Below are 60,948 nucleotides of genomic sequence, written 5' to 3' on the forward strand. Positions count from 1 at the left end.
AAAAAGAAAAAAAAAGGATTTTATATAAAATATTAAAAATAATATATTGTTTAATGATTTTTATAAAAAATAAAAAAAATAAAAAGTACAATTTGAAGTTTGAGGTAGCCTTGTATATAATGTTGTTTTGTGTGTTAGGGTTGCCGCAAGACATAGGCGGCTAATATAATGTTGTGCCGTGTGTGCAATTAATAACAACGGATAATTACACTTTACCCACTTGTGGTTTGCTACTAATTTGACTTTGCCTGCTTGTGGTTTCAATTTTGACATTTTACCCACCTGTGATTCCCTCCGTTACTAATCCGTAACCCATCTCTGTTAAAATTAAGGATAAATAGGTATTTTTTTTTCTCAAGTTTTATGTCTCTCTCCTCTCAAAACAAAAAATAGCACAAAAATGCAAGAGAAAGCAGATCAAAAAGTGGTATTTGTCTCTCTCTCCATTCACACAAATCTTGAACATGAAGAACATATCCAAAAAAAAAAAAAAAAACCAGATCAACCTACACAAGATCACTGACTTAATGAAACATCTTCGAAAAGATTTAAAAGCCACACATAACTGGGATAGGCTGTTTGTCATGGACAGATTTACATTCGGGTTGCCTATTCAGAACTTGGTGAGTCGATTTTTCTTCCATCTTTAACCCAACCCCCAGAAAGTTAGCTCTTCAAGCTAATGAAATCCATCTTTAACCCACTCTACTTTATCCTTCCATTATTGTTTTTAAATAAAAGATTTTATTTGTTCTCTAAATACCTGTAATTCAACGTATAATGATCAAGAACTAGCACGCTGTTTGGTTGCTGAGAAAAAAAGAAGGTAAAAGAAAGATGATTTGAAATATTGAGTCATATGCTCTGTACTGCTATAATGCTAAAAAGGGCATTGAAAAATTGGATTAGCAAAATGGTTTAATGTAGACCTAGTCCCTAAAAATATGGAAATTTAGTTGTTCCGGACCTCTGGTCCTTTTATCGTGGTATTAGTTTTTGTTATTATTGAAATTTAATTTATATTTAGATTTCAAATTTTGGGTTTTGTAGAGTTAAGCTGTAAGATTAGAACCCAATTTTCATGGAGGGACAAGGAATTGATTCAGCTTCAATGACGCCTCTTGCCAACTGGAGAAATGATTTTTTGAAGATGTTTCATTAAGTTAGTGATCTTGTGTAGGTTGATTTGGGTTTTTTTTTTTTTTTGGGGGATATGTTCTTCATGTTCAAGATTTGTGTGAATGGAGAGAGAGACAAATACCACTTTTTGATCTTCTTTCTCTTGCATTTTGTACTATTTTTTGTTTTGGGGGGAGAGAGACATAAAACTTACCCTTAATTTTAACAAAGGTGGGTTACGGATTAATAATAGAATGAATCACAGGTGGGTAAAATGTTAAAATTGAAACCACGGATAGACAAGTTAAATTAGAGACAAACCACATGTGGGTAAAGTGTAATTATCCCTAATAACAAAATCCAAGTAAAGCTAAAACCAAGTATAAAAATTAGTATACTACTACTCCTACAAACAAGGACTTTGTGAATATATATATATATATATATATATATATATATAAAGCCTTCTTTCATTGATATTTACAAAACATAACCTTCTTCAATCTTTTCCCAGATATATATTCAACCCGTAACCTTGTTCACACTTTACACACACGCTTCTAATTGGATTTTCAAGTCAAAAATCAAAAGCAATTGTTATGTCAACCTCTATGAAGCAGCTGAAGAAGCCCTTGCTTCTTAGCAAGTAGAAGGCCACCAACGATGAGTCATCTGCATATTCTTGGTCTTATTGGAGAAATTTAGCTTACAAAGTTTGGATAGCTATTTGGGATATCGGCACCACTGAGCTGGTGAATAATACCGGATATGTTATTAAGTTCTGGTACAATTTGGTTGATTATGGTCCACTAGAGTATTTAGGGCACACACTCGAGGTTGGTGCTAACGAGCTGATTGACAAGGAAAAATTCCAAGATTCTTTTTCTTCTATGCCCAGATTTGTGATCATCAAAGTAAATGGAAAACCGCAAACAGGGTTCATCCAGTAGATTTCGTTGAATACGAGAAGTTTGTCTTCAACCTGAACCCTGAAGGAAAATTGATCATTCATTTAACGGCAAGGAGTTATGGTAAATAGTTTCTTTGTTTCCTTTGTTTTTGTTTTTTTGTTTTATTGATTTTGTTTTTCCTAATTACTAACCTTTTGGGTTCGACTTTGTAGTTCATTGTTTACTTTGATTAAAGGCAATTATTTACCCTTCTAATGCAATCACAATATGTATAATGCAGATAAGGATGTGGTTAAAGCAGAAGAAATTGTGACTTGCGATGAAGTCTTGGCCTGATGGGATTCTCGGCTTAGGGGGATAAGTGATGGAGATTTAGTTAAATTACTTAGTTAGCGATGGAGTTTATCAAATAGAGACTTGCTTGCCTTTAGGAAGACCTAGCTTTATTATTTTCTTTCATCTTTCATTATCATGGGTTGGATTAGTTATTATTATTATTACCTATTATCATTATCAGTTTCCTTTGACGAGGACTTGGAATTCAGGTTTTTGTTTATATATATATATATATATATATATATATATATATTTTAAGAATCCAGTTGTAATTCATTTTATGAGCATTTAATGAAGAATCTAACATATCATCGCACACCCTTGGTGCGATAGTCACTCTACAAATATAAGTGCTTGTGGGATGTGAGGGCAAGGGCCAGAATTCAAGTCTGCAAGAGGGAGTTTCACGTACATATACACTTAGATTAGGTTAGAATAGAATTTCTATCTTGTATAAAAATAAATTAAAAAAAAAATGAGGAATCTAACATCATATACATACTGTATGATATCATTAAAAAATTAGTTTGATTGGTAAGAAAATATATAAGAAATTGAGCGATTATGTCTCAAATTAACTAAAACTAAAAGAGAAATGCAATGTCCACAATATTTTCACAACATTTTTATAACAAATCCTAAATGGTAAGTTGTTAGTGGTTGTTAATGTTGTGGCAAAAAAATAATTTCAGTAGTAGGTTCAAATTTGAACCAATAACACAACTAACCACCTATAATTTGTTGTGAAATAAATGGTGCAAATTCAATGAGATTGTAAGAAATATTGTCAATAATTTTTTTTTTTTGGTCATTTTCAAGGATATTCTTTACTTTATAGTTGTAAAATCAAAACCTCAAGTTTGAAAATCAAATAATCTACAATTATCTGTATTTAGATTATAATACAATAAAATGATCCCCTAATTCAATTTTATTGGAAAAGTATTCAATTCAAGTATTGTGTCAATGTAGTCTTGACTCAAAGACAAGGTCTTTGGAATGGAATTGTTATGAACCTTTGGTTATGTGCTTAATATAGATTTCTCATTGTTCGTGTATTCTTCGAATGTTCTTGATCTAAGATTCAACATTGTTCTCCATCACCTGAGACATTGTACACACACCATGTCCTCAATTCCTTAATTTTTCATTTTTTATCTTACAAAACCCAAAAAGCAAAAATTTAAAATACATAGCAAAATGAAACTGAGATGACGTTGGACACCCCAAAACATTAAATTGAGATGGCTTATTTGTACATGAAATTGAGAAGACAAAGCTTTTAGATAGAAACCCAAAATCCTAAATCAAAACCAATATAACCAAAATACCCAAAACTAAGTCCATTGATCAGATTGTTTTTTAGGTTAATTGTCACAGATTAAATATGTCACCAATAAAGCAATAAATAATAAATCCAACAGAAATAATAGAATATAATAATATGATGACTTAGAAAAATCAATAAAAAAAAAAGCCCATTTCATAGTAAAAAAATTCTTGGAAGATTTAATCTAACAATCCTCAATATAACAAATCCACTAGAATAGAATTAAAGTTTATACAATAGACTTAATCTTAAATCTACTGTTACCTCATATAGTACTTACTAGTGATGATCACACGTAGTTCCAAGATCCATAGACTAGTCTATTCTAATTTGCTACACACAGACTCCTTGTTTGTGATTCCAAGAAACCACTTGAAGACTTAGACCAACAACTTTGATGTAGACTGGATTGCTCTATGGATTCATACAAGATCTGCACTATGGCAGCAGTAACACCAAGTTGATTTTTCTTTATGTGCTCTTGAACCATCATAGCTTGAATAAGTGGAGCCTCAGATCTATTTTTTGAAAATTTTAGGGTTTCTACCTCTCTAACCTCTTAATAATTTGTTCGTAATGGACCTTTATAAAAGCTCTCCATTAGGGTTATAAAAACCCACATGTATAGCAAACTTAATAAATCATGTTAGACTTGAAAATTTGAATCTGTAATTCTCAATTGGTCGAACTAGGAATCGAACTCATCTCGATCAATTGAACTTTCACATTCTTGGTTTTCTTCAGCAAATTGTGGGCTTTCATCCTAGACTTGTTGATTTACATTAAAATTTCAACAAGACTCAATATTTTTTCGTTGATTGCAAACACGTGTGATGCACGGGAAAACTACTAAATATGCTACTAAATTTGATTTGATGTAATAAATTTGATTGTAATACAACATTATAAAGCGCATGCAATTGCTTCCTAATACATAGTTCTTGAGAAACTAACTTCAACAACCAAAATAATAATATATAATAAATAAATAAATAAATCTCACACTAATGAAGACTCGCGATTATTTTGATAAATTTTGAAGAAACCAAATTGATTCCAAGGCTTATATTCTCTTTTTTTGTGGAGAGAGAGAGAGAGAGAGAGAGAGAGAGAGAGAGAGAGTTGCATATTCTCTTATATTTATAAGAATAAAATAAAAAATGTAAGTGTAACTATCGCAAAACAAAATAAGATATTTGGACCCACAAAATAAAATTTGTGCTTCCTCAAAAAAAAATAAAAAAAAAGTGTGAAGTTTCTGTCGTTTTTCTCACCCAAAAAAAAGAAAAAAAGAAAAGAAAAACAAATGTTTGAACTTTAAAGTATCTTTCCGGAATTCTTGTTTGGAATCAATTTGATGAGAAGCATGATTTGAGGAGAAGCCCGAGCAATGTCGGCAGTTGAGAATGAGAGAATCAAAAGTGCGCTGGGTTAACCGTAAACCAACAAGCCCAGTTCAATAAGCTTGCAAAATACCGAGCCCACTGAAAGCAGGGCCGAACAGCCCTAATAATCCACAAATGCATAAATCCCTTTCGGCCTATTCCCAAGGATTCTTTTAAAAAAAAAAAAAAAGCCTTGTGAAGAATGAAGGTCAAATTGCAAAAAGACCTCTAGGGTTTTTGTTCAATGGCAAACAGATTCTTAATTTGTACTCTTAATTTGTGTTATTCACTTTTGAACTTTTAAAATGCCAAAATTGACCCAGCCATATAATTTTCGTCAATTGTAACTGATGGAAAGTGGTCTAATGCATTGCATGTGAGAGAAATGACTCCCACATCAATCAAGTAAGGCTCGAAACCCATGCCACAAGTATAGCTTGACCTCCCATCGCTTCATTGAAAAACTACGAACTAATGCCACCACCATACGACCAAGACCCATACCACATGGGGGCCTTTTTGTAACTTGATCTTATTAATATGTAGATTTGAAATGATTAAATATAAGAAGTAATTTCAATTCATAATATAAAACTATTTTTGCTTGAGCAAAAGCTCCAAACCTCAAATTATTATATGTTGTTAAATTTTATGTCAAATCATTTATCTTCAAATCACTTGATTTTAAAATGTCATATCTATTCACACAAAAAAAAAAAAAAAAAAATGTCATATCCAAATGCTACCTAAAAAAATAGTTGTTCAACTAAATACTAGCGTAATCTTTTGTTTTGGCAAGAAATTTTTTATTTTTTATTTGATAAAGAAAAAATGAGTTGGGAAATGGCAACCCGCTTGGCTACACTGTCTGAATATTACCATAATAACACCCAACTTGCCCCAGGACATAAATGGATAGGGCACCGCCAAAGTGCTGATGGGCGTGCTCGAATTTTTGGTAATTACCACAAATTATTTACAATATTTTTACAAATTAATTTTGTGACCAATTCTTATTGGTTCTCATTTGAGTCTACTAATAGCATAATTTTTTTACTTATTAATAGCCACTCACACACATTAACATTTGTAAAATAATTTGTAAATATAGTATTTTCCTTAGCTGGATTAGAATTGTGGCTTTGAAAAAGAAAAATTGTAGTAGCATTTTCAAATGGGAGAGGCGCTGCAATCTAATTGATACATACACAATTAACGTGCGGAAATCGCGGGAAGCAAATATTTGACTGAATTGAGCGGTGGCGACTGGTAAACACAAACAAAACAGACAATTTTGGGGGTTCCCAAGTTTGCCCTAACTTTCGAATAAAATCACTGTCCTTTTCATTTCATGCCTGTAAAACACCATCAAAGCTAAAGCTTCTACTCTGACTCTGACATATAAGCCCACCCCAAAAACATGTGCGGCATAGTGGTTATTGATTAATACCTTCGTCTTAGGAGAAAATTTATAAACAACCAATTTAAACACACTGCATTTATACAGCTTGGAAAGGATCGTATCAAAAGTTCATTCACAATTACAATGCTGAGTGTTTTCTTTTTCCCATTTACATTTTAAGTGAAAAATGAGGATTTGTTGTAAAGTCTAAATGAGAGATTGACACATTAGTTTTTTACTTAAAACTCAATACATTCTTACCACATATAATAACATCTCAATAAACTTACAGTTAAATTAGATTTTCAAATGAGTATTAGAATTGATTGAATGTGGTTGTGTCTATTCTTTAATATGTAATATGATGATTTGGTATGTTGAGATTGGAAGGGTAAAATTTGAGTTTTACATCACATCTTTATAAAATTTAATTTCTTTTATCATATATCTTTACTATGTGCAATTGCTCTCAATGTAAGAGATTGAAAGTTACAATAGCAACTTTCAATCTTAACCATTAAATAAACAAAGTTTAAGAAGCTAAAAAGTAAAAAGTTAAAGTAAAGAAGTTAATATTTTTTGTGAGATGAACGAGGGGTAATTGCTACCCATGCAACGCCCTAACTCCTAAGTATTGCATCCGATCCTAATCCCATATGATTTATAAGTCATTGATTGATAATACTAAAGTTTGTTTTTAAAAAAAAATAATAATAACTCCTAAGTTTGTATAACACAATAATAAGAATAAAATTCTTATTTATACGTGTGCGCGCGCGCAAGCATGTTAGCTAAATATGTTTTATACTTTTTTTTTTTTTTTTTATAGTACAATTATTAAACAATTTGTTATGAACTTTTTTCAAGATCCATTTGTGAAAAATGTATCTCATTAAATGAAGTTTTAAAAAAGAAAAAAACATATAAAAGTTGTAAAGTGATTGTATAAGATTTTTGTCAGATTATGTATTCTTCTTCATATGTAAAATCGATAATATATAATATAAAGCGGGACCAGGGGGCCATCCCCTGGGTTTTGAAAATCCTTTCCCACCCCTCCAATATTTTTCACTAAAAAAAGGGTTTATATATAATTTTAGCTAATGACTTCCTATTTGTTTAAAAAAATTATACATATAGGTAAATGATAACATCTTCTCAAAAAAATTAAAAAAGTAAATGATTACATATCATTTATAGGGTGCTGATTTAGCCAAAATAGATTCATGGAATGTGTTCTTAAAAATAGATAATATCTCATTATTCATTAATGTTATATAAAATTTATATATCTCACTAAATATCTATAACATAGAAGTCTTCCTTATTTTCCATAAAGAACCCTTTATATATATATATATATATATATATATATAATTTGGTGTTTGGATAACTAGAGATACAGATACTATTTTTTAGAAGAAAATTTTTGTCTTTTATTTTTAGAAGAAATAGGACAATTGCTAATTTTGTGATAGGAGTTAGAGATCCTTATTGAATTTGTCATCTACGAAAATAAAATTTTTCTTTAATTTATATTATTTTTATATTTTTCTTATAGAGTTGTATAAAATAAAATTTATTATTTAAAATTGATTAAATTTGTTTATCTTCATAATTTTTAAAACTATAAGTATATGTGTACGTAATCCAATTTGTTCAACTAAAAATATTAGGTCTTCCGTCTCTTTTTTTAGGGGATCTTAAATGTATAAAGAATATAATTTTGATAAATATATTTTAAAAGAAATTTCGCGGTTACAAATTGAGTAGATGAAAAAAAAAAGTATTTTTATCAATGTAAAAATTAACTTGGTTTAATTTTTATATAATATAGAAAAAATAATATATGTTAAATCTTATTATAAGCATACTTATGCAAATAAATTATATATAATATATTATTCTTCTTTCTAAAAAAAAAATATATATATATATATTATTCTTTGGATCTAATAATTTTTATATATTTAATTTTAGCTCGGAAAAAATTTCTGACATCGCCGCTAAAGAATATCATTCTCATCCTTAAATGTCATAGACGTACATACATGCAGTAATTAACCAAATACTAATAATAACGATAATTATGATAAAGATCAAGAATCTGTTCTTTCTTCACAAAGAAGGATGGTAAATTAATTATGGTTTACAATCAAATCTCATCAACACCAAAAATAAACATACTATAAAAGAGCAATGTATTCATCATGAATAGTAAATTAGTTTTACAGACAAAAATACAGTCTAAGGGTAGTTTGGGAATAGCAATGTTGTTCTGTGTCTCTCTAAAATTTAGGCTCTTTTGCAGCTTGGCTCGAACGAGATGGGAAACAAGAAGTAAATTTGTGATAATGGTATCAAGGGAATTGATCGATGTCTTTGACACTCCTTGCCAATGGATTGCACAATTTACTCTGGAATATGTCCATTTGATGCAGGAAGAATGAAGTTGTTGCAACCTGAAACAAATTAAACACTAGTACCTCCAAGCCTCCTTCCCAAGTAGAGTCACAAGAAAACCAGATTTCATAAATGGTAAAATCAAATCGGACATATATGCTATTACATCAAACAAGAAATACAAATTGTTAACACAAAGTTGGAGAGCTAAACAAAAATTTTGATTTACTGCTCATGATGAGTGTAAATCTTGAATGTGACTAAAGAAAGAGAACTACAAATTAAGAAAATATGATTTTGAAAATATACGTTTATTTGGATTTAAATGAAAAAGGAAACAACAACCCCATCTCTGCTTGACTAACCAGTCCTTTCTGAATCTAGCACCAACACATTTTTAAAGAAAAATAAATCCAGTTTGAAAGTTTCTTTGTTGGCTAAATCATGTGTTAAAGAAAGAAAAGGAGCCATGACTTTACGAGATTTATGGTCAACGACAAATATAGTTGGGCTGCACATGGTCTGAAATCTGAATGCATGTTTTCTTTTAGCAAAGATGGTTAGGCAGAAAAGTAAACCCTTTAATGTGATTATTGAAATATTCAAGATAGCAAAAAATTGAACAAACTTCATATTCATGAAAAGTACGGAGAGAGATAAACAAAATATAAAGCAAAAAAAAATTGGAAACAATAAGGCAGCTAGGGAAAGAGGTAAGGTATGCTTGGCTCCTCGCACGCCACCAGCATTAGTCAATCAACAAACAGATTGGTTCATGCTTGTGGCATACAGGGAGCCAGGCATAACCAGAATCACCTTTTCTTCTTCAGCAGTAGCCTCAAATCCTTCTTGAATGCATGGTAATCACCAAGAAAATGCAGAGAGAAGGAGAGGGGGAGAGATCACAAGCCTCAAATCCTTCTTGAATGCATGGATAATCACCAAGAAAATTCAGAGAGAAAAAGAGAGAGAAAGAGAGGGGGAGAGATCACACCATACGACCCTAAACCTATAGAAGACTCATTATATATAGAGAGCTTTGGAGGGGTTTCATTGTTTATTTATTTATTTCTCTCTCTTTTTAGTACAAGAAGAGAGAATTTTCTAGCATATAAGATGACCTCAAGGAGAGGAAGAGAGAGCTCAGAGTCACAGATTGACGTGACCTTATTATGGTAATGGAATTTTAGGAGGGGATTTCGGGGATTTTGCTTCCGTTATTCCTTCGGTGCAATGAGGAGATTTTCTTACCATAGAAAAAGACCCACATAATTCACTTTCCTTATAAAAAGTGATTTGTTTACAATCAGTCAAAAGTCATTTTATTCCAAATTCAAAATGATAATTTCCATTTGTTGATGCAACTTATTGCAATATTCATGTAATTTTTTTTTTTATATTATGTAAATTTCAGGATTTTCATCCGATGAGGATAAAAACATTACATCTTTAGCCACTAAATATTCAATATTCTTGTAATTGTAATAAACCTTTTAAGTATATAATTTATGTTTCACTTTTTATGTAAAAATATAATATCTATTTTTCAAAATATACTTTTTATGATATAAGGACCTCAGCTAAATTGAAGGGTGATCACGTAAAGGGTTAGACTTGATTCGCAAATATATGCAAGAAAAACAAAAACTTGTCAGGGTGTTGTTAGCAGGAGAGATCCTTCAATGCTTAAGTTAGCAAATTAGAGCGAAAAGTGTGTCTCAAGAAATTGAGAATTTGTTTGTACCTTTGTTAGTAGTTACCTTTTAGAGAAGAGAGATTATACTTAGTAATTTTGAGATTTGATATAACCCAATCTCCTCCCTTTAATTCCAGAGTTATCTCTTAATTAAGATTTTCGTAACGTAAAATTTGGAGGAAATAAAAATACATGTAAACCTTTCCTTTCAGAAAAATTTGACTTTGGCAATTCAGTGAGCAGCTTTAGGATTATGGTCGGGCTGGGGGTTCATCATCCCGATCTGCCACATCAGTCCTCTACTCCAAAGCCAATCGTGGTAAAATTTAATGTCACAAATTATCTCCATCAAAGGGAACTATAAATTTTTTTTTCATCACATTTTTCATCTCACTTAAAAAAATGTTCATATTTATTTTTTATATTCTAAATTTTCGTTGGTGTCAAGAGGATTATAGCTCAATTTGCACTTTCTTGTGTTTCTAACGAAAACATCTAGAATTCAAAACTCCCTTCTCTCAACTATCAAATTAAAAAATAAAATAAAATAAAATAACAAAAACTTTTTTAATTGTTTTTACCAAACATACATATAACCTTCCCATCCTTTTTACCAAACGCAGCCTTTAAATTGAATATTCTAAATCTAAAATGCAATCCACTGATCAGTACTTGTCACCGCCAAAGCAACCATCATTACAGTACCCTTTTTATCCTGATTTTTCTCCTTAATTAAGACATACAATCAATTCAAAATACATGTTAGGTAAAGCATGCATGCAATTCTTCTCTCAAAAAAGAAAAAAACAGTAAAGCATGTAATTTTTTAGTAATATCACGAAATATTTGACTGAAGACTGGAGATAAAAGGATGGTCATAAGTCATAAGTAATGATGGAAAGAATCGGTAGGGCCCTGCTCTCTCATTCTTTCTCAAAGTGTGTCTGTGTATGATATACAAAGAAGAGTGTTTTCTTTTCCAATCTCTAACTTAGCAGCAGGGGGGGGGTTTTGAATGAGTGGAACGCTTTAAGGGCCTGTCTCTGCCTTTTTCCTTCACTATCTTAAAAAAGGGTTTTCTTTTCCGTTCTGGAGCCACGTTTGTCGGGTGCACTTGGAGGAATTCTGGATTCCTTTAGCCAACAGAAGCCACCAGTACCCCCACTATTTGCCTTTCCTGTTCCTTCTGTTTCCTCTCTCTTCTTCTTCTCTCTCTCTCTCTCTCTCTCTTCCCTTTCTTTTCTTCTCTCTCTCTCTTACTTTTTTTTTTCCTTTTAAGTTCTATCCATAATTAAATGAAATATCTGTGAATTTCAATTAGGTTTATTGATAATTGAAGTTTTTTATCATCAAAAATAGGATTTACATACGACTTCCATGTGGTGGTGGTGTTGTGCAACAATACTAATTAGTTAACAGTATATGAGTTTCAGTTAACTCAATTGGTAAAATCTTTTATCATAGAATAAAAGATTTTGGGTTCAATTTATGTCTACACCAAAAACCAATTGGTGTCTTAATCTGATAATAAATAGCAAACATCAGAAGCGAACGTCATAATTTGAAACTATCTTTACAAAAAATAGTTAGAAAAATATATGTATACTTATATTATATATTTATGGTAATGTTGAAGTTTTATCACGTAGAGCACAACTTAAAAAGATAATCAAATGTGCAAAGTGTTTTCTTATTCAACATTTTTAATGAAAATGTTTAGAGTTTAAATCCCTCCAATTATCAAATTATTAAAAAAATAAATAAAACTTATGTATAATACATTAAGTTCCTCAATTGAATTCAAATTCTTAGTTGCATTAATCAATAAAATAAGAATAGTATTATCTTTCCCAAATATAAATTAAATTCAAAACAACCAAGTATAGTTGGGGTGGGGGGGCTTGAACTCTACTTAAATGTTTCCATTGGAAACATCAAGAGGTTTCAACTCATTGAGCTACAAAGCTCTTAGCAAAACAACTAAGCATTTGAAATCAATTGAGGAATTTAATGTACTACACCTAAATTACTTTATTTAAATTTTACCCAAATAAGAAAAAATATAATTAAATTCTTTCTTGTTAAATTTTCATATCAGCATTCCATAAATACATATCTTTCTTTATTATATTTAGCAATTTTATCTTCAAAGCAAAATTTTTTCCAAATGGATCAATTTTGGATGCCAAAGAAAACAAGGGATCCTATGCTTGGAAAAGCATTCTCAAGGGGCGTGACATCATTAGGAGGGGAACAAGATGGAGGATTGGAGATGGCTCTTCTGTTAGAATTTATCAAGATAGCTGGCTGCCTGGACTAGGGAATGGCAGAATCATCTCTCCTATTTCAGAACTCACTCTGGATTCCACTGTCTCCATTCTGATTGATCAAGAATCATGTTATTGGAGAGAAGTAGAGATTGATAGGCTATTTTTGCCGATTGAAGCCAGTATTATAAAAGCTATTCCACTTAGCTTTTCTAGTAGGAGTGATGTGATGTTTTGGCCGAGGAATCAAGATGGAGTATACTCTGTCAAATCCGGATATAAACTTCTGATGGAGATGGAGATTGAGAATGGTAACTTACCTAGTGCGTCCAACTCTGAGGTGATGAAAAGTATATGGAATGGGGTATGGAAACTCAAGGTGCCGAATCAAATTCACATGTTCATGTGGCATGCTGGATCTAATTCTCTCTACCAACAAAAATGAATCTGGCCAAGAGTAAGATAATGTCCGAGACTCTACGCACTCATTGCAAGCTGGGACCCAAAGACACTATCCATGCCCTTTGGTCATGCCCGATGCTGTCAACAGTATGGCAAGTACTATTTGTTGAACTTTTGGTTACTGCTACTAACTCCTGTTCGAGTTTTTTAGATGTTATTCAACTTGCCCAACAGGATCAAACTTGCTTTGCTCTATTTGCTTGTACGGCTTCATTGATATGGCAACGACGAAACAACCTTAGACTAGGAGAGGACACCTTTCCTCTAATGAAGATCAACTCCATCGCAGCTAATTCTCTGCAAGAATTCCATCAGCTACATCCCACCCACTCCGCGATACCACAAACAGCTAGATCAGTGAAATGGCGTCTTCCACCTGAAGGTTTTCTCGAGGTGAACTTTGATGGGGTGGTTTTTGCTGCTAATAACATTGCTAGTCTTGGAATTATAATCTGTAATGACAGTGAATTGGTTATGGCTGCTTTATCACAACAAATTCCACTACCTATTTCGGTAGAGATGGTGGAAGTAGGGCTGTCCATGAGTCTGTCCGAGTCGGGTTTATGCCCAACCTGGAACCGACTCGACGGAATCGGGTTTTGAAAAATCTCACCCACTGTCAACCGCCGGAGTAAACGAGTCGAGCGGATCAGACTTCAACGGGTGGCCGGCAGGTCGGTCGACGTCTAGGTTCTAAGAAAACGAGGAGAAAACAGTGAGAAAACTTGAGATCCGGTGAAAATCTCATCAGAATCTATGAGATTTCGCCAAATCCGGCGGTAATCTCATCGGATTTGATGAGATTTCAACAGATCCGGTCAAAATTTTGTCGGATCTACGTGAAATATTGCTTGAATCTGGGTTTTTTGGCCGAGATCTGGGTTTTTTTTTTGCCGGATTTTGGAAATTTTCTCGCCGAAATCTGGGTTTTTCTCCAGTCGGTTCGAGTTTTTCGGGTTTTGGGGCATAAAAACCGAAACCAACCTGCCAGAGTCGGTTTCTGGGGGAGAAAACCCGCCTCCAACCGCCGAAATTGTCATGTCGGTCGGTTTCGAATCGGTTCCGATCGGATCCTCCGAGTGGGTCGAGTCTCGGATGGGGTTGGACAGGCCTAGGTGGAAATGATGGCAACACGCTGAGCTCTATGGTTTGCTAAGGAGTTGGGTTTCGAGAGTTTGATAGTTGAAGGAGATTTGAAAGTCATTATCAACGCGATCAAGGGTGATAATATGTTCCATTCTGAGTTTGGGCATATATTGCAAGACATTATTTTTCTTAATTCTTTTTTTACTTCTGTTTCTTTTCGCCATCTTAAAAGGCAAGATAATTGTATGGCTCATAGATTAGCTAGAAGAGCTATTTTTAATCCTTTCATTGTCTGGATGGAGTCTGTTCCTCGCGACACCTTAGATGTTTACCACTTTGATCTTCGGCTAAATGCTTAATAATATTCCCTGTTCCTAGGGGGTTTCTCCAAAAAGAAAAGAAAAATTAGTAATTTTATAAATTAATTATATTGACGAAGTTTGATTTTGACATTAGTTAAAAATCTGTTAGTTTGATTTAATTTAGTATTTTTAAACTTAATTTTGACAAGTTTACATTGGTATTAGTTTACAATCGAGTCAATTATAATACTTAAAACTCAATAATTTTCATTAGACTTGACAAAACAACCTCAATGTGAAGAGAGTTTGCTTTTAGAGCTACTATGGGATGGGTTTGGTTGGAGATTTCTCCTCCCAAAGAGGTTTGTTGGGTTGGATTGAAAAATATCGCAAATTTAACTCAAACTGACACTTGTACATTCCTAATAGCATTTCGATTTATACCCAAGATCACATCATTTATAACAAATTTTAGAGGAGATGCTAGTCGAACCCAAATCCTATATGCTTTAGTACCGGTAGCTAGATTACATTTTTGTTAAAAGAGAAAAGCATTCTTGTGAATCCAATAAAAAAATAAAAAAAAAACAAATAATTACACATGAGATCAAGAATATTAAAGAGAAACATAATATCTAGGCGAAGCTAGGGGGGGGCTGGGGGCCATGTCCCCCCTGGCTTTTGAATTTTCTCTTTAAACAATGTATAAAAATCATTAGTTATGTACAAGTTTACTCTACTGCCACTCTTGAGAAATTTTCCTGGCTTCACCACTAAATTCTTGATCTAATGATAAAAAATAATTACTATATAGTAAATAGTGTAAATTGAAATTTTATTGTATCTAAAAACAAAACAAAACAAAAAAGAGGACACGTGATACGACGATGAATCATGACATTCCTTGTATTATACACATGGCAAAATGGGGATGCCAACTTGTGTTTTAATTGGAGAAGGACAAAAAAAATTGTGGGTAAAGGTTGGTGAACAAAAACATTTGATGATATTGAGGGTTTGGTATTAAGTACAAAGAGTTTCACGTGGCAGACATGCCTCACGATAAGAGGTGACTTTTCTTTCTAGGTCAAAGATCAACCCTAAGGTGATGATTATTGCTTCTCCCTCGCTGCATGGCACCATAATTATGCTAATTCTAAAAACACTTCTGAATATATCTTCTTCTTTTTTAGTAGGACCCATTTCAAATTGGTCGGTCAGTCCATCTAATTCTAATTTACACCACCGAATAAGCTCCATTCACGCCGATATTGTGCTCGACTATTTGCTTTTTAATTTCGGTTTTCCCGTTTCAGTTTTTTCTTTATTATTCTTTTTTCTTCATGATGGGATGCTATGGTATTCATCTTTGAATTTTCCTCCTTTTAAAGTTGGACCACTACTTCTTCTGGTGCACTGGCTACGTCAATTTTGGATTTGCCTTTTCACTCGATGGAACCTTTCCAGGTATTCTTTCTTTTCATGCAAAGTGTATATATATAAAATTTTCATTTTTTTTTTTTGGGGTTCTCTTCCCACCCACCCACCCCTATTATGGTTTTTGTATACCTGTTTCTGTCGGGGATTGCTTTATTTTACCATTCGTCATCTTTTAGTTCAATAGTTATAACAATTGAGGAAGGGAATTTGAACTTTGATTCCCCTAATAAAACATAGCAATTTATCCCTCTAAATTATAAAACTTTTGACAAATGAGTATCTTTCTAAAACCGGTAAATTACACAATTTTCCTAAGTTGTTTTACATTTAAACCTTGGGTTTTAAAAAATTTCAATTAAAAGCATGAGCTTTTTATAAGCACCCTCGATAAGTCAGTAACATAAACTCACATGGGAGCGGATTATGTCCAGTGCATTTAGTGCACTAATGGACCTGTAGATATGGTGACACATGTTCAGAAATAGATACATGTCATAATCGCAGCGGATCCAGTGACTTGCATGCTGTGATTATGTCAAATAAATACCTCTTTTTTACTCTTTATGTCTCGTAGCACATTATAAGTACATCCAAATAATTAACAAATTTGCACTAAGTGAAATTTTATTGTCAAAATTTCAAAAATACTAAAAAAATGTTACTCTATTAAAATTCTACTAAAAAGAGTTTTAATTTTTTTTTAAAGCTTTATTATTTATTATATATTATTTTAATCATTTTCCATATATTTTTAAATATAAAAGTTAGATTTTATTTGTTGTGCTTGCACAACGTGACTTACGTTGTGTTTTTTTGTTTTAGTAAATATTTTTCAGGAAAACATTTTACACATTTTACATTGTTTATTTCACAATAAAATGGTTAGTTAACTGTAAAATGTTTTACCATTGCAACAAAGGTAAAACATTTTTCAAAATTCTCACACAACTCTCTCTCTCTGTTACGTGCTCTCTCTCAAACAGACCAGCGAGCCACTCATCCTATTGCAGCCTTGTACCAATCCAATTGTTCGCCTCCACCCAGTCACCGGTTTCACCTCTCAAACAGACCAGCGAGCCACTCATCATTGGCCACCAATCCAATTGTTCGCCCCACCCATCACCGGTTTCACCTCCACACACCGATTCTCAAGTTTGAACTTCCTGAGTTTATATATATATATATATATATATATTTGCTTGATCACTCCCAAGTGCAGGAAATTATAGCAATATAATTCTCAGTGTACCGAGGTCGAACCACAAAAAGCAGGGTAAATTCAAAGACAATATAATTAAACAACAATTTGGGTGAAGAAGAAAAGTACTTTTACTTGGTGATTGTTAACAAGAATAATAATAGAAACTGATTTAAATCAATAATGTAAATACTAGGGTATTGGAGTGTTTTCCTATATCGATATGAAATTTTTTGTGATCTAAGAAAATATATATTTCATAATTAATTGTTCTTATACAATTAAAAACTTATGATTCGGTTGAACTGAGACAATTCAAGAACGCATGATAATCTTGATTGATAATGCGGTTAGAATAGTTTTCAAAAAAACTCATTCACTTTAAAACATGATTTATATTTGAAACTATTAGAAATTCATCTAAACAATAAGAAAACATGATTGAACTTATTGAAAGTATGGAAGAACTAATACATCAACAGAAATCTAATTGAACAATCAAATATGTTATTGTCTATTATCTTAGAAAGAATTACATTGAATATTCATATCATATAGAAGAAACATAACCCCTAGTCCTAGCAAAGAGTTTAGGCTGCCATTAGAGAAAAGTAAATACAAAGTTTTCTCTCTGTAAAATTCATTCTCCACAGCCTCTCTTCCAAACTCTAAAGTAAAAGTGTCCAAAAAAAATATAACTTTTACTATTTAATTTTTATCCAGATTTTCAGTAGAAATTTGTGAGTTGATTTCGGCCTTCAAAAATTGTAAATTTCAAAAAACTCAATATTAGAAAGTTGTAGATATTTAAGTCATAGTTTCAGCCATCCAACCTTAAGTCAATTAGATTTTTGAGGAGAGAGACATGCTTAGAATACTAATCAGTGCTCAAGTTTGATTTTTCCTTTTCAGATTCTGCCTCTTTGATTTATTTCCTTATTTGAAGCTTCCAAACATGATAAACGACCCAAGCATTCCAACTGCACCTCCTTAGACATTTAAGCATGGTCTTTTAGTTCTTCTTTAATTCTAATTTGGCCTCCATTCTCTCACAAATTCTTGTAAACTCATTTTTTCACATGATTTCCTGAAAGTAGAAAATTACACACAATGAATGATATTTTATTCAAGAAATTATGTAAAGATAAATAATAGGGATTATATAAATTAAGCATAGTAATAAGAAGATAACACCCACATAAATATATAACAAGTATACATTTTAAGGTGTTATCATTTTTCCACCTCCATCGGCTCTTCTTCCACCTTCATTAGCTCACCCACCAGTTCTTAGATTAGTATTTTTTTTTTTTTTTTTTAACCACCGCATGGGTTTAATAATTTGGGTTTTTTAGTGTTGTGTGGGCTTACTAACCTCAGTTTTTAGGCCTAGTTGTGGATTTTGTTGGGTGGTCGGGATGGTTTGTGATTCATGATAGTGGTTGGAAAGCTTGGGATTGTGGCATGTGATGGGTGGTTAGCCTGCTATTTTTTTTCCCCTCTCCAATATGGGTACGTATTTGAGTGGTCAGTGGAGTGGTGGTGGGTTGGACTTTGCCGATTTGGTGGTGGTTGCTTAGGAAAATTCTTCATTCTACTATGAAACAAACAGTTGAAAATAGGTTCTTGTCATTTTCAATTACACATCAAATATTGTAAAATGAAAATGTTTTCAATAAAAAATTTTACTTCAAAATAAACGAGCATTAATGTAAGTTTACAAATTGTATAGTTATCGTTTCATCCTATGACTCATGATGAGTATACTAAAATTATTTATGCAATTTACTTTAAGTGAAACTTTGGTACCAAACTCTTTTTTCTTCTTTTCAAAAAATTAAAAAACTATTTTGATTAAAACTCAATTATCAAAAGTTTCAAGATATATAAAACGAGTTTCTTACTTGTTTTACATGCCATTCATTTTTCATGTAACTTAAAGTAACTTTGTTCTTTTATGTTTACTATCTATTTTATTTTATTTTATTGAAATATTTGGTTTAGTTTACATAAAATTATTGATTAAGTAATGCATTTCACAGGTATGATAATAGATAATAAATGTTGTGTCCAACACATTAATTATAGTTGTGTACCCGTATCAAATGTCTCAACACAAGTGTTTCACGTGGTACAACAACATATTTTCATCATGTAGTATACACCTTAAATAAATATATATATATATATATATATATATATATATATATATTAATATATTTTTAAACTTGAAATGAAACTTTTTCACCATAATTTAAAGAAGTTTAGAAAAAATATTCCAGATAACCAAAATTTTAGAAAATTTTTATTATTTATTTTGCTTTAATCATAAATCATAATTTATTAATAATAAATGAGAAGTGCTACTTAGCTTTTCTCATAATGAAAATTAGGTCCTGCGCGTTATGTTTACATTCGATATCATTGGCCAAGACACAAATTAATTTTTGGTATAAACAAATATAGAACCCCAAATTTCTTATTCGAAAATAAAAGATTTTACTAATTGAGCTTTTTTTTGTTGAGAAAAACCAATTGAATTAACTGGAACCTACCCTTTTGAAAATTTTATTATAATAAGAAAATCTTATACCTTTTAATTAATTCGTTGATGATAAATCTATGGACGTATTTGTGGACATTATACACTTATAAGTAAAACCTCATTACACAAGTTTCGCTAAATTTAGAATATTATTATGGCTAAAACTAAATACCAAAATTTTCAAGAAAAGTTAAAAGGAGTTTAGTTATTTATTTTAATAATAATATATTATAATTTTTAGATTTATTAAAATTTTGGTTTTTCACGATATGCTTTTCACCACACTACTTAAAGTAAAGTCTATTCTTATATTTTTATTATGGATTTTTTAAATTACAATCATATATTAAAAAAAATTCTTAATTTACATCTAATTATTTATTAATCCGTGAATCAAATTAATATAATACTAATTAGTTACCATTGCCAATTAATATGATTTTTGAGTTATCATGTGTTGGAGTTTTCTTGTTTCTATAATATGTGTCGTGTTTTGATACGTTAATAGGTAGATGTATAACCAAATTTGAAAAGGTAGTCAAGTTTAGAACAGGTTATCCATTGCTGGCTACCATTTTGTTTCCCCCTTTAACAATAAAATAATCTAATTAGTAAATTAGATAAGGTAAAAGATGATGTAGAAATGGAGATTGACAATATAAGGAAGGAAATAGTTTTTGCTTCATGGGTATAGTTAGATTATAAAAGCATCAAACAACAGCAATAACAGTAAGAGATTCTATGGTGAAGAAAGACATCCGGCAACATTGACCTTAGTTACCATTAAAAAAAAAAACATTCATCTTAGTTGTGACATGACATGTAGTGTGATATTGTCTAAATAAGTAACACGGCTTCTAGTGGCAATGCAAGTACAAATGTGAGATATCCAGAAGTAATGAAAGACAATTTAGCAGTAATATTATGAGATATCCAGCAATAAAAGCATGGCAAAAGGAGTGGAGAATCAAATGGATCTAACAATAATCTTATATGTGTGTATATATATATGAGATGTCCAGCAAGGGCAGCAAGATCTCTGCTTTAGTAGAATCTCATGATTTATAGAATGACCTCATAGCAGAAAATAAGATACCATTCAGTTTCGTGGATTTCGCCATATTCTAGGACCAAGCAGTTAGTCCACACTACCTATTCTGTAGGATTTGGTTTTTGGTTAACACATAGGCCTATTCATGATGAAACTACTGGACTTCATTCTGTTCATAAAAAACACTGCTAAAACCCAATGCCACATCCCATGATAAACAAATAAACGAACCCACCAACACTCATCTGTCATAGACTTACTTGTTGGAGCTCATTCTTGATCCTCAACAATGGAGGATCCACCAGAGACCATTCTTGAAGTGGGTGAAAGGCTCATGGTTTCACCAACTGGAAGAGAGCCATATTTAAGAATTGCCCATTTTCTCAAACCCTCCATAAACTCCATTAGTGGACCAAAGTGTGAGCGCCCTCCATTCAGTCCTTTCTCCCTTCCATCAAGTCTTAAGCCACAAGATTGGCCTTTGAAGGTAACTTTCTCATGCTAGCGATACCGGCACAAGATTTGGATGACATGGGTGGATCAAATGGCTTCTTTGCACCAATCTACATGGAGAAAGCTGGAATCTTTGAAGCTGTCATGAATTCCAAGTACCATATCCAAAAAGACCAAAGCTTGGTACTTGGGATTGCAGAGAGGTGGTGTTCTGACACCAAAACATTTGTGTTTCCTTGGGGTGAAGCAACAGTCACGTTGGAAGATGTAATAGTCTTGGGGGGCTACTCTGTTTTAGGGGACTCTGTTTTAAGCCCTGCTTTGTCAGAAGACCTACAGGAGATAGAAGAGAATTTGAAAGAAGCACGAAGAAGAATCGTGGCTACAAAAGCTAAGAAGGCATGCCAAAGCTTATGGATAAAGACATTCATGAACAGTGGAAAAGAATTGGAGCACCAAGCATTTCTTGCTTGTTGGTTGTCTAGGTATGTTTTTGCAGGTGTTCATGGTACAATCAGTGAGCATGTTTTTCCAGTTGCAATTCAACTAACTAGAGGGACACGAATCGCTCTTGCTCCAGCTGTTCTTGCAAGCATTTATAGAGACTAAAGTTTGTTGAAAGAAAAAATTGTTGTTGCAACTAATTCAAAGAGTTGTAAGGATGTTAAAGATGGTGTTTTAGAGCTAACCCTTCGGTCACCATTTTATTTTATTCAAATTTGGGTTTGGGAGAGATTTTTAGAGTTGCAGCCAAAGCCAAATATATTAAATTATGGTGACCTGAGGATGGCTCGATGGGACAAAGTAAACGGTTTGAAGGTTGAGAATATGAGGTTGAGTCTAGAATTGGCTGGAGAGGGATTTCTGTGGCGGCCTAATGCCATGGCAATGGGTGGCTGGAAGTTTCCCAAGTTTTATTCTGAAAAGGAAATTTGGGTGCCGGTTGGTCCAGTTTTGGATGAAGAATTACTATCATTTGCTAGATGCATGAGGGTTTCTGAGCTAGTTGGATTTGGCTATATAGAACAGTACCTTCCACATCGAGTTGCAATGCAATTTGGTATGGATCAAGATCTTCCAGGTTTTGTTCCTCGGTTGAATGAATTCCTTGATATTGCGTGGAATGATTACAGTAAACCAATAAGTGATGAGAAATTATATATTCCACCTCGGCTCTTCAAGGCAGGTATTACTGCTAGGTACTTGGATTGGAAGCAATCAATGTTTGATCGGCAAGAAACAAGTAAGAGTATTGTGCCTGAGAAAAGGAGATTGAATGGTTCAAAAAAATCACGACAAAGTTTGACGAAAGAAAAGCAAGCTAAGGACATTGTTATTCCTGATCATATTCCTCCTAAGGGTTCAAAAAGTTTAGAACATAGTTCAATAGGTCAGTTGCAAACTCTTTCATGCTCTAGTGGCCAGGAATTGGAGATACCAGGATTAATTAGACCTTGAAAAAAGGATTATCAGACTAGAAAAGGTGATTGCAGAGCTCAAAGCAGCAAGATTCGGCAGCAAGTTCAGAAAAAAATCAAAGAAAGGTCATTCTAGCACATAAAATCACAATGCATATACATAGCCTAAGCCTGCAGGTTTAAGTTAATAGATGAAGTAGATATGGTGTTAGTTCATTTCACTCATTATGTTCAACAAAAGGGCCTGCAAATCTGCCTTTTTCTTGGAGTTGATCTTAGTGACAAACACATTTGTACTTACCAATAATATTCTCTCTTCCTCCGGTTCAAGTACTTAATAAGCTTTGATTTAATTATTAGTTATTCATTTAATTTTTGTTAGAAACAAAGGTTCAATAGTTGATGAATCTGAATTTGTATTTGTGTGTTGTTTGCATGTATTTTTATTGTCATTATCACATTGGATGGGTAATGACTTCATGCTGTAGATACTGATTGTGTAATCTAATTTGGTCACCATGATGCATAGTATTGTCCTTTTGCAATACTGGATGATCCATCTTTATTGATTGTAGTATTAGTGTAGTGTGCTTGTTTTTTGCAATGTTGGATGCTTCATCTTTGTTGTGTGTGGCAGTATTTTTAAACCTGGCTTCTCAAAAGAAGATATTACTTAGCTCAGAATTTATTAGGTCAAGCTAAATTATGAGTCATAATTTATGGACTTAGCTTAGAATTTATAAGGTCAAGCTAATTTATGACCAGAGTCCAAACTAATAAATTTTAGGTTGTAGCAATACAATTTGACTTCCATTGCTTATGGTGGTAAATGATCAAATGCCTTGAGTTGTGAACTTCTTGAGCAGTGAACGTGCATGGGTGTGGGATAATTATCGCTTTCGCTAGATTTGGAGGTTTGGTTACGTTAATTGGTTTGGCTTCATTCTCAAGAAGAAAGGCTTAGTACTGGGCATTTAATGGCTCACATGTTGTGTTGGGAATTAAAGTAATTAAATTCGAATTGAGTTGCTGGAGGAGTGGGATCTCCCCCACCCACCCCACCCCCCCCCCCCCCCTTTTTTTTTTTTTTAATGAAATACTAACAAATGCCTTGAAGTATAAGTTAATAGTTCATTTAAAGAAAATTTTTATGAGAAAAAAAAAAATAATGTTTTGACAGTTTTTTTCATTTTCCATAAAGAGTAATGATACAAACTATTTTATAACATTTTTACAAACTACTGATGTGATTTTAGTAATTTTCAAATAATCATTGATAAACATAAATGTAATATAAGTGATGGATCCATATTAGAACTAATAAGAATTTGCCACATCAATAGTTTGTAACTGTAGAATTACTCTTCCCATAAAAGTGATGTCAAAACTTTCCTAAAATAAATTGTTAACCAATACCCTAAAGACACTCGTTAGCATTACCCCCTTTTTTTAATAGATAGAATTTCAACCAACATAATTGTCTTTTATTATTAGGACATCAATTGATTTTTAGTAGGGCAAGACTTAGGTACAGTACTTAGAGCATTCTCATTAGCTCTAAAAAAAAAAAGTCATTTTGACAACTAAAAACCCACTTTATCATTTTAGCACATCATTTTACAACATATCATTTATCAGATGTTCTATACTTCAATTCTATACATTAAAATAATATTTCCTACACATTAAAATAATATATTTACCCAAAACCCAGCAAATATACAAATGCACAACTAGTGGCAGTCGCCACCGGGTCCAACAGCCACCGCTACAACCATCGTCACAACAACAGCCACCGCTACAACCACCGCCACAAACTACAACCACAATCACCGGATCCTCCAACAAATTCCAAATCCAAAAATCTCAACCAAAAAAAAAAAAAAAAAAAAAAACTCAAAATCTTCAACAAAACCCCAACCCAACAGATCAATCAATGACCAAACTCAACCAACCATCGGCGACGAGATCGGCGGCGAGAGCTGTGGAGGACGACGAGCGAAGAACGGTGATTGTGGAGGACGACAAGCAAAGAACAACGACTATAGAGGACAACGAGCAAAGATCGGCGACCGTGGAGGATGACGAGCAAAGATCGGTGACTACCCCTGGGTGAGCAGAGCTTCAGATCGGCGAGCAGAGGTTCAGATTGGCGAGCTTCAATCGGTGAGCTCTGCTTCAGATCAGAATCACCTTCTTCGTAATAGGAAAAGAAAGAGAGAGAGATAGTGACAGGAAAAAAGAGAGAGAGAGAGAGAGAGAGAGAGAAAGAGGCGCAGAGACGGAGAGATGGAGAGATAAAAAAAAATGAAACTGAGAAAGAAATAGAGAGCAACGGAGAGATGGAAACCAGAGAGGAAAGAGAGAGAGAGCTGTGTTGCAGACGGAGAGAGATGTGTTGGGAGGAGAGAGAAAAGTGAATAAAATAATCTAAAGAATTATAGCATTGTTGTCCATACGCTCTCATATTTGAGAGCGTACTATAGCATGTTTCATAATTTTGAGACATTTAGCACATCTCATGAGGGGCTTTTTTGGTGTTTGGTGTGCCAAATACCAAATATTTGGCATTTGGCACACCTGATGAGAATGCTCTTAGATGCTATTCCTTAGGTTCCCATTTTAGATTTTTTTCATGTGAATTTTTTCTCGTGGGATGGAAGTATATTTTTTAATTAAATAGTTACATGACTAAATCTTAAGATAATAAGTTAAGGAATAGTACCTAAAGCAGTATACCTAAGTTATGTACTCTTTGGTATGGGTGTAATTTAATTTGAAGAGAAAAAAATAGACAATGATAGTTGGTTAGACAGAAAATCAAATGAGAGAGAGAGAGAGAGAGAGAGAGTATGGCTATTAATTGAAATGCAACAAATGACCAAAAATTATGCTTGATAGAGAGAGAGTTGTTTCGTCAAAAAAAGATAGAGAGAGAGTTGCATCATGATTTAAACGCTTGGCTATATGAGTTGCATCATAAACCCAACTACCCAAGCATACATGTGTCTAGATGTTCAAGTGTCATATTAGCAATTTTCCGTTCATCAAAAAAAAAAAAGTTCATAAAAATATTAGCAATTTTCCAAATAGGGTCGGCCGTTTCCCCTTAGGCAATGCCACGTGGGCCACTACCTAGGGCCCCCCAATTAAAAAATAATACTAAAAAAACCCAAATTTTAATTTAATAATTAGTTTTTCTTCTTTGTTTTTCAAACATACATATATATATATATATATATATATATATATATATAGTTGAGTACCCGAAAATTGTAGGACAATAGAAGTCAATCTCAATTGAAATCTTAAATTGTTTCAACAAAAAAGAAATGTAAGTGTTCCGAATTATTATTGATGTTCAATTTCCTATAATGACTTGAGATGTAAACTCTTATAAATTAGTCTCTCATATATTAGATTGCTAACAATATTATTAGCCATCCAACCTCTCACTTTGCCACACAACAAATACTCTCTCTCTCTCTCTCTCTCTCTCCACACCAAAATTAGATTTCAACTTTTCTTCACCATGTATCACCTTACTCAAGAAAAATTAAAACTTTTTTTAAAAAAATATATCTTTTTTGTTAAATTTTATATATGAACCATGAAATATGATTCCCTACATAAAATTATTCTTGGTTTGGATACTATTAATTAATCGAGTTATGTACTTATTAAATTCGTCTTTGTTTTAGCAAGTTAGAATAGTTAGGTTATTATGTTATTAAATGAATTTATAGTCGTGGCTTTGATAAATTAGATTACATTATTCAATGCTTTTATAAAGTCATGTTGTTGATTTTTTTTTATTAAAAAAAAAATTATTTGTAAAATTTTTTTTATTAGAAATCTCTTCTAGAAATATTGTTCTAGATATGAAAAACATAAGAAAAAAGGACAAAAGAATAGGAAAAAAAAAAAAATCTCATGTAGGATCTCTTGATAAATCTATTATTAAGAATATAAAAATAGATAAATTTATATGAAACCTCACAATTCAACAAGAATTCATTATTAAAAGAGTGAGGACACCAATAAAATAATACAATGGAAAGATGATAATGAAAATGATCATAATAATGTTCAAACTTGTAATATAAATAGGGGTGTGCATGGATCGGGTTGGGTCGAGTTGAGGGGATTTTTCAACCTAACTCACATGGATCGGGTTGAGTCAGGTTGAACCCATGGGTTGGACAATTTTTATTATTATTACTATTATTATTAAATTGAGAGAAAAAAATATATTGCCACCTAAGTTGATAAACAAAATATACATGAACTAATATTCTAACTCAGTTATAAACAAAATATATCCAATTGAGTTGATAAACAAAATATATATGAACTAATATCCCAACTCAGTTATAATAAACAAATAAGAGTGGAGTGAGAGAGTGGGAGTGGGAGGCGGCAAAAAGAGAAATAAGATTGTTAGGGTTTGTGGGGTAATTGAGTTGTATATAGAAAGAGCTGAATATGGGGGGAAAATTAAATAAAAAATTATTAATTATATAATATAGTTTTAAATATATATATAATATAATTTAAAATTTAAATATATAAGTGGGTCGGGTAGGGTTAAGTGGGTTTGTGATTTTTATGACCTAAACCCAACCTAACCCACTATTAAAAAAAAATTTCGTAATCCAACCCAACCCACCAACTCCTAAAAACTTATCCAACCTAATGGATTAGGTTGGGTTGGGTTGGTTTTGGTAGGTTGGTGGGTTGGCTGCACACTCCTAAATATAACAATTATTGATTATATAAAAGACTAATTTTCTTTTCAAATGCAGGTATTACAAAATTTTTATGAGAATACTTGTTATAATTTTTTCTACATCAAAGTTTTTCAAAACTAAAATATATAAAACTTCAATTAAAATAATTATATCATAAGAAGATTAAGTAAAGTAATCATATTATCAATTGAAAAGTAGATTTTAGCAAAGCCTAAATATAAAAGTGTAATTATTAACTTTGCATGCAAAAAATCAATAATAATGAATTTAAAAAAGAAAAAAAAATATATATATATATATATAATATAATATAAAAATCAAATAAATTATATTTAAATATAAAATTGCTCATTTAAAATTGTTACCTTGCCCCAACTATATTAGATTGCCTTGTTCCCAAATCTTATCCCCTTACTTGCCAAATTACTTTTCCTTACCTATGCAATTTGTGGCGTTGGGACATGATAGGAGTTGGTTGGTTTGCAGGCTATTGGAATTTGGAAGCAACTGGCGCTTCTATCTAGGAGTCGCAAAATTTGACACAACTTGCGAACCCGACACGACTAACTCGTTTATAAACAAGTCATGGTTTGAGGCTAAACAAGTTTGAGTCATATTCTAGTCTGCACGGTTGACCTATTTAATAAACAGGTTATGTTCGTGTTCGACATATAAATCCGTCTAACCCGTCTAACCCGTTTAACTTATAAAGGTATTAACTTTTGTTATTATTGCTTAAATTTTTTTGTAATTATATGTTTATTACTTCATTTATGATTGTGATTGTATTTTAATTTTAGATATATGGAAATTGATAATAAGTTATTCAAGTTAGGTATGACCTATTAACCAAATGAGTTATTAAATGGGTCATCTGTATTGATCTTTACATGACTTGTTAATTAAATGGGTTAAATGTGTTATGTTGGGTTGACCTGTTTAATAAATAAGTCAGGTTCAGGTTAATGATTCTTGACACATTTACTAAACAGGTTAGGTTTGGGTCAACCCATATAGTCAAATACTCATGACTTGACACGACACGAACCCAACCTGCAAACACGAATTGCCACCCCTTCTATCTTGTGAATTCTAGGAGAATAAAGAGTTTAAGTTGCTACTTTGAAGTGAATGACGTGCGTCCTTGAGAATCAAGTAGTTTTCAAGGAGTTTCCTTCAGAGTTCTGTTGGTCTTTGATGTGAATGGAAATCTTATTAGACTGGATTTCACAAAACGTGAGATTTGTTTCTATTCAACATGAAGGAGTCTATAAATACTAGGACTCCTCATTCATTTAATACGTTGAAATTTTTCTCTCTCCAACAATGTTGGTGATTCCCACCCTAACTAGATTATCATCCACACTGGAGGATCCAACAAGTTTAGCAAACTAAAAGTTTTTTTTGTGTTGTTTGTAGGTTCAACTCTTAGCTCCAAATGCTAGATGGAGAAGATGATGTTGAGCAGTCTATGATCGAGGGGATGTAAAGTTGGTAATGGTGAATTTAAAAGGTCATGAAAAGTGCTTAATTATGAGTTTTCAAGCACCTTGTGAGAGTTAATTGTATGTTTTCAAGAGCACTTCTTTGGTAATGATCTCACTTGCAAGTGAGTCTTTCACTTAAGTATCCCAAGCAGTCTTCTATTCTTAAAGTGAAATGGGCTTCGAGCATTAAAAGTTAAAACCATTTTGGTCCATAAGGCCAGCATTGAGCTCATGTAGAGAGAGAAAAAATATGGGCTACAAACCCACCCTTGCAGTCAGCAAAGAGTGTGGAGTGTGGACCATGATGCTCAATCAATGCAATAAAGAAAGCTTGGGCCAAGCGACCATTTTCCATTAGCAAAGTAACGTGGGCCAAAAGCCAAATAGATTATGAAGAAAAATATAGATGTCAGCCCTTGTTTGGGCCGAAATTTTATGCCCATTAAGAAGTTTTTTTTTTTTTTTTTTGGACAATCGACAGTATAACCCCACCCTCTCCATCTCGGGACCACTCAAACTTGGGTCCATGAACCCTTCAAGCCTTTAAGGCTTGAGGAAATACCAACTCGCCTACATGAGCGGTGATGCCCATTAATAAGTTGTTGCATGGCAAAAAAAACAATTAAATAAATAAAAGAGGTGCCACCAACACCATGTTCTAAGTATCACACACAAATGACATTTTACCTCTGGGTGCAAAGCGCACCATTGTGAATACCACACTTTACTCTTGAATATCATCATAAAGATAAGCATATGAATATTGTTGAATGATAGTCAAATTTTTGTTGCACCCACGTAACTCAAGGAAGGATAGAAACAGAATGGAGATTATGCATCTTATCATGCGACCAAGTTACTCCAAAATTAAACAAAAAGGTATACAATGGTAACGTCTTATTAAAGATAAGGGGGAAATGCCTTTTAACTCCACTTGAATTTTGATGTAGTGAACCTTATGCCTCCTAAACTTTATTTTAACCAATTTAATACTTGAAATTTACATGTGTGTCAAATAGTGCCGGCTTAAGGCCTAGGCAACTTAGGCCTAGGCCTAAGGCCCCACAACAAATAAAAAATTTCCTTACTAAAAAAAGGCCCCATCTTCCTTAGTAAAAAGTCCAAAATTTTATAAAAATATAACATTTTTTAAATAATTGGTACTTTTTTTTAAGAGTGATGCTAAAGATACCACAAATTTTACTATAGATTTAATTGACATATCACCAATCACATAAAAAAGTAATTCAAACACAAATAAATTAAGTTGTTGAAATTCATCAATTACAGTCATAATCACATTTATTGTGAACATTTTGTAGTATTTTTAGTATTTTTCTTTTTCATTTCTATCAAGGCTTTTAAAATAGGAGACCAATAAAAATTTAACTCAATTGAAACCCTAAGATGTTTCAAATAAAATGCTGCAAATGTGATAAATCATCAATGATGACTAATCTCCTACTAAAACACACACCAAATAATATCTATCTATCTCTTTCTCTTAAAAAAAATATATAAAATTAAAATTTAGATTACAACTGTACTTAACTATGCATAATCATATATCCAAATTAAAGTAAGTTCCTTTTGATTTGACTATAATATTCAATATTTTATATGAAATTAACCTTAGTTTAACTAGTATTATTCATCAATTTCTATATTTACATCAAATTAGTCTTAATTTAATTAGTATTATATAATTTTATTTAATTAATGTTTACATATAAAAATGCCCTATATAAAATTTTTGCCTTAGACCCCAAATTTTGTTGGCCCGGCCCTGGTGTCAAATAGCTACTTATGTTAGACTATCGTTTAATAAACTAACGTTTTAGTTAGGTGGACAAAACAAAAAATTACCAAAGCCAATTGTTGCAACCGATTCAGTTTGGATAAAGAACTAACGGAGAGAGGATTGAACCAAAGGCACAATTCGTTGTCTCACAAAAGTAGCTATTTGGCACACCTGTAAAGTTCATGTGTGTCAAATAATACTTAAACTTTATTTTAACCAATTTAATACTTGAACTTTACATGTGTGTCAAATAGCTACTTATGTTAGACTATCGTTTAATAAACTAATGTATTAGTCAGGTGGACAAAACAAAAAATTACCAAAGCCAATTATTGCAACCGATTCAGTTTGGCAAAAGAACTGACAGAGGATTGAACCAAAGACACAATTCGTTGTCTCACAAAAGTAGCCATTTGGCACACCTGTACACTTCAGGTACTAAATTGTCTATATTGACTAAAATAAAAGTTAAGACGTGAGGCATTTTTCCTAACATATTACAACTACAACTCAAGCCTTCGTCTCAAAATTTGGAGTAAATCATAGATCCACAACAAAATAGTTAGTGTTAACCATGAGTTTTTTTCCTGTTATTATATTCTATACAAAGACATATTTTCTATTATTTCCTGAATTGATATATCTTTTTATTACTTCTATTAATATTATTTTTGGTGTTCTCTATCTCTTTTCTTTTTTTTTCTTTTTTTTTCTTGTTCATTAAATCAACTCACTCTTTGTCAATGGTTTACTAATCTCTCTCTTTTGAAGCATTAAGATTCAACCTTAAAAAAGGGTAAAAACTAAGCATCTACAACTGGATTTCTTATAAGGGTCATATTAACGAATGTTCTTAGAGCAATTGTTAATAAACAATATTAGGAGAACTTTAACACCATTTTTATGAGAAATATAAAAAAACTGTCTGAAAAATTAATTGTTTTATCATTTTCCCCTAAAAATATTTCTAAAAATAGTTCCTAAACAAATGTCCTTAGGGCACTCATTAACTTTTCCCTTCTTATAATTGACACATATTGTGATGGATTGTGAATCTGGGTTTTATAAATTTGACACTAGAATTAGTTGATGACATGACTTTTTTTTTTGTAACACATTATAAATAGTAAATATAATAGTTCTAAGAGGTTTGTAACTCAAATAACATTTTTATTTTGTATTCTAAAGGAGACATTTAGGTTCAAATACCTCTTCCTTAAATATAAATCATTTATCTCATTTTTTGAGTTTTGCTTTATGCTCCAACTCATGGTATAGCATGTGTTTCATTATTATTATTATTATTATTTTTTAATTTTGGGCATTTAATTATGAGTAAATTGCAAATTACACTCTTAAAGTTTAGAGGTATTTAGATTTTACACCTTGAAGTTTCAGAATTTGAATTTTACAGCTTAATGTTTTAGAATTTGGATTTTACCTTCTAAAGTTTTTGGGTATTTGGATTTTATACTCCCAAATTTTAAAATTTCATGGTGTAAAATCTAAATATCCTAAAAACTTTAAGGAATAAAATTCCAACACTCCTTAAATTTATGAGGTAAAACCCAAATTTTGAAATGCTAAGGTGTAAAATCTAAACACCCATTTAATTATTTATAAGGAAAGTAGAAAGAATATGTGGCAAATTGTGATGAGTAGGGTATAAAGTGACACCCAAAAAGTAGAACATATGATCTATATTCTTCCTCCCCAACTATGAACTAAAAAACCAAAATAAAAGATGCACACATAATGGTGTGGGGGAAGAAAAACGAAAAATGATTCCACGAACAAAATAATAATAATAATTTATTTTGGAAGAAAAAAACTAACAAAATTTAATTAAAAACCATTCCATAACACAAAGATTCGACATTATTAGACTAAGTGAGTGTTTGGGTTCAGCGTTTTTCTCTAGTGTCTACGTTTCTAGCATTTCACACCTTTCTCTTTTTCTTTTTTCTTTTTTTTTTTTCACGTGTTTCAGCTTTAGGGGATAAAGTACATTGTTCACGTATTGTTCATGCACATATTCACACACTGTTCACATAATCTACAACCATTTTATAAAAAAAAAAAATAGAAATAGGTCCCTAATAATATTTACATATTTAAAAATTATTTTTGTACGGTATTTTTAATTTTCAATAAAATATGTTATCCAAACGGACCTAAGCACGTAAGATGATGAACAAGGAAGAAAACTCAGCGGCATGGCGGAGCGTCATATGTGATATGTTCAAGTTGTAAAGTCCAAAAAAAAAAAACGAGCATACGGTGACAATTTTCAAGAATGTCGGAGTTCCCAATGATTCCCATGCTGTCGTCTTTTCCAACTGTTGTTTCTCTTCGACTGTGCCGTCCGAATATGCTCTCAAAACTAACAATGCCACACTTTCTCTCTATTTCCTCTTCTTCTTCTTCTTCTTCTTCACTTCAACATGAGGTCTCTCAACCCAGCTGCACCAGGCCAACAAGAACAGGTCACAACCCATTCATATTCTTTCTAACTTTTTTTTTTTTTTCCATTGCTATGTGATTTTATGCTTTGTTTATCTTTTCCTAAGTAATATTCATCATGGATTCATGGTTCATATTTGGAACCCAATATTACTGCTTTTGAAACCAAACTTTGCTTTGTTTTCGTTGTAGCTCTTAAAAGCAGGACAAGTACTTCAAAAAAGTGCTTAACTCTATAGAGAACTTTTTTTTTTGTTGTGTGGAGAAATTACATGATAAATAAAAGCTCACATCTTATATACCATGTTTCAAATCAAGTCCCATTTTTCTTTTTTAAATAATTTATCAATTAAAGTCCAAAATTTAAGAAATTGTTTCAATTTGAAACCTCTATTGATTTGTCCATCTCTGTTATTCATTTCTGTTATTGAGGATGATAAGGGAATAGAGAAAAGCAGGACATCATTGATTAAACTCTACGTTTCATCTAAGGCTTGTTCATTAATCAATTTGATGTTGAATAGTGGAGATAGAGAGAGAGATTCGCTTAGAGTGAGAAAGTGATTTCTAGCAAATTGAAGCTAGTGAATGTGGTAAAAGAAAAGGTTTTAACAACCGTTTCCCCCCGTCTTCTCTGCTTTGTTACTGCTCACAATAACGAAAGTGAATAATGAAGATGGATAGGGGCTTCAAATTGAAATTGTTTCATAAGTTTGGGACATTAATTGATAACATTAAAAACTTGGAACCTAATATGAAATATGGTATAAACTCATTAGAACTTGCTATTGTTAACTTTGATGTTAGTCTGATACAATTTATGACTGCTTTATAGTATTTTAATTAAGTTCTAGAAATAGCAATGGAAGAGGTTACCAATAAATAAGGCAAAGTGTAGTTTTTAAAAGAACAACCAAAAGAAAACATACAAAATATTCTGATACAGGCTTTGTACCCCAAAAACTCCATCTAGGAAGCGTTCCTTGTTTAAAGTTGCATCAATAATATTTGCATAGATTTGGAAAAGTTGATCACCACTTGTTTTGGCAGGCTAATGAGGCCTGTTAATAACTTAACATGTTAGGGAACAAAAAAAGAAAAAAGAAAAGAAATTGGTTACTAGTGGTGTTATTTTTGCACAATAATGTGAGCAATTGTCTGGAATGCCGTTGGGAACCCCATACAAAACAGCATCTGTGTGGAATCCTATTTTGGAGAGGATGGAGAAGAAACTTTCTAGTTGGAAGCGTCTTTATTTATCGAAGGGGGGGAGACTTACCCTGGTGAAGAGTACTCTTTCTTGCCTTCCTACGTACTATCTATCTTTATTTGTCATCCCTGTAGCTGTGGCTGATAGATTGGAGCGAATTCAGAGAAATTTTTTATGGGGAACTTCAGAGGAGTGTTTCAAATATTTTTTGGTGGCTTGGGAGAAGGTGTGTTTTCCGATAGAGACAGGTGGTTTGGGGATCAGGAAGTTAGTGTTTTTTAATAAAGCCTTATTAGGGAAATGGTTATGGAGGTTTGGTCGAGAAGAAACTCGTCTTTGGAGAAGGGTTATTGCATATAAATATGGAAAGGGTCAAGGGGGGTGGACTACTAAATTATGTAGAAGGGCACACGGATGTGGTTTGTGGTGTGGTATTCATGATGGTTGGGAGAGTTTCTCCAACCATGTGGCCTTAGTGGTGGGTGATGGCACTCGTATTCTTTTCTGGCATGATAAATGGGTTGGAGATAACTCACTAAAAAGGCTCTATCCTTAGTTGTATGTGTGTTCTAATGACAAAGAAGCTTACATCTCGGATGTTTAATGCTATCAGGAGGATCGTAATGTTAGAACTTGGAATTTGAGATTTCATAGGGATTTTCATGAAAGGGAATTAGAGGATGCCTACTCTTTCCTTGAGTGCATTCAACCTCGGATCCCTAGAGGTGGTGGGAGTGACACTTCCCATTGGTGTCTCAAAGGGAATGGCAAGTTTGATACCAAGTCCTATTATAATACCATTAGGGGTGCAGCTGTATCCATTTTTCCGTGGAAGGGTGTTTGGAAAGCTAAGATCCCTAAGAGGGTGGCTTTTTTTGTGTGGACAGCAGTTCATGGGCAGATCCTTACATTGGATAAGTTTATGCTTAGGGGACGCATTTTGGTGAATTGGTGTTATATGTGTCATCAGAATGAGGAAACTGTGGATCATCTTCTCCTCCACTGTCCTATAGCTCACTCTTTATGGGTTTATATGTTTCAGATCTTTGGGACTCAATTGGTCATGCCAAGCTCTGTGGAAAGCTTGGTGTATTGTTGGAGCTTTTGGCTGGGAAAATTTAATTCAAACATTTGGAATATGGTTCCTGATTGTTTGATGTGGATTGTTTGGACGGAAAGAAATCGGCACTCTTTTGAGGATACCGAGAAATCCTTGGTTCAATTACAAGCTCTATGCCAAAAGATTTTATTTGATTGGTCTAGGTGTTGGGGCTTCTCGGATTGTTCCACTATCTTGGAGTTTATTTTGTCTCTTAGTATTGCTCTTTAAGTTTATTCTTGATGTTTGTTGCTGTTTGTTTGTTTGTTGCATTTCTTTGTGTTCACCATCATGAACACCTTGTACATGCTTTCTTCTATTTTTCAGTTTGATTAATAAAATTCTTATTACTTATCAAAAAAAAAATTCAAGAGGACTCTTTTCCCAAGGTCTCATTGCTTACTGTGAAAACTCACTTGATGTCTGAAAATAGACTTGTTAAGGGTATCAATATCTAGTTCCAATGTTTTGCAAACCAAAGTTTCATCTGATGACAAAATTATGCTAATTATTTCTCAATTTATCTGTACCTTGCTCAACAGCATACTTCCTGTTAATAACTTCTCCCCATAATTTCTTTGTTACAGGGAAACTGCTTCATATATTCTCTATTAGCACCCCCCCCCCCCCTCCTTTTTTCCCTTGAAACAAAAAAGAAAGTACTTGTTCTGCTGCCAAAATAAGGGAAGTTCTTTTGCAATGCTCAAATTTCACCTCCTTACTTTGTAAGAACAAGGTGGAGGGTAAGGTCGCGTGTCCAAAACCCACCAGGTGTGTGTACTTACCAATCAAAAAGGGGGGGAAAGAACCATAATATCTTCACTTTCCTTGTTATTCAATTGCCAATCCCCCTATTCCTCTTAATTGTATTCATGAAGAATAGAAACAAACAATGCAATCCATACATTTCTGTTGTTACTGTAAGAAAAAAGTGGTTTATTTGTCTGTGACACAAGAATAATAATTACTATAAGTAACAATGGTTAGATATGAACACTTACCTCTAGGCTTTGATAAAAGCCTTTAGATCCACTCACATTCAACGGAAGGATGTCAAACCACAAAGTCTTTCCACTAGTTCCAACAATGAACATGAGCCTTACGGACTTTGAAAGAATTGTCAGTACATAGGAAACACGGAATATGAGTGCTTACTATGGTCATAGACCAAATCCCTAGAACGGAGGGAGAGTACCATGGAGAGAGAGGGGACTAGCCTAATTTCTGGCCAATTCTACTCTACTCCCCTATACTCCCCCTCCCTCCAAACTGGCCATAGGGTTTCCTCACTTTGGGTGGTTGGCTATGAGGGAGGCCACACTATCTCAACACTTTTTCTTTATAGAAAAATGTACTTAAATGGCCTCTTGCACTAAACGCTAGAGCTATGGTTTTTCTGATACTGGCTGCCCACCTATTAAGCCCAAGCACATGATCCAATGCCAACCACCTATAAAGCCCAAGCACATGATCCAATGCCAACAAATCCAAAGCCTAATAGCTTTTTCATTTTTAATAGGAGGTTGCTATTATAAACCTCATCTTCCCCTGATTAAAATTTTTAAGAATATTGGTGTTCAAATGCACCATGACTTACATTATATGTGCTTCTTCTCTCCTTTGGTACTTTGGAATGCAAATAATCCTTTGATTTCTGCCATCATCATTTTGCATGATTCATATGTTTACTTTTATCCTTTCCTTCTTGTGTTGGTGCCCATATTGTCAGTCCCATCTCCATCCTCCTTGTCCCTACTTTCATTGCATTTGCGTTAAAGTTTGGAAGTAAGTAATAGCAGTGCATTAATTAAGTGTAAAGTTTGGAAGAATGATGATGTCAGTTGGAATGGTTGATACCTTGCTTTTCCCTATTTACAACTTTAACTTCTTGTTTCTCCTCTTTTGGGATACAGAGGGAAGGCTGTGATAGCTTCATGCCATTTCCTCTTTGGACGTAGTTAAGCCTCAAATTTTTGTCACCTCCTATCTTAATTGCAAATATTAGCAACCACTTTAACAAGAAAAAGAATATTCTGACTATTGGTTAATTTGTTGGCTGCATGTTTCTCATCACATTCAATAGAATCATAAGTGATAGTACTAGTGACTTATTTTATGTTATTTTCCCCTTCAGTTAGTCTATTTTTCTTTTGATTTTCAGAAACCATACAGCCATACCCGAGAGAGCCCGTACTTCAATGGTCTGTTAAAAGGCAATGATCTGGCTCCTATCTTTGACTTTCCACTTCATGGAAGAATTGGCAGTAAGAACCTTTCTCAGTCCACGTCAGATATTGGTGACAGAAAACTCCATTCAAATATGTCTGAAAAGGTCATGGGCTCACCCTCACTATTAGAAGATTCAGCCTCACATAATAATATTCTCGAACCTTTTGATTTTGACTTTCAATGAATTTTTGATAGCCAGAACATTTCTCGATCCACATCTGATATTGGTGACATGAGAAGCACGAAAATTGTTTCAAAAATATCTGAAGAAGTCATGGAATCACCACTGGAAGATTCGATCTCAGATATTATTTTCGAACCTTTTGATGAACAGCCTTCATCTGGGAGATGGTCCAAGATTGTCCTGTCAAAATCATTTGCATTCTCAAGTAGTAAATCGGACTTGAACTTCGACCTGAGTTCTCAAAATGATGCAGTGTATGGCCCTAGTCTTACAACCTTTGAAGAAAATGATAAATATAATACTTCACATTATCTGGCAAGGCCGGCATTTGAAATATCATACAGCATGGAAAAAAGGAAACAATACCTATCAAATATTCCACTTCCTCAGTCTGCAGCAACATTTTATAATGGGATCTCACCAGAAATGGAAATTGTTGAATCATGTAAAAGCATTAATAGGCTAAATAATTATTTGAGAGACATAAAGGATGATGTCAAAGCTGGTGTCCCGGGAAAATTCTTGCATGCTGTGATAGGGCAAGATATCTCCGGTAAGCCCTCTTGTCAACTATTATATCCCCTTGTTATGGCATCTTATGATGCTTAACCCCCTTATTTTCTATTTTAAAAAATTGTGTTTTTATAAAACTGAAATTTTACTTTTTGATTCAATTTTGAGTGTGTGAGACTATTCTTCAGCATAGGGTTTGCGATCATGCAATACTGTATGTGTCAAGTTATACAAATTGAAACTTCAGAATTTTAATGATACTTGCTAGGACATTTCATAAAGTTCAGGCCCAATATTTGGTTACCTTCTTGAAGTAGCATCTGGCCAACAGATAAGTGCAATTAAATCAATCATATGGTTTGGATAATCAGATCTTGTTGATATGCCTATTACCTAGCATTACACAAATTTGGTTGAAATTTTAAATTCTACTCTAGTATAATTTTTATTTCTCCTCACTTCTAAAGCAATATTCTGCCCTTTGCAAATTTTGTAAAACTGTATAACTTCTTAAAGTTCACAATCAAGAAGGGCTGAGATATACTCAAGACTTCAATTACAGTTCAAACCTTTGGGACTGCCAGACAATTTGACTGCCACTGACTTGTGTGATAAATTTCTTTGGACCAAATAATTTGGCCAGACAAATAGACTGCCACTAACCTTCTTGCCAATTTTGGATCAAATGTGATCTCTTCCTGCCTAAAGCAAAGGCTGAGTTCACAGGTTAAATCCCAGCTGAATGCATGAATTGTATTTACCTATCAAAAAACTGCCATTTAACAGCTCATTCCATATGTGCTCTGAATATTCTGATAACATTTATAAAATAGTATTACATGCTGCATATTGTGTTCTAATATTTTTGAGCTAACCTTTGTAACATCTGTATGGAATTCCATGATTGTCATTAATTTGATATACAAATAAATCTTCAGCTTTACACAAAACCAAGTAAATTCATTGGAGAATAATTATAAATTTTATTAAGCAATTTTACTACATAAATACACAACTATAGTATATAATGCATTTCTTTTGTATCTGAGATTAGTAACCAAGTATAATACTTTACTTAGATTTCTCTGCCACAAGGCAATTTAAGGTTCTTGATTCCATATATTGAAGTCAGACAAGTACAATCAATATGGATCCTATTACTTTATAAAGAAAAGATCACGAGAAGGAAGGAAACAGAAACGAAACATTAAGAATATATGTGATAAAGGTCCTTATGAATAGATTGTTCTAGTCATACATTCAGAATAGTTTGTCCAACTTAACATAATCTGGTTATATATAGATGTTGGATTAGTTGCTTCAACCATCATGTACGCCTTCTACTTGAACGAAACATACTAGAGCGACCAGTTGTGCACTTTGCCTGTCATCAACATGAAGAGGGCAGACCTAAGTTGTCATGCTGAAATCAAATGGTTGATTGCATCTTGTCTAATTGATCAATCATCCTTAATTTTTATAGATGAGGTGTGTTGTTTATATTGAATCCTTATTTATTATGGTATTGCAAGAGTAACTCATGCTACATGTTTAATTGTGGAATAATGAATATATATATATATTATATCTATCTTTTTCCTTTTTTTTTTTTACTATTATTGAATAAGATAAATCACATATTGTTATTCCATGGTAAATCAAACATATATATAGTAAAAATCAAGGTCATGTCCATATTGTTTTCAAATCTAGTCTGAGTTTTTGTTATTCTTGAACGTTGAAATATTGAGCAGATTGACCTGTCATATTATGACCTATTTGGGAGTCTTAAGCTGGTTCTACTAAATAGCCACAAGCTTCCGATTAAACAAGAGGTAATGTTTTATTAGAAAATTTTAGCTATACTTTTACTCTGAACCATGAGATATGATGGAATTTTTTGTGTATTCCTGAAACAGGCATTAAAGGAGGCAGTAGTTGAAATCTTCTGTTGCAGAAAGGTGTAGTTAGTTGCTTCAGTGTGGTTGACTTTCTACTTTAGCTTGATACTTCCAAACATCTTCAGAATGAGAATATGCCTTCATTGAATCTCTCTTTCTTTTGCAGGGTGAGTCTGTATATCCTTGGGTTGAGACTCATACTATAGGAGAGGTATGATAGTGTATTTAGAATGTGCTCTCTGCGTTTGGTCATTAATTATTTATTTGCAATTAGAAGTTATTCGTGTCACCAATGAGAGACCATGATTTTCAGGGATGGTCCTTTGTTGTTATAATTGTTCTACTCATTCTCATAAGCCAAATATAGTCAAATCTCATGATCTATGTGTTATCTCCTCAGCAGAATTGAAAACCTTATCCATTTTTGGGTATAACGGATGATAAGCACTGAAAAATATTGCATTGACTCCACCGTTCTAAATAACTTACTGATTTTTGCTTATACTCTGAGTTATTAAACAATTAACTGCCTCATTGTTGCTTATACTCGAGAGTTAATAATTTAATAGAGAGCACAACCATAGTAATAGTCACCACAATCAAAAGACAAATAAAACAGAAAAATTGATGCATGGGTTTTGGTAACAAAGTGGAAAGATTTTGAGGAAATCTTTAAAAGAAAAATCACTCTAGGAGTAACCAACCCCACAGGAAATTTCTACTATAGAAGAAATAGCTACAATTAGTCTGTACTCACTAAACATTTATGGATTAAACTCAACTTGTTACCTTAGCTAACAACTCATTTGCCTCCCACCGCAATGACTCCAAAACTCTGGGATTCTTCTTGAAATCTCCTCTACGAACAAACTCGTCCACACCAACCTAGAACTTTTGTGGTCTAAATAACTCTCTGGAGGGTTTCTACCAAACAGTTTGGGTTTAAAACTTTTGTGGTTTTGAATGGGAAAAAAGTACAATTGTTTCAACTTCAAAAGATCATATCTCACTTTTTTCAAATACAAATCGGGTCAAATTTGTTTCTGCTTTGAAGCCTGATATGTCTACTTTTCAATGAAACAAGTTTCACTTAAAAATCTTGTACAATTTAAAAGATATAGTAAAAGTAAAAGATCATCAACTCATTATCTTTGAGCATATCATAACCCTGTTGTCTTTAAGAAGCTACCACATCTATGAACCCTAACAAGCAGCATATATATATATACAAAACTTTTGGTGGGTTCCAATTAGTGGAATTACTAGCAAGTTGTAGCCTAACATAAAGCCTTCCTAGTGACTTGAGGTTAATAGGATGAATGGTTAAATATATTTTAAATACTTTTTTAACAACTTTGAACCATCCGACAGCACTTGAAAAAAAGGGAATTAGGGAAAGTGTTAGAACCATAGCAATTTGTTGTCTACATTCCTAAACTCTTTCTTAACTGTGTGTGTATATATATATATATAAATATATAAAAGGCCATGCCTGTTTCCAGATGAACCCTCAACTCTTAAGGCTTCATTTGGTGCATTTACAATTTCAAATTGAACTAAAAGCTTGTCTTGAAACATTTGCTTCATTTGGAAAACCAGTGGCCTTTCGTAATCCTCATTGTTAGCAATTCATTAAAAGAAAAGCATAGGGAGTTCAATTCTGAAAGTGAGAATATATTACTTCTATATAGGATAGAAAATTGGAGTAGATAACAGTGGAGCCACGCAAAGTAGTTCAAGGGGAAGAATTACAACTCTTTTTCTTTGTACTTATTTCCTAATTTAAATTTAAGGACAAGGTAAACGAGTTTGAGTGTGTAGATTTTATGTATTGGAAATCTTTTTGATGCTCTTCTCTTTCCAAAGGATTTCTTCCTTTGACATACAACTTCATTCAGACAAACTTTTGTATTGATACATACACATAATAAATCAGGAATATTGAACCAAGGACGTTTTACACATAAATGCAGATATGTATGGATGTATACATGCTTGTTATCATTCATATAGTAACATCTTTATACTTTATTAAAACCTAACCCTCTTGTTCTCACTATGACTCTATCTGGTGCCATTCCATTTATTTATATACAGAATTGTTCATGCTGTACACTTATTGCTGAGAGGATTGCTCTGGCTTCACCTGAGATTTTGGCTGGGCAAGGATTCAGCAGACTTTTGGTACTTGGTGTCATTTAGATTTGATGTTTGAAAATATTCTTTTGTTCTCAGTATTCTTTATACCATACTTGCTAAATATACACGCTTGATATATATTATTTCAGTTAGGTACTCCCGTAGCAAGTACCCATGTTTGGTCTTCCCTTTACTCTCCTTGTGACATAGACTTTTTTCTTATGCAGCACCTTATAAAACCCTACCCAGAGATTTTTATTGCACATAATTAACTCTCTCAGTTAATTGTAAATGTGTACTTTAAGCAGTATTTTCCCTTATCAATTCCTTTGATTTTATTTTTATTTTCTACTTACCCAGTTGGCTAACTAGAGAAATGGTAGCTTGGAGCTAACTATGTCTTCCATTGCCTTAGATTTGATAGTTTTCTGGTTTTCCTCTTTGCTTGTAGTTAGCTGGAATTTTCATAGAAACAGGAAACCTAACTAATCCGCGCTGTACCTCGAAAGATAAGTATATGGCCACACTATTGATCAATGGTGCTGGTCGCTTTGGATCCAATGATCTCTACCAGATATGTATGTTTATTGTGCTCTACTGATTTGTATAAACTATTCTGTTTTATTTTTTTTCCTTTCATCTTCTAGGGCTTATCTAAGATATGTAATGTATCGTATCATTTGCAGTGAAATACAAAATGCATGATGTGTCTGATCTCAAAATGGTCGACATTCTGCACAAGGATTTCAAAAATTGGAGAAGATTAGGTCTGGACTTGTGCTAACCCTTTATTTTTCTTCCCAATTGCAACTTGGTTATTTTTAAGTTATTTAATATAATATGGAGTTTTACATATTTAAAGGTGACCCTTAAGGTGACATCAAAGTATCAAACCTATTTACCAGTTACTAAGAAGATAAACTACAATCTAATTTAGGAAAAGTTAGAAGCGATGTGAGCTCTATCACTAAAACAGTTTGGTTTAAATGTGATGGAGATTTATTATGGCCAATAATATCAATCTTTTAATACATTAGCTTATAAGTAAATATTTAGATAGCACCAGCAAGAAAACCTTTACTTTTAGAATAAGTAATTAAGGTCTAAAATGAAGTATGTACTATAATTTTACCTATATAAGGTAAATAATATAAAATTATGAAGCTTTAAAATCAGGAGTATCAAGAAAATATTTGGGATTAAGTGTTACACCATTGGAGCTATATTTTTTTCTAAGATTAAGTGACCATAAGGGTTATAAAGCAGATAAAAAATTATGGTGTTCAACTTTATTTAAAAATCTGTTTATGTTCCTTTTAATATTATGGTGGATATTTGATGTAGAACAACCACACAATTTCAGTGGGAAAATTAAACAACAACAAAACAAAGGATAAACCATAAGAGTCAGCACCTAAGGATTGCTTGGAGTCAACACCAAGCAAAACTGGAGTCGACATCAGTGTAAAAGAAACATACATTTATTATAATTCTCAAAACTGTCTTACAATAATAAAAAAAAGTGCTTAGATAGCAAACAACAAAATGCATAAAGAAAACCTAATTATTAAATGCTCAAGCTTCCTTAATCTTCAAGCCCAATTACTAGCAGGCTCTATCCATAAGGCCACAGGTTGGACTGTCTTCTGTTTGCTCTTCCGCCCATACGTGCGTATAATTGGAGACTTGTCCTCGTGTCCACACCAATATTATTCTAGGAAGCACGAATACTCCATTGATTAGAGGACCCTCAAGGAGAACTATACTCAAACAAATACATTGTACCAACACTGCCAATGTTGTTCCTTCACACCCGAGATTCTAACTTATAGAGTCAGTGCTAAATAATTAAATTCTCTGATTCCTATCAGATGTCAATCTTTTGGGATAAGTAAATTATTATTTTTAAATTTGGTTGAGGATTTATATATTTATCGAGCCACTCCACTTGATAGCTTAGACTTTTAGGTTGAATGATTTAACATGGTGTCTTGTTTGATTGTTTGTTTGTTTTTGGACTCTACTTGCCGAGCCCGTTTGTCTCTATTTTAATTATTATTATTATTATTTTTTTCATTTGAGCCTAGATGTTAGAGGTGGTGTTAAGATAAAAATTTATACATCTTAAGATATGTCTTACTATCATCAACATATAAAAAGTAATATAGTTGGTCCACATTAGCTTTGAATTCCAAAATGTAGTCACATCTTTTAATATGTATAATTTGTTGTCAATTGCATGCCTGATTTTTGTGTTTCTTCATGCATGTATCTTGATATTCTCAATTGTTTGTGTGTTTTTGCGTGTTCAATTCAACCCCAAAAATATTTACAAATGCAGATTTGTCATACAAATACTTTTCTTCACTTTTACTTGTAATGTACTTCACCTTGGCTCTTGATTATAACTGGTTACATATATGATGTATTTTCATGAAATCTTATCCATCAAAGATATATGGGGTATTCTGCTCTTCAATTGCATTTGATTGATGTGGAAATGGTTATTTCAGGAAAGCCAGATGCTGCTGGGTCAAGATTTATGGCTTTACATGTTGGAATGAGTTCTATTGGAATTTCAATTGCACAACTTCTTGCTCATGAAGATGCTTCATCTCAAGGAATCAAAAATTTCCAGAGTGAGTAGTTGATTACATGTTCAGTAGACGTATCATTAAAAAAGCAATCAATCAAACTGTGATAAAATCACTGTTATTAATGCCAGTGAACTAGAGCTCAAATGGCACTTCCTCCTCCCATAATAATGGGATGAAGGCCAAAATCATGGGTTTAAGACCTACTGGGTATGAGTGTAACTTGCCAATAAAAAAATCACCATTTTTATATTTGTCTCAGTTTTTCTGCATGGTAACTGTTAACTAGAAAAGCCTTTCTTTTGTTTTTTGTTTTTATAATTCAATAGTTGGGGGTGGGGGGATTTAAACCCTGAATGTCTCTGTTGGAAACACTAGGAGGTGCCTACTAGTTGAGCTACAAAGCTCTTGGCGAAAAGTCTTTCTTTTGTTTCAAGAAACTTTTTTAAGTGCTTTACTGAGCTTTTCTTATTAACTTAGTGGGGTTTCCTCTATAGTTTTATTTGTATTCTATATACATTTTCATGTGTTTGCTGCTCATCAACCTAGCATTCTAAACTGAGAAAAATTAATGTGATCCTTGAAAATAATGTAAAAATTAATTTTCTGTATAGAATTCATAAAGATCACTCTATAATGACATTTAAAAAAAAAAAAAAAGCATTCATGTGCTCACACTAGCATGCTCTCTGCTTTTTTACTTTCTCCCTGCACATCTGCCTTCATCATGACCTATGAATAATCTCTGACATAGAGATGGTCCGTATTCATGAACTGCAAGCCTTCAATTGATTGTAGAAGTTTAGTCATGACTATAAATCACATCATATTTTACTGAGGTGTGCTAAAGGTTTTATTTATTTATTTTTCAATCATGTTATATGCATCTCCACTTCTGGCTGAATGAATATTTGGAATCTAGTTTTAGAAATAACATTTATGACCGATCTTTTCGTCCTCTAAATTATAGGGTTGGAGAAACTTCGGCTACTCATGATTTCTGGATATTATGATTCTCAGAAGAACTTCAAGGTTGGAGAAATTCTTGTTTTCTACTTTGTTTTTCTCTCTTATTGTTATGATTTCCGGAGTTTGGTTTAGTTTTAATATGGGCTTAAGTAATTCCTGCAGATTTTAGGCTTAGGATGCAGTTTTGAAAAACATATAGTGCAGTATATATTCAAGTTAGAGCCCACTTTCCTGCCACAAAAATGTAATTTTAGTGAACATATTTTGATACGGTGATAATCCAGGCCATGGTCTTGGGTCCCTCATTCTGCATACCTGCAACAACTACTTTTACAGTTTAACAGTCTAATGGTTTGTGTAGCTTCCACTAAATGATCATGAAAATACTAACATCATATGTAAATCTCTGGTGTAATTTAGAGAGAGATCCTGGGCTCTGCTGAATCTGCGGAGCTTATGAAGAACCTAATTTTCTTCTTCAACTCAAATGCCTCCCAACTTCCGCTCAAAGTTCTCCATAAACCAGGTAACTTATGTGGGAAGTTATACATCTCATGGAATAAAGTTAATTGTTCACATGTAATCAAGTAAATCTTGCTTTAGAATAACTGTGTATTAAAGTGACAAAATAGTATAATTTGTTGGGAAAAATTCTATATAACTGTGAATAAATTTTAGCAAGTATAGCGGAAGCACAACCACACAAGCACACAAAGATTTATGTGAAAACCCTTTCTTCTTGAAGGAAAAACCACGAGACAAACTCCGAATAATTTCACTATATTAAATTGAGATTACAACACTTAGAGATACAACTTGAGCAAAAAAAATACTCTATTTTTTTTTTCTTTCACTTACTGCTTTCTTTCTCACTATGTATCTCTCATAATTTTTTCTTACTCTCTATTTTTCTCTTCTCTTTTGCTTGCTCTCACTCGCACAGTTCTTCAAGACTGCACCAGTCCTCACACTCTGGGACTTCACTCTTTCACCCTTCTTCAAATGCCCGAATAGCCTTACTTTATATTTTTTCATCCTTTTCTTCTTTTCTTCCTTCAACATGTCTCACAAATTTAACATCACATCTTCATTTATGTGGCTTGGCTTGACTTTTGTACATCTCTTCATAAATGTTGTTGGACTTTTGTACATAATTATAGAGAAAAAGATGAACTCAATTCTTCTCTTTCGGTAAAGCTACTTTAGCAAACCCATTTCACTTTGCTGGCTTCTCAGCACTTGTCCAACAAGCTCATTTAATGAGCTAAGCAAAAGAGTGGGCTGGACATGTAGGTGTCGGCAGACTCGGCTCCCAACATAATTGTACACTGAATTCATGTGGAAAATGGCTGCATGTATTAGTATTATAAAGACATAAGCCAGATGGAATGCATTAAGAAGGCAGAAGCCAGGGGGAAAGTTTTAAACACACACCTATACTAGATCACTGGCCAAATTTAGATTGACTAGGCAGTAGGTACCCCCATGTACGGACCATTGTAAGCCAAATTCTAACGTAGTAGGAGGAAACGCCATTATGTGCAAGCAAGCATAAAATCCCTTTTTCAACTGTAATTTTACTTTTGTCTTAAGGAAGCTGCTTCACACAACTTAGTTTCATCTCTTGATTCTAACCATGATCTTGGTTTCACCAACCCCAGAGCAGTGAACTATTTCCAGGAGGTGTCCATAAAGTCTACTTTTCTACTATAGTACCTCTATGGCTCCTCCTCTAAAGACCAAGTACACGAATGTCATTAATACCTAAACAGGATTCAACTCAAACGACCATATGCAAGCACAAGGGCCTTGGACTAGCTTGGCTTGTAACATAGCAGGGCAAAAGCGCCTATTGTAAGGCCTTAATATGAAAAGCCAGTATTAATATCACTAATAGCATTCTGAAAATCCACTTTCTCCCTATGATAAGCTTTCCACTTACACAGTCTAAGATTCTGTTTATACACAGCTTATGTATCCCAATTACCGTGACGTGATAAACTGTTTCTTATAAACTGAAACTAATTTATACTTTTTAAATTCTCAGCTCTAAATCCTAAATAATGATTTTGAAATGACATGAGGCACGTTGAGATTAGATAGGATTATTATCCTCAAATAAGACTCAGTGGGGTAATCATCGCAAAGTAAAGGAATGACGGAGTTTTAGGTTTGTACTAGTCTTATCCCCAAATGACACTATAATGAACAACATGTTCAAGCTGATTTAAGTTTATATCCTGGTTTGGGCATGCCTGAAAATTCTCAGCTAGAGCGTGTTTCTTGCCCTATCAATTGTTAGTATTTCTTATTCCCTTTTTAATAAAGAGCAATATGAAGTCCTTGATTTTGGGGATTAACATGACAATCCAAAAGGCAATCTACCTAAATGACATGCTGGGTTTTGTAGCATAATAATATTAATATCCATTGTAATATTTTGCACACCCAATTCCTCAATGCCAAAAATTGGTGAGACAGCTTACAAATACAAAGTCTCACGCAGTTGCCAATGACACTTTGCATTTTCAAATAAAACATTGTCATATGCTGCTTGTTCAGGTCTTCGAGATGACATGAAAGTATTTGAGGTTGACAAGGTTACATCAAGGAAGACTATTGAATGCCTTTTAGAAGAGTTTGGTGTGATATCAAAAAGCTAGCTTGGGCCGTGGACCAAACACAATTTATGTTCTTAGACATTTTGTTTATTTAATACTTTATCTATTTTAACAGATGGTGAAGCAGATAACATATGTAAATTAGTTCAGTTGTTTAAAGCCCAAATGTGGGCAATGGGTTTTAATGAGATTGAATTATGAGGATTATTAAATTCATTTGGTTAAAATTTGTGTGTTTTAGAAAGAAAAAAAAAATTAAAAACCTGTGTTTGTGAAACTAGTCTGAAAGTTCTATTTTTTATCTCAAAAAGAAAAAGAAAAAAAGAAACTAGTCTGAAAGTTGTGGTACTTAAAAAACGTAAGTTCAATTCATGATTTTAGAAGCCAAAATCTTGGATTTAACTTATTTTTCAAAGAAATTGTGATTTCAACTCACGCTTTTTGTGTTGTCATTGCAATGGTGACTTGGAGAGAGAGATGTCACATTTGACTTCACAATATTTGCACTAGAATTCATAGATTAACAAAAACTTGATCAAGAACAATAAGTTGATTTTTATTTATTTATTTGTTGTTATAGTAAGTTTATTTATTTGTTAATAATTTCACTCTGATGGGTCTTGGGATTTTTGGTTGCATTTGAAAATTTGTAATTACGGTTGTGAATGGTGAAGAATGATTTGTATATCGAAGCCTCATAATTTAAAACAGAGGAAGGTGATGATTCACATTCCATTTCCATATCATCATTGGCGACCCAACCCAAACCCATCATCAGCAAAATGTGATCCTCTTTTTATTTCACTTGAAACAAAAGTCTATTTCATGCTTATTTCTTGTATTTAATAGTGTATCTGATGCCTACCATTTGATATTTTAAATTATGTGATACTAGATTCACCTTTAAATTGGTAATATGTATGCATAAAGGTGCATATAGATGCATAAAAGGGGCATACAGATGCTCTATCCATGTGTATGCATACTAAAAACATGCATATGCACCAACCACCAAGGTGCATACACATACTCTATCCATGTGGATGCATATTGAAAACTTGCATATGCCCCTTCATTTGAGATCGTATAAATGAAATCTTAATTGAGCTATTCTAAAATCACAACCTTTACCACATCATTTTCCATAATTATCCTACATGATAGACTGTAATTAGTTGTCTGTCACTTTCAAATTAACCCACAACTTTTTCTCTACTACTTACAGTTGGCCACATATGATAGTTGTGACAAATGATGTGGAAAATGGTGTGGTCCTAGAATATTTGATCTTAACTCTCTATAAACCCTAAGATCTTCCTGCTTAATTGAATGATACTTTGCATGATGTGAGTGTATGCATATGAATGGAGTTTCCTTTTCTAGAGTAACTTAGAGCAAGACAATTTTTTAAGACAATCCCTTTTAAATCTTGTGCATGTTTAGCTTATGGAATTAACTTAGTGGGATCACTGATTGAATATGGCCTAGGAACATTAATGGAGAATGATCTAAATGATCAGGTGGTGTACTTGGGTGTCTAACACCTTACTCTACTTTGGACCAAATAGCATATATTTTAGCTACCTCAATATGGAGCATTTGCATTGGGGGTGTAAAACCCCCCAAGTTGCTAAAATAGCCACTAACCATCTAAAAAAGAGCTACTTTCGGAGATGTATACCTAAATTTTTTTACAACATGTGAATAGTAAGTTCTAAATATAAGAACTTACTATTCATGAGTTTGTAAACTAAAATAATATATTTTATCCATTTCTCTCTCTCTCTCTCTCACTCATTTTATATTTATATTATTATTTGATGGGATGGTTTATATTATTTTAATGAGTTGTATATAAAAATAGAAACTAAGATGTTGAGTGAGTTGTAAAATGAGATTGTAAAAATGCTAAAATAGTGTTTGAGGATATAAAATATTTTTTTTTTTTGTTTTTTTTTTTTTTGGTATCCTCGGATGTTAATGGTTTAGAGTAAATAGAATATTCTTGAACCTATGGCTAGGAACTTAAGACGGACCTACACCTGGCTACTCCTAAAAAGACTATTCATGCAACATGTTGACATTTAAGAGTTATTATTTGGGATGCTCATTGCTCACCACGAGTTCAACGACATAATTTTATCATATGACTCATTATTAATTACTATTTCGATTAAAACTCAAGCATAAAAATTTAAAGACATTTAAAAGGAGTTTCTTTATTTATTTCATAATCTATTATAATGTTTAGTTTTAATAAAACTTTTTTTTTTTTTTTTGAGAATCAGTTTTAATAAAACTTAAAGTTACAACCGATGTGTAATTTGTAGTGCTTATTAAAGTAATCTTTGTTCGTCTACTTTATTATTTCAGAATTATCTTTTACTATCTATTTTACTAGTCGTTAACCCGTGCAATGCATGGGATAGTTAAACAAAATTTATACACATTCACTTTTATTGGTACAATCATTTGAAAATAATTCTAACTAATTCCTAAATGTAAGAGACACATTGACTTACTATTTAAAGTAGCCTTCTGAAGAATTTACACATATTGTGCAACTGAGCCTTAATTTCTCATCAACAATAAAAACATGGAAATTCAAAACATGGAAAGAAAATAAAAATTACAACAATTAATTCTATTATCTTTCATGCTATACTTTGTAATTGTACGAAATTAAGTCAACTCAATCTAAGTAGTTGTAATAAAATTGGCTTCTACTATTCTCTATTCTATAGAGATATGAACATATTGGATTTCTCAAACAATTACCGGTATTGCAATAAAATGATTTATTATTGAAAATAAGAAACAAAGAAAATCTGTTTATAATTTAAGAAACACAATATACTAAAATTAAAGAGATAAAATTTTCGGAGGACAAAATATTATAGATAATTTTAGAAACAGATTATACACTTAAAAGGGTTAGTAATTTATAGCACTTACCCCCCACTATTAGTATACAGACACCAAGTGCGGTCATTATAACCCTTTGAAAGAACCTTCCCCAATTGGACCTTATCAAAAAAAAAAAAAAAAACACCCAATTAACAAAATTGATCCAAAAGGGTCTAAAAAGCACACAAAATCAATTCAAAAAACAAAAATATGAGACAAAGTAATTACTTTCCACTGCCAATGAAATCTTCTTTTGTATTGTTGTTCCAAACTGCAACACTTATCTCTCTAAGGCCTTCAATTAACGAAAACACAAACTTCTCTTGGAATACTGGAGTATTATAACCATCTATACACACAAAAAAAAAAAAAAACAAAATCAGCATAGCTCACTATAGCTCTATAGAAGTCTCAAAAATATAAAGAGAAATTAAAGGGGTTGAATTTGATATTTACGTTTGGAGAGAGAGAGTTTGCAGAAACTGTGGCTTTATATTTCTTAACTTGAGAGAGGGGTAAGGTTGCTAGGGTTTTGAGGTGTTATAATGTTTTTATTTTTATTTTTATTTTTTAAATAATGTACTGACGTGGAAAATTGTGGTGCCAGCAGAGGCTTCGGTTTTATATATATATATATATATATATATATATAGATTAGCCAATTGTTTTGTACCAAATACACAAATAAAGCAACTAAAATCCAAAATGCCCTCTTCAATGTTTCTTATGGAAGGAAGCCTCCGGCTTTAAAAAAAAATGATAAAACAAGTACTCCTTTGTGTTTAGAGTAATGTATATTTCACATGCTCATTTACACTGATCTACCAGTCAGCACCTTTGCACAAAAATGTGTGTGTGTTTGTGTATGGTTTGTTTTTGTCAGAACCATGCAGTTTATAAACAACTCAAGTTTGGCTTGACAAAAAGTTTGTTTATGTTGGTTTGTTTAGAAAATAAACCAAGTTTAAGTCTTAAGTTTAGGTTTGATTATTACAAGTCAAGCTCAAACATAATAATGTATTTATAAACAAGGTTGTGAACATAAAAACTTGATTTAAGTATATATAATATTATATTTGTATATATATACTTATCTAAAAATATATTTATATAGACATGAAATTAGATTGTATAAGTTTTTCAATAAATTCATATGATATTTGATGGGAATGACGAGATTACGTCTCCTAGACGAAGCCAACACTCATGACGAAGTTGTCTTGAATGACGAAGAAACCAGTCACCACTAACGAGGATAGGGAAATTATTCAATATAGTCAATCGATGACTTGGGCAGTTACAAAACCAGCCATGCAGACCGTTGGGAGCCTATTAAAAGCCTCATTATTAGGCAGGAGGCGTTACTAAGAAAGGCATTAACGACCACAACGGCTAGCAACCAAAGCCACATATATAAAACCCTCACATTATCAACAGAAGATACAGACATTTTTCACTAAGAAACACCCCTTATTATCTTGCTAATCCGTTTCATTTCACAAAGTGCTTTCCTATTCTGACTTTGGCATCGGAGACGTTGTGACAGGCACCACACCGGTGACCATCTTTGAGGATACATTCACGCAGGCTAGAGGTTGGTTCCATCTGCCCATTTCGACTACGAACTCACGCTTCATCAGTTTGGTGCCGTCTGTGGGGACGACATTTTCAGATTCATATTTGAAAACGTAGTTTCCATCAACTTCTACATTCAGATGGAACCCAATCCAGATTCCGCAGCCTTGGCTCAGCAAGTTCAAGCTCTTGCAGCCACCATTGAAGAACTCACCCAACAAAATCAGGAAATGAAGCTACGGCTTCAACAAGTTCAACAGGCTCAATAGGAGGAGAATCGATCCAAGGATAATGTGGAAGGAGAAGGAGATAGCCATAGGAGAAGCATTCATCAAAGACCAATTACTCCGGATGAACAAAATTCTAACGTCCTTCGAGAGATGAGGAAGGAGATGGACGAACTGAGGAACGCCATCAAGGATAAGACAGACCGAAGCGTAGACAGAATGGTAAGGGCCACGGATTCACCCTTCACCGCGGTGGTATTTGAATGCCCCGTGCCGTCAAAGTTTTATTTACCTCAGCTTGAGCCGTTCGATGGACTCAGAAACCCTCAGGATCACCTTAATACCTTCAAGACGACGCTAGGTCTTCAACAGCCACCCGACGAGATATTGTGTCGTTCCTTTCCCACCACTCTCAAAGGAGCTGCAAGGGAATGGTTCACAAAGTTACCGACATCGTCCGTTGACAACTTTGAGCAATTGAGCAATGCTTTCTTATGTCACTTCATAGGGGGGTACCGTCCAAAGAGGCCGGTGGACCATTTACTCACCATTAGACAGGGAGAGAAGGAAACCCTGAGGTCGTACGTGAAACGCTTTACTCAGGAGACTTTAGAGGTGGACGAAGCTAATGACAAGGTGCAGTTGACGACCTTCAAAGCAAGACTGAGATCCAGAGATCTCGTGGCTTCACTTACGAAGAACCCACCAAAGGCGATGGCAGAGATGCTCCTAAAAGCACAGAAGTACATGAATGCTAAAGACGCTTTAGCAGCCATAAAGGATGCAAGGAAGCTAGGAGACAAGGGAAAGAAGGAAGACAAGCGTAGGGGTCAAAAGAGGGAGCGCCCAGATCGTCGGAACTATGATGGGAACAAAAGAAAGGATGACAAAGGTCCTCAAACGGTAAAATTTGCTCCTCTAGTTATGCCTGTTGACAAAATTTTAATGCAGATTAAGGATGAGCACTATCTCAAATGGCCGAGACCATTACACTCATCCCCTAACGTCCGTGATAAGAACAAGTACTGCCGATTCCACAAGGATCACGGCCACAACACGGAAGATTGTAGGGACCTAAATGAGCAAATAGGGGAGTTGATACGGAAAGGGAAATTACAGAAATATGTGAAGAATGAGGAATATAATAAGTTCAGGGACGGCAATAAGAGCCAGCATGAGTCCTCTTCCAGGAGTGACGACTGCCCGTCCCAACCTCTACAGGATGTGATCGGGGAGATAAAGACGATTACAGGAGAGCCCTTCTCAAGAGGATCATTTAAATCCCTCAAGAAAGCATACTAGAGGCTGGTGAATAGCGTCCACACGATACCTCCGTTCAAGCAGCAACAAACGGACCGAGACATGTCTTTCAGTGAAGCAGATGCCAGGGGAGTGAAGCAGCACTACAATGACCCTTTGGTTATAATGCTGAATATAAAGGGATTCAATACCAAAAGGATCCTCGTGGACAACGGTAGCTCCACAGACATCATTTACCTCCCTGCTTTCCAGCAGCTGAAGCTAGATCCAAGGAGACTGCGCTCATTTGACTCTTCCCTCGTCAGCTTCAGTGGAGACAAGGTGTATCCCAGGGGTATAGTGACGTTGATAGTAATAGTGGGGACCTACCCGATGCAGTTGGCACGTCAGTTAGACTTCCTAGTGGTAGATTGCCCCTCATCTTACAATGTCATTATTGGGAGGCCCACGCTCAACAAATGGAAAGCAGCCACGTCCACCTACTGTTTGAAGGTGAAATTCTCAACAAATAACGGTGTCGACGAAGTAAAAGTAGATCAAGTCTTAGCCAGAGAGTGTTATCAGGTTGTCCTGACTGCAAAGGAGAACCATAAATGGATGATTGAAGAGAAGGAAGAAGGAAAAATGGAAGCTCTAGAAATAGTAGAATTGGCTGAAGGAGAAGTAAACAAGACGACGAAGATAGGGATGCCGTTAAGCCCTGAAATAAGAACAAGGCTCATCCAATTTCTCAAAGAAAATCTAGATGTCTTCACATGGAGCCATGAGGACATGCCGGGCATAGCTCCAAAAGTCATCCAGCACAAGTTGAATATGAACCCGGAAAGGAAACTCGTCCAGCAAAGACGAAGAGCCTTCGCCTCAGAACGAAACCAGGCAGTCGCCGATAAAGTTACCAAGTTGTTAACGGTAGGGTTCATCCGGGAAGTGTACTATCCTGAATGGCTCACAAACATCGTCCTAGTGAAGAAAGCAAATGGAAAATGGAGGATGTGCGTAGACTTCACAGACCTGAATAAAGCATGCCCGAAGGACAGTTTCCCCCTACCAAGAATAGACCAGCTAGTGGACTCTACAGCCAGACATAAGTTACTGACGTTCATGGACGCCTTCTTAGGATATAACTAGATAAGGATGGCTAAAGAAGATCAGAAGAAGACTGCTTTCATCACGAGTCAAGGACTCTGCTGTTACAAGATAATGCCTTTTGGATTAAAGAATGCCGGAGTTACGTATCAGAGGCTGGTGAACAAAATGTTCAGCCAACAGATTGGTAGGAACATGGAAGTATACGTGGATGATATGCTCATTAAGAGTAAGGAAGAGCTCACACATCTGGATGACTTGAAGGAGACGTTTGCCACCCTCAAAAAAATACCAGATGAGGTTGAATCCTAGTAAGTGTGTTTTTGGTGTAGCTTCAGGGAAATTCTTGGGACTCATGGTGTCCCAAAGAGGAATAGAAGTAAACCCGGAGAAAGTGCAAGCCATAATCAACATGGCATCGCCCAAAACCGTCAAGGAAGTCCAGAAGCTTACAGGAAGGATTGCAGCTTTAAACAGGTTCGTCTCTAGAGCTACGGACAAGTGTCTACCCTTTTTCAAGACCTTGAAACAGGCTTTCACCTGAACCGATGAATGTGAAGCAGCGTTCCAAGAACTCAAACGTTACCTGAGTAGTCCACCCCTCTTAAGCCTATCCAAGTAAGGGGAAGACCTATATTTGTACCTGGCAGTGTCAGTTTCAGCAGTGAGTGCAGTCTTGATTAGAGAAGAAGGCAAGAAACAGCTCCCAGTTTACTACGTCAGCCAAGCTTTCCAAGGGGCTGAGTCCAAGTATTCACGGATTGAAAAGATCGCGTTTGCATTAATAGTAGCCTCACGCAAGCTAAGACAATACTTTCAGGAGAATCCCATCTTGGTGATGACAGACCAACCAATCAAGAAATTCATGAACAAACCTGAGGCAGAAGAATGGTCTAGTGGGCAATTGAACTCAGTCAATTTGACATTGAGTACCATCCCAGAACAGCAATCAAGGCACAAGCTTTGGCAGACTTCATTGCAGAGTTCACATTTTCGGACGAGGACAGTCTCACCGACGAAGTCGAGCGATGGACGATACAGACTGATAGTTCGTCAGCCTAAAGGAGGGGGGAATAGGGGTCGTCATAACCACCCTTGACAGAGAGATACTCAAGTATGGAGTCCAACTGAAATTTCTGGCTACCAACAACAAAGCTGAATACGAAGGGATACTGACGGGATTGAGGCTCGGAAAGGCCCTTGGAGCTAAGAACCTGTTAGTCCAAAATGATTCAAAGCTAGTGATCGGGCAGATCAGGGGGGAGTACGAAGCAAAGGAAGAGAGAATGCAGAAATACCTCAGGCTGACGAAACATCTGACTCAGGAGTTCGATACGGTAGAATTCGTACATATCCCAAGAAGTCAAAATATGGGGGCAAACGAAGTCTCGAAGCTAGCATCGTCAGAAGAAAGGGAGGTTAGCATGGACTTGGCGATGGAAGTCCAGAAACACCCCAGCATTGAAGAAGTCCCAACATTCACAATCTAGAGCGCAAACAGTTGGATGACACCAATAATATATTTCTTCCAAGACGGGCACCTCCCTTAGAATATAGAAGAAGTTAAAAAGATCAGGAAGAGGGTGGCCAGATTTACAATCCTCAACGACACCTTATACAAGAGAGGCTTTTCCATGCCTTACTTGAAGTGTGTCGACGAAGAATAAGCCAAATACATACTGGAAGAAATCCACTGAGGAATTTGCAGCGACCACGCCAACCCCAAATCCCTGGTAAACAAGGTAATACGAATAGATTATTTCTGGCCTACTATGCAGGTGGATGCAGTGGAGCTCGTGAAGAAGTGTGACAAATGCCAACAATACGGGAATGTCCAGCGGCTTCCAGTAGAGAGACTGACGACAATAGCCTCCCCATGGCCATTCGCGTAATGGGGCATCGACATCGTAGGTCCACTACCCCAAGGTAAAGGTCAGGTAAAATTCCTACTAGTTGCTATTGATTACTTCACAAAGTGGGTTGAAGCAGGGGCTCTAGCAACTATCACCGAGGCAAGAATTTGGAGTTTTGTGTGGAAGAATATAATCTACAGGTTCGGGATTCCATTGACGATTATATCAGATAATAGGAGGCAGTTCGACAGCCAAGACTTCAGAGACTTCTGTTCAAACCTTAGAATCAAGAACCAGTTCTCATCCCCAGGGCATCCCTAGGCAAACGGACAGACAGAAGTAACGAATCAGACACTGCTCAAGATTATCAAAGCCAGGCTAGACAACGCGAAGGGTGCTTAGCTAGAAGAATTACCAAATGTCCTGTGGGCTTACAAAACCATGGCCAGAACCCCAACAGGAGAGACTCCCTTTAGGCTTACCTACGGCACTGAAGCAGTAATCCCGGTCAAAGTAGGAGTAACAAGCATCAGGCGAGAGACATTCAACGAAGAGTGCAATGACGATGAACTGTGACTTAACCTGGATTGTTTGGACGAAGTAAGAGACCAAGCTTCCAGCAAGATGACAAAGTACCAGCTGAAGATGGCCGAATACTACAATAAGAGGGTTAAACTCAGACAACTGGACATAGGTGACCTTGTCCTGTGCAAGATCACAACAGCAACTAAAGACCCTGCACAAGGAAAGCTGGGTTCCACATGGGAAGGACCTTACCGAGTCGTCCACTACTCAAGGCAAGACAGTTATCACCTGGAAACCATGGATGGACAGAGACTCCCTCGGCCATGAAACATTAAGCTTTTAAAGAAGTACCACCAATAGATGTAACAAACAAATATATTCATTCCTGAAATTAATAAAAGAATTATTTATCTAATGTCTTTGTGTAAGCAGGTCTAGTCAACCGTACAACATAAAATGGCTAAGTAACAAGATTCCGCCTTGACGGATGTAAGTTACCCACGAAGCCACAAACATGAAAAAATCCCTTGAAAGGGTGTAAGTCAAAAGGTTAAGTAATAAGATTCCGCCTTGACGGATGTAAGTTACTAACAAAGTAAGAAATATGACAAAATCCCTTGAAAGGGTGTAAGTCAAAAGGCTAAGTAACAAGATTCCACCTTGACAGATGTAAGTTACTAACGAAGTCACAAATATAACAAAATCCCTTAGTGGGCGCAAGTGACAAGATTCCGCTTAACGGATGCAGGTTACCGACGAATCCACATAAAAAAAAAATGACAAGAACCTTGCAACAAATCAAAACAAAGCTCAGGCTGTATCCAAGCCCCTCTGAAGGATTGTGAGTTGCAGGCTAAGTAGCAAATCAATAACGAATGGAAGGGAAAGGTCACAGCTAAAAGTTTTTGCCAAGTGCAAGATATGGACGAGCGCAAAAAACCACAAGCATATCAAGTGCCAACAAAGTACAATCACATAAACAAGTAAGTACGTAATCATAAAATTAATTAAAGCCCAAAAACAACGGGCAATTATCATTGTTCTTTCTAAAGACCCATAAACACTGGGCCGAAAAACATTGTTCCCAAAATAGATTAAAAAGAAACTACTATCAGATGTACAAAAAGCCCAAAACATAATGGGCACATACAATAAAATTTTTCATAAGTGTCAGGTCTAGGCATCAGTAGGGGCGTCACTAGAAGGATCGTCAATGGCAAGGGCGTCACCAAAAGGGGCATTATCACCAGGAGTCTTTTCGGGGGCATCACCCTCAGGAGCCGAAGACTGGGCAGCCTCGTCCATCGTCATCTCTTGATCCACCACTTCAAGATTCAGGTTCGGCATGTCAACTCTAGTGGGATGCTTGACGAGGTACCTCCGCAGAAGCTCGAAGCCCTTGAAATACCAACTGAAGAGCACTGTGACATACTCCTCAGTTTGCTGGAAGGCCTCAACGGACCTGGCAGCAATGGTTTTGAGCTTTTCTTTGGCCGCCTGAAGTTGGTCGTCCTTCTCCAAGTTTAGCTGACGCTCAACCCTAAGATTAGCATTCAAAACCTTGACGTTTTCCTTTAAAGTGGCAGCCTCGTCCATTGAGTCAATGAGCTTCTTCTTCAGCGTGGAGTTCTCCTTCTCCAAAGCCTCCATCCTGGATGCTAGAGACGCCACCTTGGCCTCTTGGGTAAGGCATTCAGAAGCAATGTGGAGATTCTCCCCCAACACTTGGTGAAGGAAACTGAGTCCGTTAGTAATTAAAAAAAAAAAAAAAAGGAACATAGAAAGTACAGAAGTATTTTACCTGGACGATCCTGTGTACGTGTTGACCCGCAACTTCGTTGAGTGGCACCCCGGAAAAGACCTTGAGATCCTCAGCATTCACAAGCCCGTGTGCCAGCTCCACGGCCATACCCTCGTCATCCCAAACAGTAGGTGGGCAAGAACCAACTTTTTCCTTTTCCTTTTCCTTACTCGACAATCGCTGCCTTTTCGAGGAAGGAGTAGGGATCTCTTCAACCGACGTAGTCGGAGAAACTATCCTTACATTCTCAACCCCGGAGACGATGGGAGTGGCGTCTGTAGCTGGGGGAACGGACGGACCCTTCTTCGTGATGCGGACCCCCTTCTTCCCAATATTCGACAAAGGCTCGTCCTTCTTGGACCTCATCTTGGCATACATGTCCTTATTGAACCTGGTCGTTATTTCTACAAAAAAGAAAACACTTAAGAAAAAAGGGAAGGAGAGAAAAAAGAAAGATCCAAGCACACACGAGAAAATTAATACTGATGAAGTCAATACTTACTCTTTTTTCCCTTGATGTTGATGTTGCGCAAGATGTAGGGAGATGGGTCCAGGCCTAAGCAATAGAATGCAAGCGTCTGTGGATCTACAATTCCAACTCTCAATCGTCCTGGCGTACTCTATCGCCTTTTCAACACGATCTTGGTATTTGATTTTTAACTTGGGTCGTCTCTTAACTGCCAAAGAAACAACTAAAGGGGTTAGAGACGGTCACATAAGCAAAATGAAAGTTAACAGACGAGGAGAAACATTGACGCACCTAAGTTCGGGGTTCCCCACCGACGGAGCAACCTTGGGATATCACCCCAAGCCTCGCTAGAAGGGGTCTCAAAATCGTCCCTGGACACAAAAAAGAAACGGGATTTCTAATACCTGAATGACGAAGGTAGACCCTTGACGATCCTAGTCCTCCTGGCCCAAGGTACTAACTTATAGTAGCCATACTCTT

General features: G+C 34.3%; 1 protein-coding gene, 1 long non-coding RNA gene and 1 pseudogene across 2 annotated transcripts; 2 read left to right on the forward strand and 1 right to left on the reverse strand.

The window, feature by feature from the left end:
• Positions 1-8,667: 8,667 nt before the first annotated feature.
• LOC115992675 lies at positions 8,668-10,003 on the reverse strand. Its single transcript, XR_004092607.1, has 2 exons — positions 9,703-10,003; positions 8,668-8,945 (listed from the first exon to the last, which is right to left on the reverse strand). It is a non-coding gene; the product is annotated as an uncharacterized LOC115992675 (long non-coding RNA).
• Positions 10,004-33,044: 23,041 nt separating this feature from the next.
• Positions 33,045-48,992, forward strand: LOC115988580 (annotated as a pseudogene).
• A 4,635-nt stretch (positions 48,993-53,627) lies between these two features.
• LOC115990960 lies at positions 53,628-54,776 on the forward strand. The gene has a single exon (XM_031114725.1). The coding sequence runs from the start codon at positions 53,628-53,630 to the stop codon at positions 54,774-54,776; it is 1,149 nt and encodes a 382-aa protein (XP_030970585.1).
• Positions 54,777-60,948: the final 6,172 nt, after the last annotated feature.

This window comes from Quercus lobata, chromosome 5, assembly GCF_001633185.2.
Source record: "Quercus lobata isolate SW786 chromosome 5, ValleyOak3.0 Primary Assembly, whole genome shotgun sequence".
NCBI classification, from domain to species: Eukaryota; Viridiplantae; Streptophyta; class Magnoliopsida; order Fagales; family Fagaceae; genus Quercus; species Quercus lobata.

Coding starts and splice junctions, on each gene's coding strand:
- LOC115990960 (XM_031114725.1), top strand. CDS start 53,628: ATGAGGAAGGAGATGGACGAACTGAGGAACGCCATCAAGGATAAGACA.